Below are 72,089 nucleotides of genomic sequence, written 5' to 3' on the forward strand. Positions count from 1 at the left end.
ATGGTAGCTCAGATTATCTCCCATGGCGTCAAAGGCACATTGCAATTTTGTGAAGTTAGTGAAATCCACAAATGCAAGAAAGACAAATCCAGGATCTGTTGACCCTCCAGCAATAGCCAAGATCCCATCCAAAGCATTGTTAAATGTCTCCTCACTCCACTTCAAATTGCCTCCAACGTTTTTTGTCATATCTAAAACACATAAGCCAATAGGCACTTTATTATTGAAGTGGCGCATCAAGTAGAGATTGCCTTCCATTTGTAGGCTCACCACATAGATTGACCATGGCAAATCTCTAGGCTCAGTTTTCTCCTTTTGAAGGTGAATTGCCCATTGCATGTATTTTATTGCTCCATCTGGAAAAGCCATTTTCTTTGTTCCACGCGTCAAACTAGATCTGATCCATTCCTCGCATAGCATTAAAATTGTTTTATAAACAACATCATTGATGTTATACATTTTGACCACCTCCTCCCAGTCTTTACATGGTGAAGACTCATTCAAATTGTTGAAGCCTTCAAGAAGTGCATCTTGAATCAATTTGTCTTGCTTCAACTGCTTGATTCGATCATACATGTCAGTTGCATCACCATCCTTTGCACTCTTTGACAGTAAAATCTTCTCATCTCTAATCTCTTCTTGAATAGTCTTTACCTCTGATTCCTCAAGGCCACAAAGGTATCTAAATACAGTTGTTGGGGGTTTCTTATTCTCCTCTTCTAGATTTTCAATGATTTCTATCCAGCAATCATAAACTAAATCAGAGTACGTGACCATGTGTGCCTGTTTAGCAATCCAACTTGCTGCTGCACTCATTCTTGCCAATCGAAGAAAAGCCTAAAAAGAAATAGAGAAATAATTAAACTATTGAGCAAGATTTGTTAATTAAACACTATCAAAAAGACAAAGAAAATAACTTACATCCCATCCGGCACGAGATGCATGTCCCTCTGCAATTCCACTTGCTGCCTTTGGTGGTCGTCCTGAGAAGATCCATTGACTCCGTAAATGTCTCAATATTTGGCTGTAAGGTTGCTTGACATACAATGCCTGAGCCTCCTCATTTGCAATGGCAGATATAGCAGTTGCAACAAATGGAGGAGCATTCACAACAATGCGAGCCTTTCTAAATTTATACACGCTAATCAGTCTTTCAAAGATCTCTTTGTTGTTTTGTTCATTGTGAAGCAAAACTTTTGCAGCATAGATTGAATGCTGCCCATCAAGAATCCAATAATGATAATCTTTAATTTTTTGCTCCTCTACCTCTTCTACTGCCAAAGGAGTCCCCTTCTTTGATTTTGCATTTCGAACAGGCATCAAATATGCACATGCTGCAGGCTTGGTCGTACTCCGTGAAAATCCAAATAACACACTTTCAGCGTGTTTTTTATCCATAATACGTGCATTATAGTGATCAGGAGCAAGCCAACAATTTTGAATAGGGATATCAAATTCCCTATATTGGAAAGGAAAATAATTTATGTACTTATTCATTCCACCTGTATCTTTTTCTTGTCCTTTCATGGCCTCAGCTTCTAAAACATCTGGATCCACAATTCTCATCTTTGACATTGAACCCTCTGTTGATGAGGATGCCAAAGATGCCTTGTCTACATCCAAAATGGAACTAGTTCGCTTAGCTTCTACTTTCTGCACTTTTGCTTGCTTCTTTGTGGATGGTGGTCGTGAAGCTTTCACCTTTTTTCGTTGTAGTGTGGCAATGATGGAGCTTTGAAGTTGATCTGCTGTGATATTTGGATTTGATTCTGCAAACTTCCATCCTCGAGAAAACATTGTCTCTTCTTTGTTTCTAGACATGCGCTCCAATGCATATGCTCCTGGAGATAGTTGAAATTCTAGATTCATTGGAACTAGAATGTCAATGCATTCCACCTCTGGATGACTATCAACTACAGAGACAGATGCTTCCACAACTTGTCCAACATCTTCAAACAAGCTGTCATTCTCCTTTTTGGCAATAAATAGATGCACCTTATGAAATTGTGCACCCTCTATACCATGTATGTCCAAATACCATTTCCTAAGATCATTGCAAGTATAGTCAACTGAGACAGCAACCCTTGCAACCTGTTTTTTTGGAGCCATCTTTCCTGAAACAAAAAAAACCAAATGTTATTTTAACATATACTTTTTTGTAATGGATTAAGTTTGTGTGAATACAAGTTCCACCACTTGTTCAAGCTAGATCTAAGCAAGTATACATAGTGATCATTTAAGCTAGTAAACTAAGGGAAGGGAGAAGTAAGGTCCACCACTTGTCCAAGCTCAGCTCTAGACAACATGGAGAGATTCGAGGTCTACTAATTGTCTAATATAGGCTAACTATATTGAAACATAGAGAGAAGCAAAGGTCCACCACTTGTCCAATCTAGGGTCCATTGAAACATGGAGAGAAGGATGCTCCACCATTTGTCCAAAATAGGCTCCATTGAAACATGAAGAGAAGCAAGATGCACCATGTCTTTGAGATGCTAGGCTCCATTGAAATACCTTAAACCCATGATATTTTGTATATGTGGGGTTTAAATTCAAGGTCCACCACTTGTCCAACCTATTATCCCTAGTAGCATGAGTGGTTTGGTCTCAAGATTCACCACTTTTCCACTCTATGTCATTATATTAAGAAGATCTGGGTGTTAAGGTCCACCACTTGTCCAACCTATAAGGCAATATCTTAAATGGTATTATTTACCACCACTTGGAATGCACATGATGGGTTTTACATAGGGGTATGGTTCCAAGGTCCACCACTTGTCCAAGCTAACTCTATTGAAACATAGAGAGAATCAAAGGTCCACCACTTGTCCAAGCTAGGCTCCATTGAAACATGGAGAGAAGGATGCTCCACCATTTGTCCAAGCCAGGTTTGATTGAAACATGAAGAGAAGCAAGCTGCACCATGTCTCCAAAATGCTAGGCTCCATTGAAATATCTTAAACCCATGATATTTCGTACATGGGGGTTTACATTCAAGGTCCACCACTTGTCCAACCTATTATCACTAGTAGCATGAGTGGTTTGATGTCAAGATTCACCACTTTTCCACTCTATGTCATTATATTAAGAAGATCTGGGTGTTAAGGTCCACCACTTGTCCAACCTATAAGGATATATCTTAAAGGGTATTCTTTCTCACCACTTGGAATGACCATGATAGGTTTTACATGGGGGTTTGGTTCCAAGTTCCACCACTTGTCCAAGATAACTCTATTGAAACATAGAGAGAAGCAAAGGTCCACCACTTGTCTAAGCTAGGGTCCATTGAAACATGGAGAGAAGGATGCTCCACCATTTTTCCAAAATAGGCTCCATTGAAACATGAAGAGAAGCAAGCTGCACCATGTCTCCAAGATGCTAAGATCCATTGAAATACCTTAAACCCACGATATTTTGTACATGGGGAGTTTACATTCAAGGTCCACCACTTGTCCAACCTATTATCTCTAGTAGCATGAGTGGTTTGGTCTCAAGATTTACCACTTTTCCACTCTATGTCATTACGTTAAGAAGATCTGGGTGTTAAGGTCGACCACTTGTCCAACCTATAAGGGTATATCTTAAAGGGTATTCTTTCTCACCACTTGAAATGTCCATGATATGTTTTACATGGGGGTTTGGATCCAAGGTCCACCACTTGTCCAAGCTAACTCTATTGAAACATAGAGAGAAACAAAGGTCCACCACTTGTCCAAGCTAGGCTCCATTGAAACATGGAGAGAAGGATCCTCTACCATTTGTTGAAGCTAACTCTATTGAAACATGGGGGGTTTACATTCAAGGTCCACCACTTGTCCAACCTATTAACGCTAGTAGAATAAGTGGTTTGGTCTCAAGATTCACCACTTTTTCACTCTATGTCATTATATTAAGAATATTTGGGTGTTAAGGTCCACCACTTGTCCAACCTATAAGGCTATATCTTAAGGGTTGTTCTTTCTCACCACTTGGAGTGACCAGCGTAGGTTTTACATGGGGGTTTTGTTTCAAGGTCCACCAGTTGTCCAAGCTAGGGTCCATTGAAACATGGAGAGAAGGATGCTCCACCATTTGTCCAAGATACGCTCCATTGAAACATGAAGAGAAGCAAGCTACACCATGTCTCCAAGATGCTAGGCTCCATTGAAATACCTCAAACCCATGATATTTTGAACATGGGGGGTTTACATTCAAGGTCCACCACTTGTCCAACCTATTATCTCTAGTAGCATGAGTGGTTTGGTCTCAAGATTCACCATTTTTCCACTCTATGTCATTCTATTAAGAATATCTGGGTGCTAAGGTCTACCACTTGTTCAACCTATAAGGCTATATCCTAAACTTTATTCTTTCTCACCACTTGGAGTTACCAAGATAGGTTTTACATGGGAGTTTGGTTCCAAGGCCCACCACTTGTCCAAGCTAACTATATTGAAACATAGAGAGAAGCAAAGGTCCACCACTTGTCCAAGCTAGGCTCCATTGAAACATGGAGAGAAAGATGCTCCACCATTTGTCCAAGATAGGCTCCATTGAAACATGAAGGGAAGCAATCTGCACCATGTCTCCAAGATGCTAGGCTCCATTGAAATACCTTAAACCCATGATATTTCGTACATGGGGGGTTTACATTCAAGGTCCACCACTTGTCCAACCTATTATTCTTAGTAGCATGAGTGGTTTGGTCTCAAGATTTACCACTTTTCCACTCTATGTCGTTATATTATGAAGATCTAGGTTTTAAGGTCGACCACTTGTCCAACCTATAAGGCTAGATCTTAAAGGGTATTATTTCTCACCACTTGGAATGACCATGATATGTTTTACATGGGGGTTTGGTTTCAAGGTCCACCACTTGTCCAAGCTATCTCTATGGAAACATAGAGAGAAGCAAAGGTCCACCACTTGTCCAAGCTAGGCTCCACTGAGACATTTAGAGAAGGATGATCCCCCATTGTGGAAGATAGGCATATTGAAACATGAAAATAAGCAAGTTGCACCATGTCTCCAGATTCTAGATCCATTAAAATACCTTAAACCCACGATATTGTTTTACATGTGGGGTTTAACGTCAAGGCCAGTCACTTTTCCTCTCCGAGCTATTATCCTAGTAGCATGAGTGGTTTGGTCTCAAGATTCACCACTTTTCCACTCTAGTCATTATATAAAGAAGATTAGGTGTTAAGGTCGACCACTTGTCCAACCTATAAGGGTATATCTTAAAGGGTATTCTTTCACACCACTTAAAATGTCCATGATATGTTTTACATAGGGGTTTGGTTCCAAGGTCCACCCCTTATCCAAGCTACCTTTATTCTTCTCATAGAGAGAAGCAAAAGGTCCACCACTTGTCCAAGCTAGGCTCCATTGAAACATGGAGAGAAGGATGCTCCACCATTTGTCGAAAAAAAGGCTAACTCTATTGAAACAGGAAGGTTTACATTCAAGGTCCACCAGTTGTCCAACCTATTAAACGCTAGAAGCATGAGGGTTTGGTCTCAAGATTCACCCACTTTTTTCACTCTGTGTCATTATATAAAGAATATAGGGTATTAAGGTCCACCACTTGTCCAACCTATAAGGACTATATCTTAATGGTTATTCTTTCTGACCACTTGGAGTTACCATGAAAGGTTTTACATGGGGGTTTGGTTCCAAGGTCCACCACTTGTCCAAGCTAACTCTATTGAAACATAGAGAGAAGCAAAGGTCCACCACTTGTCTAAGCTAGGGTCTATTGAAACATGGAGAGAAGGATGCTCCACCATTTGTCCAAGATAGACTCCATTGAAACATGAAGAGAAGCAAGCTACACCATATCTCCAAGATGCTAGCCTCCATCGAAATACCTTAAACCCACGTTATTTTGTACATGCGGAGTTTACATTCAAGATCAACAATTTGTCCAACCTATTATCGCTAGTAGCATGAGTGGTTTGCTATCAAGATTCACCACTTTTCCACTCTCTGTCATTATATTAAGAATATTTGGGTGTTAAGGTCCACCACTTGTCCAACCTATAAGACTATATGTTAATGGTTATTCTTTCTCACCCCTTGAAAGGCTATATCTTAATGGTTATCCCTAGCTATTATTGCTAGTAGCCTGAGTGGTTTGGTCTCAAGATTCACCACTTTTATTAAGAATATGTGGGTGTTAAGGTCCACCACTTGTCCCACCTATAAGGCTACATCTTAAAGGTTATTCTTTCTTACTACTTGGAGTGACCATGATAGGTTTTACATGGGGGTTTGGTTCCAAGGTCCACCACTTGTCCAAGCTAACTCTATTGAAACATAGAGAGAAGCAAAGGTCCACCCCTTGTCTAAGCTAGGGTCCATTGAAACATGGAGAGAAGGATGCTCCACCATTTGTCCAAGGTAGGCTCCATTGAAACATGAGGAGAATCAAGGTGCACCATGTCTCCAAGATGCTAGGCTCCATCGAAAAACATTTAACCCACGATATGTCATAGATGAGGGGTTTACATTCAAGGTCCACCACTTGTCCAAGCTATTATTGGTAGTAGCCTGAGTGGTTTGGTCTCAAGATTCACCACTTTTCCACTCTATGTCATTATATTAAGAATATGCGCGTGTTAAGGTCCACCACTTGTCCAACCTATAAGGCTACATCTTAAAGGTTATTCTTTCTTACTACTTGGAGTGACCATGATAGGTTTTACATGGGGGTTTGGTTCCAAGGTCCACCACTTGTCCAAGCTAACTCTATTGAAACATAGAGAGAAGCAAAGGTCCACCCCTTGTCTAAGCTACGGTCCATTGAAACATGGAGAGAAGGATGCTCCACCATTTGTCCAAGGTAGGCTCCATTGAAACATGAGGAGAAGCAAGGTGCACCATGTCTCCAAGATGCTAGGCTCCATCGAAAAACATTAAACCCACGATATGTCGTAGATGAGGGGTGTACATTCAAGGTCCACCACTTGTCCAAGCTATTATTGCTAGTAGCCTGAGTGGTTTGGTCTCAAGATTCACCACTTTTCCACTCTATGTCATTATATTAAGAATATGCGCGTGTTAAGGTCCACCACTTGTCCAACCTATAAGGCTACATCTTAAAGGTTATTCTTTATTACCACTTGGAGTGACCATGATAGGTTTTACATGGGGGTTTGGTTCCAAGGTCCACCACTTGTCCAAGCTAACTCTATTGAAACATAGAGAGAAACAAAGGTCCACCACTTGTCCAAGCTAGGGTCCATTGAAACATGGAGAGAAGGATGCTCCACCATTTGTCCAAGATAGGCTCCATTGAAACATGACGAGAAGCAAGCTGCACCATGTCTCCAAGATGCTAGGCTCCATCAAAATACATTAAACCCACGATATTTCTTAGATGAGGGGTTTACATTCAAGGTCCACCACTTGTCCAAGCTATTATTGCTAGTAGCGTGAGTGGTTTGGTCTCAAGATTCACCACTTTTATTAAGAATATGTGGGTGTTAAGGTCCACCACTTGTCCAACCTATAAGGCTACATCTTAAAGGTTATTCTTTCTTACTACTTGGAGTGACCATGATAGGTTTTACATGGGGGTTTGGTTCCAAGGTCCACCACTTGTCCAAGCTAACTCTATTGAACCATAGAGAGAAGCAAAGGTCCACCCCTTGTCTAAGCTACGGTCCATTGAAACATGGAGAGAAGGATGCTCCACCATTTGTCCAAGGTAGGCTCCATTGAAACATGAGGAGAATCAAGGTGCACCATGTCTCCAAGAGGGTAGGCTCCATCCAAAAACATTAAACCCACGATATGTCGTAGATGAGGGGTGTACATTCAAGGTCCACCACTTGTCCAAGCTATTATTGCTAGTAGCCTGAGTGGTTTGGTCTCAAGATTCACCACTTTTTCACTCTATGTCATTATATTAAGAATATGCGCGTGTTAAGGTCCACCACTTGTCCAACCTATAAGGCTACATCTTAAAGGTTATTCTTTATTACCACTTGGAGTGACCATGATAGGTTTTACATGGGGGTTTGGTTCCAAGGTCCACCACTTGTCCAAGCTAACTCTATTGAAACATAGAGAGAAACAAAGGTCCACCACTTGTCCAAGCTAGGGTCCATTGAAACATGGAGAGAAGGATGCTCCACCATTTGTCCAAGATAGGCTCCATTGAAACATGACGAGAAGCAAGCTGCACTATGTCTCCAAGATGCTAGGCTCCATCGAAATACATTAAACCCACGATATTTCGTAGATGAGGGGTTTACATTCAAGGTCCACCACTTGTCCAAGCTATTATTGCTAGTAGCGTGAGTGGTTTGGTCTCAAGATTCACCACTTTTATTAAGAATATGTGGGTGTTAAGGTCCACCACTTGTCCAACCTATAAGGCTACATCTTAAAGGTTATTCTTTCTTACTACTTGGAGTGACCATGATAGGTTTTACATGGGGGTTTGGTTCCAAGGTCCACCACTTGTCCAAGCTAACTCTATTGAAACATAGAGAGAAACAAAGGTCCACCACTTGTCCAAGCTAGGGTCCATTGAAACATGGAGAGAAGGATGCTCCACCATTTGTCCAACATAGGATCCATTGAAACATGACGAGAAGCAAGCTGCACCATGTCTCCAAGATGCTAAGCTCCATCGAAATACATTAAACCCACGATATTTCGTAGATGAGGGGTTTACATTCAAGGTCCACCACTTGTCCAAGCTATTATTGCTAGTAGCCTGAGTGGTTTGGTCTCAAGATTCACCACTTTTATTAAGAATATGTGGGTGTTAAGGTCCACCACTTGTCCAACCTATAAGGCTACATCTTAAAGGTTATTCTTTCTTACTACTTGGAGTGACCATGATAGGTTTTACATGGGGGTTTGGTTCCAAGGTCCACCACTTGTCCAAGCTAACTCTATTGAAACATAGAGAGAAGCAAAGGTCCACCCCTTGTCTAAGCTAGGGTCCATTGAAACATGGAGAGAAGGATGCTCCACCATTTGTCGAAGCTAACTCTATTTAAACATGGGGGGTTTACGTTCAAGGTCCACCACTTGTCCAAGCTATTAGTGCTAGTAGCATGAGTGGTTTTGTCTCAAGATTCACCACTTTTTCACTCTATGTCATTATATTAAGAATATTAGGGTGTTAAGGTCCACCACTTGTCCAACCTATAAGGCTATATCTTAAAGGTTATTCTTTCTCACCACTTGGAGTGACCATGATAGGTTTTAAATGGGGGTTTGGTTCCAAGGTCCACCACTTGTCCAAGCTAACTCTATTGAATAATAGAGAGAATCAAAGGTCCACCACTTGTCCAAGCTAGGGTCCATTGAAACATGGAGAGAAGGATGCTCCACCATTTGTCCAAGATAGGCTCCATTGAAACATGAAGAGAAGCAAGATGCACGATGTCTCCAAGATGCTAGGCTCCATCGAAATACCTTAAACCCACGATATTTCGTAGATGGGGGGTTTAGTTTCAAGGTCCACCACTTGTCCAAGCTATTATCGCTAGTAGCATGGTTTGGTCTCAAGATTCACCAGTTTTCCACTCTATGTCATTATATGAAGAATATCTGGGTGTTAAGGTCCACCACTTGTCCAACCTATAAGGCTATATTCTAAATGATTTTTTTTTTGACCACTTGGAATGTGCATGATATGTTTTACATGGGGTTTTGTTCCAAGGTCCACCACTTGTCCAAGCTAGATCAATTACATATATATTATACATACAATATTCAACTAGATTCCCTACCTATCATGTCCAGTAGCATGGATGCTCTAGCTTGAAGGTCCACCACTTGTCCAACCTATACTCTCTTATGTAAGGGAGATCTCGCTATAAATTCAAAACCTTCCCGCCTAAATTTAAAATATCCCTCCCAAATTTTAAATATCGCGCCTAAATTTTAAACTATCCCGCCCAAATTTTAAAATTCAACTTTTTTATAAAAATTTAAATTTTACTACTTAAATTTAAAATATTCCACGCGAAATTGATTTTAAATTCAAGTTTACCACAAAAAGATATCATTATACCACCTAAATTCAAATATGCAAACCTCAAATCATTATATTGTACATAAATTCAAACAAATTCAAATTAACAAGCCTAAACTGATATTAGTTTGCATAGATATGAATTTATCACACCTAAATTATGTCACCATGTTAGAGAGAGTGGTTAGAGAATTTGAACAAGTTCCACCACTTGTCCAACCTAGATACCAAGAAGGATTGAGTGTACAAGGTATTGTTTGGAGGTCCTTATAGTCCATTGGTCTCAAGGTCCACCACTTGTGGTAAGGGTCACCAAAAAGTGTATATATTCATCCAAAGAAATACACGTATTTTTGGTCTACATGTCCTAGTTTAAACCATTTATGTCCATTAGGTGTATCACTAAACAACACTACTATTTTTGAGAAACAGAAGTTACAATCATATCTACAAATGGATTAGAGGAAAATCAGCTCAGCATACATCCAGAACTCGCTACAAGAATCGACTTTAACAGATCACGCAAGTAAGTCTTCCATTCAATTTTACTAGTATTACAATGTGTTAGTTATTTGTGATATTTATGTATGTATATATACTATGTGTGCATATCGTAATTAAGTGTAATTGTGTATCTGCATTATGTATGAGTATTACAATGAAATAACACAAATATACATACATACACATAGATAACACAGACGCACACATACATGAGCATGTATTTTCAAGAGAGAGATAGCAAGATACAGAGATAGATAGATAGAGAGAGAGAGAGAGATAAATACCTGTTTTTTAGAGAGAGGAGAGAGAAAGATAACAGATTTCACTGTGTTTATGTATGTGGAAGAGAGGAAGACGATGTATGGGAATATGTGCACGTATTTTCAAGAGAGAGACAACAAGATAACAGATTTCATTGTGGTTATGTATGTGGAAGTGAGGAAGACGATGTGTGGGAATATGTGCATGTATTTTCAAGAGAGAGACAGCAAGATAACAGATTTCACTGTGGTTATGTATGTGGAAGAGAGGAAGACGATGTGTGGGAATATGTGTATGTGTGCGGGGATACTTTTAAACTATGTATCTCTGTCTTTTGACGAGAGAGTGTGTGTGCAAGAAGAGTTACAGAGAACCATCTTCTCTATATGGAGAAAGACAGAGAGTGAGAGAGAGATAAATACCTGTTTTTTCTCTATTCGTGAGGTGTACAATGTCTCCTGAGAAGACTGCCCGATCCTGCCCTTCTAGAAAGCGTTGTGTACGCTGCTGTTTCTTTATCTTGTGCGTGAACTTTCAATCCTGTACACTCCACCTGTGTGTTGTGTACGATGCCGAGCTTGCTCCTCTACGCGCGCGTATACTCCAACTGTGTGCGATCCGTGTGCGCTTTCTGTGTGTTTGCTGCTCGCCTGCTTTCTCTATGTGCGTTTCTCGTGCGCTCTCTGTGTGCCTAATCTTGATAGGGTTTATTAGAATGCCACGTATGCTACAAGTCCATGTTTTATCATAGGATTAAAAAAAACAAAAGCAATATAAAAAATTAACCAATTCACACGGCCAAAATTAAAGAAATCATGGTTGAAAATATGAAAAACATGCGTAACTCTATACTAGGAATTCACTTAAAAAAAAAAAAATCTTTGGGCGCTGCCCCTAGCCCCGCCCCTTGACCCCGCCCGGGCGCTGCCCCGGACCCCGCCCAGAACAATATCCCAAAATCAACCTCCCAAGCCCCGCCATCGAGAGCGCTATATTCCACATCCCCATCAAGAGCGCTACCCCCAAACCTCACGTGGAAGCGCTGCCTTGTCACCCCATTGTGGCATTGCCCTAAGACCCCGCATCTGGAGTGCTAAATGGGAACATTCTTCATTAGTGAAATTTTGAACATAAATTATATTAGCATATACTTAAATATAATACAAATATTAACATATTAGCTATACTAATTTACTATAGCAGTTCTAGATTATGTCCCATACTATATTTAAGGTGCCAAAGGTTTGGCCTTATGGTCCTAGATTTAGCCAAGTGGTCAACACATATAGGACCAAGTGCACACTGTGCCACAAAACTTGGCCACCACTTCACTTGCCAAAGTTTAGGCCACATGGTCAATCCTAACTTTCCAATGTTCTTATTATGTCACCTTTTGCCTCGTGGAAAACCTAGGCTTGTTTTCACATACTCAGGCACTTCAAGCCACAATAAATTGTCATTACTCTTCGGCAACCCTTTTGTTCAAGTCTTTGAAAAAACATTGTTTAAGGCCACCCTAAACCATTTTCATTTAGGGGTGTCTAAAACTAGCTTTTTGGCAATTCGAGAAGAAAATGGTCAAAGTTTTATACTTAGTTTTAACCACTTGACCAATTCAAATATTGGAAAGCAAGGTCTTGTAATACTTTTCTTTGGACATCACACATTAAAACTAGGTCCCTCACTTGTCCAAGCTATGCTCTAATACAATAAAGGGCTTTTGGTTTCAAGATGCACCACTTTCCCAACCTTGATTCCATTAAAGAAGCTAGCTCTACTTAGACATTTAATAGCAAGGTCTTGCAGCAGTTCAGATTGAACATTTTCCATGGCAGCTAGGTCCACCACTTATCTAAGCTATGCTCTAATAGAGTAAGGGGGTTTTGGTTTCAAGATCCACCACTTGTCCAAACTTGATTTGGGAAGCAAGGTCCTATAATAGTTTGCTTTGGACATTCACCATTACAACTAAGTCCACCACTTCTCCAAGCTATGTTCTAATACACTAAGGAGGTTTTGGTTTCAAGGAGAACCACTTGTACGACTCTGTTTTTGGAAGTAAGGTCTTTACATAGTTCACCTTGGACCTTGGACATTGGATACTACAACTAAGCCCACCACTTGTCCAAGATATCCTCTATATATAGCCAAAGGGTTTGGGTTTCAAGATTCACCACTTTTCCAACCTTTCTTCCATTAAAGAAAGGAGGGGCTTTATAACTAGGTCCACCACTTGTCCAAGCTATGCTCTGATATAGAAAGGGGATTTTGGTTTCAAGGTCCACCACGTGTTCAACCTTGCAAGACTCAAGGGATACTTGGACATTGGAAAGCATAGTCCTATAGTAGTTGATAGGTGGCAGTGGGTATTACAACTAGGTCCAACCTATGCTCTCATATAGCAAAGAGGCTTTGCTTTCAAGGTCCACCACTTGTCCAACCTTGCTTCCATTAAAGAAATGAGGGGCTACGTAAACATTGGCAAGCAAGGTAGCAAGGTCCTAAGGTGTTTCACCTTGGATATTGGGCATTATAACTAGGTCCACCACTTGTCCAAGCTATGCTCTGATAAAGAAAGGGGATTTTCGTTTCAAGGTCCACCATGTGTTCAACCTTTCTAATATAAAAAGGGGATTTTCGTTTCAAGGTCCACCACGTGTTCAACCTTGAAAGACTCAAGGGATACTTGGACATTGGAAAGCATAGTCCTATAGTAGTTGATAGGTGGCAGTGGGTATTAAAACTAGGTCCAACCTATGCTCTTATATAGCAAAGAGGCTTTGGTTTCAAGGTCCACCACTTGTCCAACCTTACTTCCATTAAAGAAATGAGGGGCTACGTAAACATTGGCAAGCAAGGTAGCAAAGTCCTAAGGTATTTCACCTTGGATATTGGGCATTATAACTAGGTCCACCACTTGTCCAAGCTATGCTCTGATATAGAAAGGGGATTTTTGTTTCAAGGTCCACCACGTGTTCAACCTTGAAAGACTCAAGGGATACTTGGACATTGGAAAGCATAGTCCTATAGTAGTTGATAGGTGGCAGTGGGTATTACAACTAGGTCCACCACTTGTCCAACCTATGCTCTCATATAGCAAAGAGGCTTTGGTTTCAAGGTCCACCACTTGTCCAACCTTGCTTCCATTAATATAGCAAGGAGGATTTGGTCTCAAGGTTCACCACTTGTCCAACCTATGAAAACCTTTTTCATGTTGTAGCATGATTTTTTGTTTGAAGAGTATTTTTCTATAACTATGGATTTAACAATGTAATCTTTTTACTTACAGGATGGACTTCAAATCTGGGGAGAAAGTACATATGATACTTGACAATGAAATCGTTGGTATTGGTTGTGTGTGTAGAACAGATCCAGATTCCACTTGTGGTGGTACAAAGATAGGGCTGGGAAATGTCTCCATACTAGTGGAGGAATGCTTGAAGGATGTGGTCCTACCTTTTCCTACAATGGATACTTCATCTCTCCAAGGCTCATTATGGAGTGCTGTTCGATGGTCAAAGCTTCTTTTGCAATCTTTTGTATTAAATGGGAACTTAATTGATCCACACGAAAGCTACAATGGTGATGAAGAACATGATCATTCTGATCCTCTAGTTACAGATGCACTACCTATGACAAGCCCATAATTTGAAGCAATGATTCGAGAGTCTTGGAGAAATCAGAGGGTCCTTTTAAAAGATGACACAATGATGCAAACCATGAATGAAGGGACCATCTTATATGTATTTCCACATGATTATGTCAACTTTCAGGAACTTGGTCCTGATTGTGTGGGTGTGGGTATTGAAAGAGAAAATGCAAGCATTGATGATGTGGTTGAAGTGGGTAGCATCACTTTGCTAAAGTGGCCCATCAAGCAGACAACAATGTTGAATGGGAGCCCATTACAACGCTTTGTTCTTGTTGATGGCATGCATGCTACATATGAGGATGTATCCAACGATGGCAATGTTGGAAAAAAACTTGATGGGAGTAATGTTGTCCAGTTGTCAAGGAAGAGACGGTACACTTTCATGAACAGGACTCAAAAATCAAAAGCAGCACCAGCTTCGACTTTTTACCTTTCAAACAAATCAATTCAAAGGGTATCATGCATTGATTGTTGTGCACAAAAATGCTGCCAATTTGCAGATCGTGATATGGTGACAAGGTTACGACAACAATTTTGGGGAGAGTCTCAAAAATCACGCACTAATTATGTTTATGATGTTCTTTCTATATGTTATCAGAAAGATGAGAAGTCACGATACCAATTCAGGCTAAATGGCTCTATTGTTTGTTGTAGAGCATGGTATGAGCTACATGGAATACCAAAGACATCATTTTATCGATACAAGGAGAACTTTGAAAATGGTGTGCGCCAATATGTACATGGGAACACATGTACATTGAGAAGGGGACTTCAACATACTAGTTTAGCAAGAGCACTACTAAATGAGTTTGTGGAAAACAACTCTGAGAAGATGCCACATAGAAGTAGAACACTGCTAGATGGCTGAAGAGAGACTCAATTGGTGATTCCATCAACATACAAACAAGTGGATATTTTATGTGAAATCAACACGACACTTGACCAAATGGGCTATGAGAAGAAGCTATCCCAATCTTCTTTTGGTAGAATTTGGAACAAAGAGTACCCACATGTCACTTTAACAAAGACGAGTGAGTTCTCTAAGTGCAATATTTGTAGCTCAATCAAGGCAAGGTTAGAAGCTAAACCTTCTCTTGAAGAGAGAGCTCTTCTCTTGAGGGAGAGAGAAGTTCACATGGCACAACAAAAGAGTTGCAGAAGCCTATATTATGCATGGCGCACGTATTCAGAAACTCAACCACAAAAATATGTATGCATAATCCATGATAAGATGGATCAAAAGAAGACTGCCATTCCTAGATTACGCATTGTTCCCAAGGGTGTGGATTCAGGATATAATCTGCAGGTGGCATTGATTGGCATGATCACTCATGGACATGGAGAAGGTCATTACGGACACTTTGTCTTGAATGGTTTGTGGCCAACTGATCCAAATCTTACAATTGGCTCAATTGCTAATTGTTTACATAACCTCGAGAGGATAGATAAGCATCCTCTTGGTGATCTAGTAACAAATGGACTTCCAAGGAGCAATATTTCACTACTACATGCTTTGAACTCAAGGGATGCTTTGGACTACCATAACTTGAGTGATGGAAAAGAGCCCATTGTGCAGTTGTCAGAAATTGCAGAAGAGGAATTGGGGTCAACATTTCGCAGATTGCCAGAGAACTTGTTGCTACAATTGGATAATTGTGCAGGGGAAAACAAAAATCGATACTTATTTGCCTATTTGTCAATGCTTGTTGCAAGGGGTGTTTTCAAAACCATCCAGCTGGGATTTTTAATGGTTGGGCATACACATGAGGACATAGACGCCATGTTTAGTAGGTTTTCAGAGAAGTTGAGAGTTACACAAACCTATACTTTGCCACATTTGATGGATACATTACGAAACAGCTCATCTTCATCTCCAGCTCCATTTTTTCTCACAAAGATCCCCGATTTCAAACAATATTGTGATGGCTATCTTTGTGATGGACAAGACATACTTGTTGGACATTCCAAACCGCTTCAGTTCAGGTTCTTTATGCAGGATGAGACACCAATGATGCAATATAAGGCACATGTAGGTGTATCAAGTTGGAGTGGAAGTATTCGCCTTTGGAAAACAGACACAGAAGGCAAGCCAATGTTACCACATGGAGATCCACCTCTAGTACAAATGGCGGAGTATGTCAAGGCCCACGAAGAAGTCATTTTGGGGCTAAAGAACTATATAAAATTTTGGAAAAATTTAGGGAATGGTTCAAGTATTCCGCGATATTATAGACCCGTGATAGATTATTGGAGTAAGGTAATTGAAGAGATTGGAAAAGCAATCATATCAGAGGGAGTCTTGTATGAAATGTTTTGGCCAAAAACTCAAGAATATTCTCACCTACAAAGCACTACAATGAATTTGCAACAAGGAGCAGAAAGATTCCTAGGCCTTGAAGAGTTGAACGATCATTTTTGTGGGCCTCAACGAGATAGGCCAAGGGAAGAGTTTGACCCTATGTCTGATGTGCACCAAGGTGACTTTCTTATGCTTGTTCCGAGTGACACAGAAATCTATCCAGTGTGGCTTGCAATGGCTTTATCTGACATTGATAATGATCCTACATCACCAAACTACAGAAAACTCTTGATTCAATATTGGGCACCTTGCGCGAGAAAAAGTGGGATGACAGATACTCAAGCTTACAGTAATTGTTGGAAGGGTTATTGGGCTGTCAACTAAAAGGACCCACAAGTGTGGGAAACTATAGATGCAATTGTTTGGTCCTGGAGACCCAACAAAGAAGGACCATTTTCTAGAATAAAGATTCCAGAAAGACATGCTCTAAAAGCCAAAGAAGGCCTCACTCGTGCACATCAGCCACACTTGGATCAAAGTTCAGATATGGTATCAAATGTGGAGTAGAATTATGTGGAGCTTCTATTGTGACTATACTAGTCAATTTGTAAACAAAATCTTTTTTGTATCTTCCTTTGTTTTATGTAATTTATAGTTATTATTCAAATCCATGTGTTGTACATCCTCTTGACTTTTGGTGTTTATCAACACCACAATCCTATGAGATTTTCACTTTATTTACTAGCCACACACCTCAATTTTTCCCACTTTAAGTGGAAAATTCCCAAATTACATGAATTCGGTCGATTTGGAGATTCCCATAATGTGAGATTTTTACCAAAATACCTAATATGGTCTTTCTTCATCTTCGCACATAAAAAGTCTAGCAGTTTAGCTCGAAATCCTGGCCCCTTGTCTGAAAGTAGCTCTAGTGGCACCCCAAACTTGCAACATATTTCATCATACACAAATTTTGCCACATCCTTTGCAGTGATCTGTTTTACTGCTATAGCCTCTGCCCATCTAGAGAGATAGTCCACTGTAGTCAAAATATAGCTTTTTCCCCTGCTTGTGATAGGTAGCGGACCTATTGCATCAATCCCCCACTTTTCAAACACGTCAAATGCCATGATGGTTTTCGTAGCTCTGGCTTCAACACTCTCTTCCCAAATGCTTGACACCTATTGCAAGACCTACACCAATGATGAACATCCTTGTGCAAACTAGGCCATACATACCCATCTTGCAAGATCTTATGTAAGGTGATCTTTAGAGCAAAATGGCCGCCACATGGGCCTTCATGGTTCTCTTCCAACACTCTATACAGCTCCTCCCGCCAAGGTACACGTCTCAACACAAGATCAGCCCCTTTCATGTACAAGACATCACCAATCAATTTGTACCTGTATGCTCTACGCACAAAACCATACTTCTTAGACTTATGAATCTCCTTTGGAATGATTCCTGTTAGCAAAAACTCCTCTTCTTGAGCCAAACTTTCCCGCCCATGATAAAGAGGTAAATTGGTCCGCAACACAAATAGCTCCCCAATCATGCTTTGAGCTGCTTCATGTGCCTCTCCATTTAGAGCACGTTCAATGCGTCTGATGCTCCATGCTTCAAAAATTTTTAGCAGGCCTTTGATTCTGAAACACATTTCCTTCAATGCGGTGTTCTTGCTCTTCCACACCCCCAGCACTTGCTTCACAACTAACAAGGCATCACCTTTTATGCTCAACCTTCTAACCCCATGCTTCAAACAAATGTGTAATCCGGCTTCCAAAGTAGCATATTCAGCCTCATTGTTACTATGAGCATCCATTTTGAACCCTCTCTTGCATACTAGCTTCCCCTCTGGATCATAAAGTGCTATACCCCCTGAAGCTGCATCATGGCTCTTTCTGTATGAACCATCAAAGAACAACACATGTGCATTGCTGATTTGTGGCACTTCTTCAACTACCTTTCTCACCACCTCTTACTTAACAATAAGGGGATTCTCCTTGTAGGTCAACAAATCAGCTAAGGTAGCTCTGGTACTGTCTTCCACTAGGAAAGAGAACTCAAACTCTTGCAGCTCAATTACCCATTTTTTTACCACATTTGACACGTTAGTGCCATTAATTAACTGTGGCAAAAAGGCATAACTTGTCAAGAAAACAAAAGGTTGTGGTAGCAAGTAATGACGAAATCGTCGACAAGCAAATATTACACTGGCCATCACTAGCTCTACTTCCGAGAATTTTCTCTCTGCTACCAGCTTCACACGGCTTGCACAATACACTGGCCTCATATAATGGCTGCCCTTCCCCTTTTGCAATAGCATGTCTCCAATGGCATCCTCCCCTACTGATGGATTTACATAAAACACTTGCTCCCAATCAGGAGCGTGCATGGCTGACAACCCCCCTAACACCTCTTTAACCTCTTGAAACACTTCTTCACACTTGTCATCCCATTGCAATGGGTCATGCTTTGCCACTTGTTGTAATGGATAAAGGAGCTGCGAAGACAATGGAATAAACCGTGCCATGTACTTCACTTTGTGTATAGAGGTTGCCAATTGCTTTGTACTCGTAGGTGATGGAAGAAGAATAATAGACTTAACCTTGTCTAGATCAGCCTCAATGCCATTTTCTGACACCATATGGCCCAATAACTTCACCCTTGGCTGTGATAGATGACATTTCTTTGGATTTAGTTGTCCTCCACATTCATCATATTGAGCCAATACCATCTCCAACTTCTCATGGTGTTCAGCCCTACTATTATAGACACAGAAGTCATCCATAAAAGCTTTAACACAACTACCAATGAATGGTTCCAACACCGAATTTGCTCTCTCTTGATAGAAGGAAGGTCCATTTGACAACCCAAAGGGCAATATTGTATAGCAATAGCAGCCCCATGGCGTAATAAAAGTTGTCTTTGTGCGGTCTTTAAGAGCAATCTTCAATTGAAAATAGCCTGAAAAACCATCACACACACTGTACCTCTCATAAACTGCCACTGAATCCAATATCTGATCGATGAATGGAAGAGGATATGGGTTCTTCTTAGTGGCTGCATTTAAGGGTTTAAAATCTACACAAATTCTCCACTTCCCATCCTTCTTTGGACTGACTGCAACTGGACTCACCCATTCTGTGGTCTCCACAGGGACTATGAACCCTACCTTCAATAACTTGTCCACCTCTTCTCGGAAGGCTTCCATTTGCTCTTGACCCATCCTTCTTAGCCTTTGTCGCACTGGTTTAGCACCTTCTTTCAGCTGTATATGCATCTCTTCACCCTTGAACCCTCTAATCTCTTTATATGAAGTAATGAACAAATCAGGAAAACTAGCCAGCATTTGCAAATATATCTCCTTCTCCATAATTGAGAGGTCTCCACTGATCATTTGTGTCATCAATTCCTGCTTCTTTGACAATTCAACCTTGGTTTGCATCAGCCCTTCAATCACTTCATAAGGCCCTTCACTTTCATCTTCAACTTCATTCGCAAATGCAGCTAAACCAGACTCCTGGATTTCTTTATCCATCAAAAGAAATGCAACATCAGCATCCTCATCACTGCTGGTAGTGTTATCACTGTCCTCATCTGTCACCGTGGAATAGTCTTCATCACTAGACTCATCCTCATCTTCATAAAGCTCCTCTAATCGTTTCCTTGTGTCCATATTATAAAGCTTCTTGGTACCTGTCTTTCCATAGAGGCTAATCGTACCATGTCGCCAATCTTGAAGAGCTCCCACTGCACGTAACCATGGTCTGTATAATAGGATATGCTCCCAACCCTGCTGGCATCACATGAAAATCAACCACTGCCTTTGCATCATATGCCTCCACTTCTAAGCTCTTTACAACACCCAAGCATTTTACTTTTTGATGGTTTGCCAATCTGATCCGAAAACTTGGCACCCCAGCCACTATGAGAACCATCTTCTCAATGCATGAGTGTGTTATGACGCATATTTGGGCTCCGCCATCCACATAACCTTGTCCCAAATTTTTCCTTTTATGCCACACATCTACTATTGGACAAATGTCTTGTAGCTCATCCATTGCCAACACCTTCACTGAACCTCTCTCTAGTTCTTTCTCCATTGGGTTAACCATCCTCTTCCATTGTCGCTTTAGCTTAGGCACCATCTCTATAAGCTGCCCAAAAGTAACATCTGCCTTCCTGCTCGTCAAATCCTCCTTCAAGTCATAGCTTAATTGCCCATCCCCTAGTGGAAAATCTGAAACATGAAAATTTTGACGAGATCTCCTTTTCCCCTTGGCCTTGACATCCTCGCCTTCATGACTCTTTCCCTTCTTCTTACTAGGACCTGGGGCACTTCTTCCTTCCTTTTCCTCTGTGGTCCTCTTCCCAATAGGCATCACTAATGTATCCTCTAGCTTTGATGCCTTCTCCAAGGTGACTACACTTAGCACTTTTGTCTTTCCCTTTTTCTCTTGGGTTAATCCACTGGTTCCTTCATCTCCCTTAATTTCGATGCCATAATCATTTGACCTAGTTAACACCTGTCTTGGCAATGGATACATGTCTCCCCCCATCCTTGGTGGCTTATCACATTGCGGGCTGATGTGACCCAACTCTTCACAATTGTAACATGTGGGCGTCTGCCTCCAAAACCTACCATTGCTTTGTCCAACACCATTCCTAGGCCTTTCTTCACCTCCTGGCTGATTTGCAAACCTCCCTCGACCTCGATTATTTCCCACTTGACCTAGCATGTTTAGGCTAAGATTCTTCATCAGATCTACCACTTGCCTCATGTTTTTCCTTAACCCATCATCTTGCACCGATGTAGTGACCACTTCTGGCATAACCTGAGTAGTAACAGGAACCACTGGTTCATGATGAACCCCTGACATGCGACCTTGTAAAGACTCTATAGGCTGAAATTCAGACCTCATGGGCAAAGACTCCACCCCTAACTGGCTCATTTTCCTCAACTTCCACTCTTTGTTCCTTGCTACCTCTAGTGCATCTTCATATGTCCTAGGCTTCTTTAGCTCCACTCTCCAACGTATATTCTCCCAAAGACCAGCCAAGAACTTGTCCTTCTTCATCATGTCAGGCGGGGGTACCTGTGGTGCTAAGGCCTTGCACATCCGCTCCCATGCCAATGAGAACTTACGTATGTATGCATCTACTGGCTCACCTTCCTTTTGCACCAAACCTTGTACTTCTTGCCACACTTTTTCAGGATCTTCTATCTTCACAAACTCCACTTCCAACCCATGCCTTAGATTGTCCCAACTCAATCTTACAGGTGGATCCGCTGCACGCAACTCCTCTTCAAATGTTTTGGACCAGACTCGTGCATCACTCTTCAAACAAATTTGGAGAAGACGTAACATCTGCGCAGGGTCATGAATCTGGTTGCTAATGCAGGCAACCTCCATCTTTTCCAAAAAATCTTCCACATCTTCATCACTTCTTCCATGAAACTCCGAATAAGAGAAAGCCATGGCTACCCAAGTTACAATGCTTTGAGAACCCCTTTGAACACACGTGCAAGAACCCAAAACTTTTACTGACTCAATTCCCAGAAACTTCAATGGAGCTCAACTTTAGATAAGGACAAACACATGCACATCAAATGAGTTTTCATAGTTGATCATCGGAATTACAACAGGCAAAGGACGTTCCAAGATCTCTCGTAATCTTCTTGGCCCGAACATAAAGACTATGCGCTGCTGGAAAAAAATCTTCCTGAACACATGAACATTTATCTGGATTCTTTGCGTTAAATGAAATGGAGTGAATTGAGGGCCATTTTGATCATCCATTAAAGCCAACCATGCAGCTCCCAAGAAGGCACACCTGACTTATCCTTTGATTTTGCCAAAATTTCAGCAGCATCACAGCATAAATGGCTCAAAAGACCAAAAAACCAGCTATCACAACTCGGAAAAATTTTGGCAAAGTTTCCCCAGAAGTAGAGCAGTAGGAACCCAAAATATAGACTGTATATGTATGCATAAACTGTCAACAATAGAACCCGAGCATCAAATAGGACTCACTAGTACATAGCCTATGGCGAGGTCACGAAAAGGGTGCTCCAGCTACCTGTAACACCGAAAGGATCTCCACATTTGAGAATCCCCCAGCTCAATAAAACCTCACACTATCGACCCTCACACGAAGGCTAATGCAAATCGCGTATAGTCAAGTCTCAGAAATGACTATCTTCCAGACCAAGTCTCAGAAATGGCTGGGACTGCCAAATAAAACCATATATGGCTCCACAAAGGTGCACCATGGCAGTTTCCGCAAGTAACGTACAATCCAACAGAAAATGCGCTCAAACAGGCGCCAAGTGATGCATACCCACAACAGTTGCAAGTGACACCAATGCTAGTATATCACTTGTACCTGTGTGAATCACCTATACCCGTACCTGTCCCTGTAGCCTGTAACCTATAATTTGCAACCTGCAACCTGTAATCCCGAATCTCGAAACTTGAAGCTCGAAGCAGAAGGTACTCGAAGAAGATCCTCAGTGGGCGCACCAAAAGAATGTGAGCGGGATGAAAACACACACAGCGCCTCTATAACGACCCAACACACACTCTTGGGAAGATAAATACACACACTATGGGGCACCACTCGGCTTACACAACACACCTGGCCGAGACAGGGAACACACCTATGGAGTGAGAGGAGAGATAGTATCCACTTGCACACTCCACACAGAGAGATACACACACCCAAAAAAACTCAGCTCAAAAGAGTAGAATTTATGATGTCTAGATACAAATGAGCTTGGGCCAACACCAATGGGGCAAATAGCTCACACAATATGGGTAAAATAAGCCAGATACAATCACAAATTGGAGCAGAAACTTCGCTCATAGGAGAAACTTACACAGCCAAAACAGCAGAAAAACAGTGAGGAATTTGGAAAAATGGACAGCTCCATCGCGTCCGGAACGGCCCAAAACCCCAGTTTACAATGTCAAAGTGCTCAAATCCGACCTCGGATGAGCAGTTTACGGCCAAAACAGGCTCCAAAAACCCCAAAAACACACCTGCGACTATTCCTCCTCTCTTCTCCACATTTTTTCTGGTCTTCTCTCATTTTTTTCAGTTCCCACACTTAGATTTATTAGTTGGGCACCCTTGGCCTTTTAGATGACCTTAAACGGACCCCGAACAGGCCAAGAACTGACCTCGCAGTGCATAGTTGTCACCTTTTTGCATCATCCGCACACCTGGCACTCATTTCTTTTCAATAATGCATCCTGCAACCCCGTGAAGTGGCCCCAAAAGATGGTCCTCATGATGACCTTTCTGCATAATTATCACAAGAAAACATCCTCGGTGTGCCCGTACTTCTCCACGTGCAAGTATTGACCCCATTCGCCGTCCTGACACCACTAGATGCCATATGACGCACCTGCTTACCTCATGTCGTCGGCCCACGGATAGCTTCCTCGAGAAGTTTTACGCGCTACCAACTCCTCATTATTATAGAAAAAACACACTGGTACTAGTAATAGTGAAAATCGATGTACTATGTACACCCTGTCCTACATGTACACATGTGGGCCCCACGTAACCACCTGGCTCTGAAAAATGGGCAATTCTTTATTTGATGCACCATGCATGGATATGTACATATGCACAATCTCTTACTCCAAAAAACTCCTGACAACGGCTTTCAATGTGGGCAGCAAGGACATGGATATCGTTCTTGCCCCAAGAGAAATACTTGCAATGAGACTCCTAGAGCTTCCACCATCGAAGCTCCAAAAGAGGATTCTCATTGTTGCAAAGGTTCACCTCTTTCCTATGCTTGGGGAAAGTTAAGGGAGCATGATCCCTTCATCTTGTTTGACCCTGGCTCTACCCACAACTTCATAACAATGGAGTTGGCCACCAAGTTGGACCGACAGTGCTTTCAAGGGACAACAAGCCTCCATTACTCCCTTGATTGAGAATTTGAGGCTTTGTGTCCAAAGCTATGTCGACAAATAAGACTTTTTCATCTCTCCTCTCCAACATGAGGATGCTATCCTAGGGGCACCATGGTTCAACCGCATGGCTGCCAACATGAAGTTCCCTGAAACAAAAATCTACTTCACCCACATGGGAAAGAGCATGTATATAGATGCTAGTGAGTCTGGTCGTACTATACCACTTGTAAGTCCTCCTGTTTTTTATAAATCACTGAAGAGCTCAGTTTTTGTGTACATGATTTTTGTCAAAGAATCCCTAAAAGGTACTAATGTTGCATCAAATGTAAATGGTAGGAATCAAGAACAGTTAGACTTGTCTAATTTTCTAAAAGGATTCCAAGATGTGTTCATTGATGATATCCCTATGGACTTACCTCCAAAACGAGGGGATGATGACCATCGAATTGAGCTCCTACCAGGAAGCTCACCGCCTAAGAAGCCTCCTTATCGAGTTTCCCAAGCTCAACAAGAGGAGATCATGAGGCAAGTACAAGAATTGGTAGACAAAGGGATGGTGAGGCCTAGCTCCTCTCCCCTTTTTTCTCCTTCTAGTGCAAATGAAAAATGGTGCATACTGTATGTGTGTGGACAATCGAGCAATGAACCATATCACTATCAAAAATAGATTTTTCGTGCCTCGGGTGGAAGATCTATTTGATAAGCTACAACGCTCTACCTACTTCAATAGGATTGAGCTTAAAAGTGGATATCATGAAATAAGGATAGTGAATGAAGATATCCTAAAGACCATGTTGCGTACAACTTTTGTTCTTTATGAACATCTAGTCATGCCTTTTGGCTTGACTAATGCACTAGCTATGTTCAATCGTCTAATGGAGAAAATCTTTAGACCCTACCGCAAATTTTGTGGTGATATCACTATCTACTTCAAGTCCTTGGGGGAACATAAGCAACATCTCCAAGTGATTTTTCAAGCATTGAGGGAGAACAAGCTTTTTCTCAACCAAAAGAATGAACTTTTCCTTCAAGAGATTCAATACTTAGGCATATTATCTCTCAAGATGGTATCCGTATGGATCCAACAAAGTTAGAGGTAATAAAAGCATGGCCTAATCCAAGGAATCTACATGAGCTAAGAAGATTTATTGGTATGTGTGCATACTATAGACGCTTCATAGCAAAATTTTCTCAAATAGCAGGACCATTACATGAATTAACAAAGAAGAACGTTAAGTATTCATGGACTGCTAAGGAACAAAATCTTTTGACAAGCTCAAAGAGAAGCTTACTGTTAGAAGCTGGACACACCCCACGGCAACTAACTACTCGGCGGATTATTATTTTTGTAATTATCTATTCATTGAGGAAAACCTTATTTTTCACCTTGTAAATATTGGGACTTACAGAAGTTTCCAGATTGTATCCCAGTTTTGATAGTTAGATTGAGTAGATGGTTGATTTTGGAACTTTAGGGTTTGAGAATTGTAAGGTATATATACCACTTTTTGACCTTAATGGAAAAACCTTTTGTCATTTTTAAAACAAGTTTTGAAGTCTGTGAGTGAGCGTACTGTGTACGAGAGAGAGTGTGAGCTTCATCATGACGCTATGTGTGCTCCGGTGTTCGGAATCGAGTGCGGAGAAGTGCAACGTGTTGCCCTCGACGAGAGCTACGTGTCGATACCTACATTGTGCGCGTACGGTCCGATTTTGCGAGCTCCTTCTACGAGCTTCATCTGGTGTTTGGGTAAGCATACGTTGTCCGATTTTTCATTGCAGCATATCCACGCGTTCACATTGAGTAGAACTACACATTAGGCACTTTAGATTTCCGAAACAAAGACCTGTAGATTTCGGCTAGACATTCTACGTGATTTTGCACCGGGTGTTTTGGGTTGAGATTTTGGTTCATAGACCTTAGGGAGAGCGACCTATTGGTATTAGTAGGGTCTCCTTCAAGTTCTATGGTGTTTTGAGATTTTTTGATGGGTGTTCGGCTCTAGGAAGCGTTGTAGGAAGTTTCCTCTTATGCACTCTTGAAGGCCGTGACTTAGACAATTGGTAGAGAGCTCTGTAGGAATTAGTTAGGAGTTGGTCGAGTGTAGGTTGACACCTTATGCTTGCCTCCACGCGCCTGCGGGTTGAGCTTCGTCCTTAGCTGACATTATATGTTAGGTGAGTTCTCGTTGTGCTAACGTCCGTCGCGGCGTACCTGCCCAACATTGGTGTCGCTGCCGGGGACGAAAACCTTAGGTAGGTGACCGAGACTAATCCTTGAGGATTGGGATTTTTGGCTTGCTAGAAATCTTGTTTTACATTTAGATAGGATCAGAGGGTGGAGGACTCTCTAGGTCTTATAGGGAGTCTAGGAAGCGTGTGCCTGGCCTAGATCCTTCGGCTTAGGTAGATTAGGTAGACCAAGATAGTTTTAGGTAGCAGTCGAGTTCTTGAGTAGGAGTTGAAGTGGCAGAAACGGTGAGAGGAGAGCTTGAGAGTCCGCAGAGGCCAAAAAGCAACCAAAAACACCATTATCACCATTTCACATGATAAGTAGGAGTAGAGTAAGTAGGACATCATGATTCAGGATCTAGAGCATTTCATGCATGTACACTTGCTTGGTAAAGTCATCACAAGTTTGTAAAAGACGCAAAAAGACGCAAAAGTGTGTTTGAAAGCCTAATTGAAGTCCAAAAGTTACTGAGAGTGTTTCTAATAGATCTACAAAGCATCAGAAGCATTCCTGTCAGAAAAAAAATTAATTTTAAGCCAGGAGACATCCTACGCATAGGATGTTTACAGGCTAATCTGGGAGGAATTTTGGGATTTTGAGTTGACCAGTGTATTCAGAAGGTAGGGTTTACCCTAATTTCAACTAGAAAGTGGAAATTTGACCATATCTTGACAGGATAACACCAGATAGACTGAATTTGCCAGACATCCTATCCAAATAGGGTCAAAACCTTATTTTGAGACCAAAACCATAAGATGGCTGCATGAGCATGTCCTGCATGATATATTGAGTGACTGAAAAGGGTTTCACCTCATTTGGGTGAGAAAATTGGGTTGAAAGCGGACTTTAGCACTTTTGACTGAAAAAGGCAAGAACAGCTAAAATTTGGGACTTTTGAAATCCAAACCAAAATCTAAGCATACCACTGGGTCACTGACATCAATGGGAAGCTGTGGGACAAGTCTGGGGTCAAACAGGCCAAAAAGACATCCTACCCGTAGGATGTCTTTTGTGTGATTTTGGACTCTAAACCAAATTTTGAGTATACCAAAGTGATCAGCAACTCAAGGGGAGCCTGGGCTTTGAGTTTGAAGCCATTCTGATGAAAAAGACATCCTACGCGTAGGATGTCTAAAGCACGAAATTGAAGCCAGACTTTGACAGTGAGCATAGCAAGGTGTTGTATAGCCTAAGGTAAGCCTCCTATTCAATTTTGGTCCAAATTGGAGTTGATTAGACTGATCAATATCAGCAACAGGCTGTTGGAACAGATTTCTTACTCATTGACCAGCTAATAGGTGTCCAAATCAAAAACTAAAAACAGCTGTGGGCTCAGCACATCAAGGGGAAACCATAGTGCAAAAATCCAGGCAAAACAAAGTAGGAGACATCCTACGCGTAGGATGTCTATTGGGGCATACTGCAAAGAAAATTTGATTGGGCATAGACAGTGAGATTCCATTTGGCTTAAGGGTTCCAAAACTTCTTAAAGAAGTGAATTTGGACCTTGTTTGCTCATTTGACGGAGCAAAGACTAAATTCAGACTCTTTCGCGTAAATTGACCAACATCTAAGGGAAGTACAGTTTCAGATTAGCAGACCTAATCTAGAACATCAACGGTGTATAAAATACATTAGTGGTTGAGATTAACTCTCCAGTTATACCAATCATTACTAAGATAACCTCTAGCAGATAAATGCTTTGACTCGATTGCCGAAATTAAAACGCTTGTGTACAGGTATATTCAGCAACAAAGCAAGAAGTTGTGCAGAAACTGACACTTTGCCAGGTGCGTGGTTGGATTTGTGATAAATTGCATTGATAAGTTTGATGAATTTAAGATCAAGAAGATACATTGTTAGAGACCAGAAGGTGGTAGGTGACCAAGGTAGCTTAGTATCCACCGAAGAGAGTGTAACTCAGGCAAGGCTAGATCCGCTAGCACCGATTATTGAGGAAGGTAGTGATATTGACACTTCGTCAGACAAATCTTTCTTCATGATGGGTAGTCAACAGCCAGGAGGGTTCACCTATGATGGACCTATGCGAGGAGGAAGCACCTCCCAAAATCCTTTGAATGATTCCAAGCTCACTGTGATCTTCTTAGAGGTAAAAAACTCTAGGGGAACCCTAGTCTATTCTGACTATCGAGGATGCAAGTGCATTTGTATCGAGGAGAGGCCAGCTCAAAGATTGGAGATAATCCGAGTCTATGATGATGGAGATAGATTCCGAGACGAAAAGGGGAACCACTATTTGATAGTTAGTAGCCCTGAAGATTACAACAGATATGGAGATAACGTGGCAAAAGGGAAAATGGTTTCATAAGCTCAAGAACCGCCAGCAGACATTGATCGGCCCGGAGCTATTTTTATGTATGATAAGAAAACAACCAGGGTTCCAACTTATAACGAGAACATGGGAATCTACAAGCATGAGAGTGAGGGTATAGTCTCTTACTTTCGCAGCAAAGAACCATACGTAAACGAATTAAGCAAAGACAAGGTTCTTTACTTATTCTCTTATGAAACTGCTACGGGGAGGGGTATAGTTTTTGTTGATAGATACGGGCGAGAATACCAACGTATTCTCCTAGAGGAGGTAAAAAGGGCGACAGGTCCACGAGCATTAGCTTATGCCCCTGAGGAAGTGCCAAGAGCCACCTACACCCCAAGCAAGTCAACGAATCCTTTTTCAGATGAGTATGATGCTACCTCACATTCCACCCGACCGTAAGCATTCAAAAACCAAGACCAATCGGCGAACCAGCCATCATTGAAGGCATGGCTCCGACAGAGTGCAAAATTGGAACAAGAACAAAACCAAGATGGTTATCAAGCTGCACGAGGGCTAAGAGATTTGCAAGAACCACCACTCTATTCAAGGTATCAGGGAGAGAGTAAGCCAAAGACTCAAGGGTTAACAGAGCCTGGAGGACCACCCATAGAACGAGTTCGAAGAGATGAACCACCTCCATCGAGAACTGTTAGAAATTATAGCTTAGGAGCACCACTGGAAGGGGAACCATCCTATTACAGAAGGCCTGAGGAGGTATATCGATTAGGACGGGGAGATCCAATGATGAGATTTATAGATCATCGGAGAATTAGGCCTTCTCAAGTGTAGAAATGGGTAAACAAGAAGTACACAGGAAGCAGAGTCCCAAGAGATCATGTAGCAGCCTTTGTACGTGTAATTAGAGCCGAAGAGGTGTTAGATTTTCCTACCCAATTTGCAGGGTTTGGACTAACCCTAGAGGATGATGCTACCACTTGGTTTGACTTTGTAGAGCATAGAGACTTTGAGTCCATGGAGGAAGTGTTTGATGAGTTTATCAAGGAATTCTCACAAAGGGGAATAGCTCATAATACCATCTCACAGATCCATAAATTCAAACAGAAAGATGGAGAATCTGTACGAAAGGCAGCCCTAAGACTAAAAAGATATGTTAAGTTCTGTCCTGTTGAAGAACTACCAACTCAGTCCAGACTTATGCTGATATTCATCCAAGGACTAAGGAATGCGGATCTCCAAAAATACTTACATATGAAGAGGAGCACGATGTTGAATGAATTGACCAAGGAAGCTCTTTACCTGGTGGATAATTGTGCGGTCTACAAAGAGGGAGAGTTCAAGGACCTTGATGACGATTCGTCTTCACAACAAAGTGGAAGCAAGTCTTCTAAGACAGCACCAAAAGGAGAAGTAGCTGTAAACCAGGAGCAGCTCGTAGATGAAGTGCTAAAAAAGATCAACTTGTATGCCAAACCTTAGGCTAAACAGCCCAAGTGGTGTGCTATTGAACAAAAATGGACAAACCATGGGACCGAGGAATGTTATTATAACAAGGGATATGTGAGAGAGAGACCTTACGCTCCCCAATCTCCGGTAGCTTCTCCTCAAGTTCCACCGATGCCTAGATATCAAGCAGGCAACCTACCAGGACCTGTAGGTGTTGAAACACCGCAACCGGTGTTGGGGCAACAACCACCCCTACCAGGATTACGACCAGTCGGTTTAAGATACACACCAACCGTAACTGAATCAGAGGATAAGGCTTTGGTACCTATGCATGCATATTATGAAGATCCCAATGGATATACGGCAAACCCTGTCTATTATCCACTTGAAGAATCCTCGACACCAGAACCATGGAGCATGATAGGAAATACAGGACCACCAACTGTTGCTTATAGCTTACATGAACGAACACTGATGTTCATAGCCAATGGAGGCATGGGCGGACATAGACATGCTTACCAACAAATAGGAGCTCAAGGAGCATCTCAACAACCCAAGGGACCCTGCTACAAGTGTGGTGGAGACCATCAGCTGAGAGACTCTCCTCATGATGAAATCATTAGAGTCAATGCGTATTGCCTAGAACGTGGAATTACTCATTTGATTCCCGATTGCCCCAAAAACCCGAGCAAAGGAGCAAAAACCACCTTGAACATGCTAGAAATAGTACCTTCCAGTGGAGGATCGGAAAATGAAACAATCATACCTATCCAGGCGGTAACACGAGCCCAAGCTCAAAGAAGAACGAACGAACCCATAGTTGAAGAACCAAAAACTGATGCCCAAAGTTCAGAAACGAGGAATCAGAGAAGCACTTGGAAAGCTAGAAAGGCGCGTAGGAAAGCCAGGAAGGAACGAGAGCAAACAGCTCTATCCGAGGAGTTAAAACATACAAAGGATAGATTGGAGCGGTTAGAGGATCTAGCTAGCTTAAGCTCACACACCACAGCAACCATAGCACCCAAGGAAATAGCACAGCCCAAAAGTGCAGGATCAGGAGGATCTGTACTGGCTGACAAGGTAAATGAGCAGTTGGATGCACTTCTAAAAGCTTATGAAGCTAGACTTAAAAAGAACCAAACCCAGGAGCAAAGGTGGATGACTTATCCATATGCAAAATAGAAAAAAAGAGGTTGGATATGTGTAAAAAGATGATCGAAACAGCTCAATCATTGATGGAAGACCCGCTGGGTAAACCTACAAATTGACATGAGGCACCAGCTCCAACCCCTATCCAACCAACTTTAGAAAAACATGTGGAAACAAAGGAAAGACTCACTAATGCCTATGAGTCCAGAGGAGAGCCTATCATAGTGCCAAATACCACAGATGGGACAAGTGATGGGTTCCAGCTTAAAATCTTGGCAGAAATGGGTAAGGACTGTAACGGTCTAGACGATCTGTGGAAGCAAATCCGTGAGGCCAATGAGGCTAATAGGATGAATAACCACATGAACAGCACGAGAAAAGAAAAGAATGTGATCTTACCTCCTATTGAAGAATTTGAGGCGAGATCACAAATGAACTTTGAGATACATTCACAAGGGGAGACCAAGGATCAATTAGTTCGGGGCACAGCCAACCAGACTTGCTGAGAACTTTACCCTCTTACCTAGGAGAGTATGAAGTTAAGTCGGAAGTGAGAGCAATCCCATCTCAAAGACTTTCTTCTAACAAAGTGATGGATTCGCAAGGATTCAAATTGAGTTGTTGTCCACTCCGGTGGCATGCACAATCACATTGGTAGAACTCCTAAGGTTACGACCAAACATGTGGACCACAGTAGGTAAATGCCTAGAAAAATTTGGAGTTAAAGACCCCACCTTGAAGCTTCACGAAGGGATCAGAGAGTTGGACACGCCTCAACTAAACACTAGGCCAGTACCATTGAACAAGGTTGGAGAGTACTACGAGGGAGAAGATGGAAACACCACGCTACAGGTAGAATTCCAAGGAGTAGTTTCCAAAGCTATTCTTGACAGTGGAGCGGGAGTTGCTATCGCCACCAAGGGAATCTGGAAAAAATGGGGAAAACCAGCTTTGAGGGCTACCAGAATGAAACTGCAATTGGCAGATGGGTTCATGGAGAAGCCTCTAGGACTCTTAGAAAAAGTGATTGTCACTTCATGTGGAATCGAGTATGAGCATACATTTGCAATAGTCGATCTCGACAAAAAGAACAATTATGAGATCATCTTAGGACGACCATTCATGCGAAAATTGAAGATGGTCCAAGATTGGGGTTATGACCACATATACCTCAGACATGGCGAGACAACAACTAAAATACACCTGAAAGACCATAGTTACAAAGATGTGAACCAAACACCTGTGGAAGAGTTTGATTCAGCTACAGTAGCAGGATCAGAACTCCCAACATGGTTAGGGCAACCAAAAGAGCAATGGATGTGCGGAGCTTCACATTGTGGAAGCTTAAGAAGAGAGGAATGCGTCTTAGAAAGAGCGATAGAGGACAAAGAGTATATTTCGGAACCTTTCCCTGAAGATGCCTTGGGACCTCTAGAATGGGAACACATACTAGCAACATTGGATGTCTGTACCATTACAGACAGTCCAACAAAAAAATTTTGCGATAAGGATGGATATGATGTGCTACCCTACTACATGGTAAGCATTATACCAGGAGATGAGACGGTAGAACCACCAAGACAAGAAGAGTTTTACAACTCCTCTGAACATTTGGAAGTAAATGATGATGCAGATAAATTTTGCGATAAGGATGGCTATAATGTGCTACCCTACTACATGGTAAGCATTATACCAGGAGATGAGACGGTAGAACCACCAGGACAAGAAGAGTTTTACAACTCCTCTGAACATTTGGAAGTAAATGATGATGCAGATAATGAGTGTTCAGACACCTCAAGTGAGCATGGAAATGAAACCGAGAATATCAAGTTTTATGATTTTGCTAATCAACACCCTAGACGCCAGGAACGCTATAGGAGGAAACGAGTAGGAAACAAAGCGAGAGAGAACCTGATGTCCAGGATAAAAGGTAAAACTCACTATTTGATGCTTGTGAAAGCAAAGGATTGTGTAAAAAATCACATATCAGGAAGATTCTCAAAAGATCAAAAAGAAAGAACGCGAGAGGAAATAAAACAGGTACGAAAAGCTAAAACCAAAACAAAATCTCAAAAATCTAAAAAAGAAACAACAAAAGACCAAGAGTGGACGAAACTGGAGCGTAAACAGAAATACCAAGAACTAAACGGTCTTTAAGAGAGATATGGACTACTGAAGAAGATAGTGATGGTAAAGGGGAGTCAGAAAAGGGAAACATGAATGTACCATCACACTATCAGAAATTTACTATCCACGACAGAAAAATCATCATGACACCACCAATCAGGAAAAGAACAAACCAAGAATCTTACGATGGGCCAGAAAATGCAAAAAAGATAGACCTTGCAGAGCCAGGTGAAAAGCCTCAGCCGGTCTATATAGCTAACGATTTAGCGCCTGAAGAGGAAGAACGGCTAACACAACTTCTCAAGAAGTATAAAGATGTATTTGCTTGGTCCTATAAAGACCTCAAAGGAGTTGATCCATCGATATGCCAACATACAATTCCTTTGAAATCGGATGCAAAACCTAGCAAACAACGTCCTTATACATATAATGACACATTTGCTAAACGAATCAAAGAGGAGATTGATAAAATGATGGAAGTTGAATTCATCTATGAAATCGAACATACAGATTGGGTGTGACCCATTGTGGTAGTTCCCAAAAAGAATGGAAAATTGCGAGTGTGTGTAAACCTCAAAAAGGTAAATGCAGCCACCATAAGGGATAATTATCCCTTGCCAATCACAGAACATGTACTTGAGCGGGTGGCCAGGAAGCGGGCTTATTCCTTTCTGGATGGGTTTTCATGATACAACCAATTGGCAATAGCAAGGGAGGATCAACACAAAACAGTGTTTGCCATAGAATGGGCAATTTATGCGTATCGAGTTATGCCATTTGTCTTAACTAATGCCCCAGACACTTTCCAAAGGTTAATGACGCACGCATTCAAGGAATACCTAAGAATATTTTTAGAAATTTACGTGGATGATCTTTGTGTGCACTCTCTTCTATGAGAGGAGCATATTGACCATTTGCGAAAGGTCTTTAAAAAATGCAGGACATATCGAATCTGTCTTAACCCGGAAAAGTGTGTATTCATGGTTAAGCAAGGCCGCATCTTAGGACACATTTTCTCAAGAAATGGCATAACCACAGACCTAGACAAAGTCAAAGTCATTGTAGACCTACCCAGGCCTACTAATGCGAAACAAGTGCAATCCTTCATGGGACACTTGCTAGTCGATTTTAATTGGACCGAGGAGTGTGAAACTTCATTCCAAAAGCTAAAGGAAAACCTTATATTAGCACCTGTACTGAAGGCACCGGATTGGGAAAAGATATTCCATGTTCACATTGATGCTTCAGCATATGCCATTGGAAGTATTCTGGCTCAGCCTGGAGACGGAACAATGGAATTTCCGGTTTGCTATGCGAGCCGACAGTTAAACAGTGCGGAAAAGAACTACACAACCATCGAGCGGGAAGGGTTAGAAATGATTTATGCTGTAAAGAAATTTCGCCATTATTTGCTTGCAAAAAAATTTGTGTTCTTCACAGATCATCAAGCTCTTTTGTATTTGGTAAATAAACCTTGCAATACAGGGAGAATCGTACGTTGGTTTATTATATTGCTAGAATTTGACTTCACAGTGGTGGTCAAAAAGGGTAAAACCCATCTACGAGCTGATCATCTTTCAAGGATACACAACGGGCCGGGAAGCTCCTGAAGAAGTAGATGATGACATACCAGATGCTTCTTTGTTCAATATTGAAATGGTACCCAAATGGTCTCAGGAGATTGTTAGCATTCTCTCCTTTGGAAGTGGGGTTGATAATATGGAATACAGAATTAAACAACAAACAATTCGAAAAACAAAAAACTTCCAGTTGATAGCAGGACGGTTGTATCATTTTGGATCGGACCAAATCCTACGATTATGTATAAATCCGGAAGAATGGAGTACTACCTTGAAGAGGCAGATGTCCAGGATTGTGCATTTCATTGTTCAATAGTAAAAACACACCAGAGACTGAAACAGTTAGGGGTTTATTGGCCAACTATGTATGCGGACACACATTCTTATGTTACCAATTGTACTATATGTAGTGCCAAACGACCAATGGATCACGCAACTTCGTTTCAGGTAAACATAGCACCTGCATGGAGTCAATATATCATTGACTTCTTAACCACCAGGACGTTCCCTGAGAACATTACAAGAGCACAGAAAAAAGCTATAGAGCTGGAAGCTCGTGACTTCCAGTTAATTGGGAACCAACTCTATAAGCGAGGAAAGGACAATCAACTTAGAATCTGTGCAAGTGAAAGCGAATACCTACTGATTCTAGAACATGCACATAGCGGAATAAGTGGAGGCCATTTCTCGGGAGATAAGACGGCAAAAATTATCTTAACCGTAGGAATTTGGTGGACTACATTGCACATGGATGCTAAAGAGTTTGTAAAGCGTTGTGACGCATGTCAACACACCAAGGTTCCAATAAAAAAAATGAGATGCCTTTACGGCCAATGATGGGAGCAAGAGCATTTGCAAAATGGGGCATTGATTTTGTGGGACCTATATCACCCCCTGCATATCGCACCCATACCCAATATATCATTGTGGCTATACAGACTATCTCACAAAATGGGTCAAAGCCAAGGCAACACAAAAAGCTGATGCATGCACCACTGCAAAATTTTTGTATGAGAATGTTTTTGTACGATACGGGTTACCAATAGAAATTGTCAGTGATCGTGGGACACATTTTCTCAATGAAGTCATTGAATATTTGCTAGAGGAATTCATGGTCATACACAGGAAATCTGCTCCATACCATCCACAGGCCAATGGACAAGTTGAAGCCACAAATAAAACACTATGCACTGTTCTCACTAAAATAGTGTCAGAATCAAGAACAGATTGGGATCAACAGCTACACTCAACACTGTGGGCATAAAGGGTAGCTTATAAAACATCAATAGGAACAACACCATACAACATGGTGTTTGGCCTAAATGCTATACTACCCATAGAGTTTTTAATTCCAACTCTACGAGTAGCAAAATGCTTAGAATGGATAGGGAATGAGCTCTCTTCAAGAATAGATGATCTTGAAAAGCTAGATGAACTCCGCTTACGAGCTGTAGCTTCAATCTATGCTAAAAAGAGAAGACAAAAAGAATTTTTTGACAAACATGTGCGTACTAAAGAGTTCAAAACATGTGATTACGTACTTGTTTATACTTTGAAGCAACATGCCAAGAAACTTAAAAAGCGAGGGATGGGACCCTTTGTGATTAGCGATCTATCGCAAAGTGGAGCTGTCAAGCTTGCTACATTAGCAGGTGAAGAAATGACGAACTGAATTAGTGGATGTCAACTGAAGAGATATCATCTACCACTCACACAGGAGATGCTCCAACAAATTCATCAAGGAAAACAACGAATGAAGGAAAAACAAAGAGTACAAGAAAAAGCTCAAGTAGAAGCAAAAGAACGCATTGCAAAAAGAAGACTTCTACGACAACAACAACAAAGCGGACCACCATTGTGAATCAATGCCATTCGACTGACGAAGTTGGATGAAGAAACAGTGGAGGCAATAATTGCGGTCAAATTGGGTAGCACTCAAGTTGAATCGACAGCATTGCTTGATTCGGGAGCTCAAGCAAATTTGATCTCTTACAGATTAGACCAACAGCTCAAACTCACAGGTCAACTTCATCCTACTCCTCAAGTGCTGGAAAGTAGCACATCACAACCGTTGAAAACATTGGGATGGACTATATTGCATGTACAGATACATCAATGTATTTACCCACACAAATTCTATGTGGTGGCGGATGAAAGCACACAACACCCAATGATGTTGGGGCAACCTTGGCAAAAAGAGTACAATGTGCAGATAGATTGGAATGCAAGGGCCGTCAAAATTCAGCATGCTCATGAACAACAGGTGATAGCCTTTGCTCAGCAATACCAGAATGATCAACTGCAAGCCATGCAATCACTGGAAAAAAACCCAAAACCTAAAATGCCATCAAAGAACAACCTGATACTCGAGACCAACAATCAGGTAAAAGCCAACCATGCTAATTCTAGACATATGAAGTCACCGGCCACAATGCAAAGATCTAGGTTACCAAAACAAGGGAAACAAGTATGGATGCGGAAGGATAGAAATGACATGGCAGACAAACAACAATGCAACGAAATAATTCCAATGAAGCAGATGGTTAAACCAAAAACCAAGGGCCTAAAACAGGTATGGATCCCCAAGAAAATGCTTAGCCATAACCCAAATGTCACTCGCATTTGGATACCAAAACAAAAGCAAAAGGAACTCCCTTCAGTACAAGCAACAACGGAAGGCAAACAACTGCACTTGAAAAAGGAAAACCGACTTATGTGGATGCCAATCAACAACCAATCAGTGGCAAACAAGGAAGTGTCAAAACATCTACAAAAACCGGCAGCAACAAAATACCAATGGAAAGCAAAGGCAATACGGCCCATAGCCATTACGGCCCAGCCAAATCTCGACCTAGAAACAACTACGACTCTATCAATAGTCTCGACAAAGCAATTGCCTTTTGCAAAAAAGACAATTAAACAGAGAGCACTAGAGTTACAGCTGTTACTTGCAAAGAAAACAAGAAACCTCGACGGCGAATGCCAATAAGCATCTTGCTTATTCCCTTCTCTTGCACAACATTAATTTTTCCATGCATTGACCGAGTATGCATAAAATAGGGCCACATTAATCGGCCATGCATTAGCACAAATTATTCAACCTATGCACGACACATACTCCGAGGCGATACCTTGTCGTCCGGGAGGACTCCGGCTAGGAGGGGGGGAGGCATTCTCAAATGCAGAACCAATAACAAAAACAACAAAAAAGGGCATGATTTTCAACTATTTTAAGGGTTGTTGTTTGATCGCGAAATTTTCTGGAGTAACCCAAGTATAAATGCCCTTATACAGCATGTATCTATAAGTATATGGGGCAAAACGCCAAATCAAGCCCCTAGGTGTGTGTATATAAGTAGAAATAGTTATTTTTCGAGCAAAATATTGGTAAAACGGATAAATCCGGCCATAAAAATTGCATGTGAGTGTATATAATGTTTTGCAGTGATGTTTGTGATTTATTATGATTTTTGGGGATTTTCTGGGTTTGATTTGCTATTTTTCTTTTAATTTTGTTAATTTTCGACAGAAAAACTTCAAAAATACAAAAAGTAAGTGAAAAATAGTCGTAATGAAAAACAAAAAATATGGGGATGATCAGTGACTATAAGACAACCTATGGTACAGTGGGGGTGCAAATATGAGACTGGAGCGAAAAGCGTGTTTTGGCCAGGTTTTGACCAAAATGCCAAATTTCTAGTAAACAGAGCAAATGGAGTCCAAATCAAGAAATTTTTGAGCCTAAACCGCATCTCGCAAGGAGATAGGATCACATGTCAAATTTTGTGAAAAGTGGTTATGGGACCTCCATTATAAGAAATTTTCACCTCATTTTTAGCTCATTCTCACTATTGACTTTGTGGAGAGAGCTTCTGCCACCTAGAGCTGACCGACCTTCCAGCAGCTTCTACAACGCACACGACTACCCTACGAGCTCCACACATGAGAGGTAGTCTCACCACCTTGAGCTTTTCACGCATGTTTGTCATTATGTCGCGAAAACTAGCGTAGGGGTGACACACAAAGCGGGCACCTACAAGTAGAGACGGCAGCCTAACGGCTAACCCGAAAGCAACAAGACTTCATCGACAGCTTACCCTAGCCTAGGAGACCAGTCCTGGATGTCCAAAGGCAGTAGAAAACCATCGGAAAAAACCCAAATTTCCAGACACCCGCAAGAAGCCACCACGGCGAAACGGCGACCAAATGCTACCAAAATTCATGGGTAGGAGCATCTCGACATGCTCGACAAGTCTATGTGACCCGCATGACCAAAAAGTGACCCGAGACGGCACTAAACTTCAAAAACGGCATAAGACACACAAAGCGTCAAATTGCTCTTGCGGCCAAACCGCAAGCTCGTTTGACACCAAACTTCACGAGCGGCCTTCCTAGACCATCAACAACCAAGTCCTATGGTGGTAGAGCACCACAAATCATCGAAGGTATGTAAACGCAACCACGGGTGCTTCTAGAGCGACAAATTGCCAAATGAAGCTCCGATGAAGCCAAAGTCAACAAAAACCATACGGCAAGGATCCCCAGGGGATCGGGGAGCTATGGAGACCAACATCAAGAAATTTCATCGCCAAAAAGCACTCAGAAGTCAGAAAACGGATCGGAGGCTCTGAAGTCCACACAGGGAGTTTTTCTCTATCCATTTGACTTTTTTATTGAAATTAGGCTCAAAAGGGACTCAGGGGGACCAAGGGCAAGCACTGGGAGCACCATCCATAAAAAAATCACCAGGAGACATCCTACGCGTAGGATGTCTCAAGGGCACTTCTGGGCACAAACTCCAACATTTTTCATCATGCACATTTTTTGAATGACATTTATAAGCTATCCACCAAGTCTCATCACATTTGGACCAAAATTGACCTCATATGCATGAAAAAAACGCAAAGTTAGGGCATAGAGGCAATATTGGGCCATAGACCTACCAAATCTTGTTTAAATCCCATGAAACTTGCACAACACATTCACCAACACATCAACAACCAATCTGTATGGTCAGAAGCAAAAAATGATGAAAAAGACATCCTACGCGTAGGATGTCTATTTGACTTTTTTGATATGGAGGGGATGTTTGATCATTCCAGATCCAATCACCTCATCATCAGGAGCCCATATATCAAGTTTGAAGCCATTCTAATCATTTTTGACCCCCAACACCTTCAAGATACACTTTTTGAGCTCAAAAACACCACACAGGCCCTTACAATCATCAATCCTTGTCCAAACCCAAATCCAAGAGCATGGCCATGTTCCATAGGCTACCCACAGGACAAGTTTCATGTCATTTTGATGAAAAAGACATCCTACGTGTAGGTTGTCTCCAGCATAAATTTAGCCTTTTGTGCAAAGAGTGACATCATGGGAGCCAATACCATGGTGCAATAAATCCATAAACCAATTTTCAACTCATATGGACATCAATTGCTACCTATGATGGACTTTCTACCCAACTTGTGACCTAAAGCCTGAATCAGCCCAACATTCCACTTTTTGATATCCAAATCCAAATCTAAGCATATAACCATGTTCCATGAGCCATACACTACCAGCATGTCAAGTATGAACCAATTCTGATGAAAAAGACGTCCTACGCGTAGGATGTCTAGATGAAATTTTTTTGCCAGATTTGCACTATGAGCACATGCACAGCTTCACAAGTTCCTTTTAAGCTTTATTTTCAATTTTCAAGTCATTTGGATAAGTAAAACTCAGTTTCGCAACTAATATGGAAAAAATGCTAACTTTGGACTACTGAGTGCAACAGGATCTATGGCAGCTGCGAAGTCACCAGCAAAGAAGAAAAGAATGACCATCAAAGATTACCTGGAAGAAGTGGAACCCTTCATCATTCCAGAAGGAACACTAAAGTCCACTAGCACATGGATACAAGAAGATCTGTTAGAGTCCAATGACCTGAAGATCTACCAAGGAGTGTTCAAAGACACTGAAGGCAATGTTATCGAGCTTCCAATGCTGCCGCGAGAACTCAATGAGTTCGTACAAAGCAAGATGGCTGGATACTTGGAGAAGATTGATCTCCACAACTACTTTGAAGCAATACCGGCAGGGGTGGACATCAAGAGAGTCTGGGAGTTTGTGACAAGCATCAAAGAGGATGGAGTGGCCAAAGTAACGATCTACAAGGCAGGCCAGAAACAGAGATAATAATCACTGAGCGGGTTGTAGCAGATGCACTAGACCTCTCCAACGAGGGGGATAGTGTAACAAAAAGAAGGGATGAGGTCAAGGTGTACAATGAGAAGAAGGGGAATTACACCTTTGAAGACATTGCCAACCCAAGAGTGGCAATGATGAGCCAGTTGTACTTCCACATGTGCACGAAGAGGCCACAGAAGTACAGGATGCCACCAGGTGCAATTGCCACGACATTCACTTGGGCAATGACGAAAGGCACCCCAAAGACAATCAACTATGCGTCATATATACATGACAACCTAGTAAAGATGGGCAACAAGAAGCCAACCTATATAGTGCCAGGAGAACTAATCACCAAGGTGATTTATGGGGCACTACACGCAAAGGGAAGATGGCCTGACCCCCCGTCTCAGAACGCCTGGCTAAGGCTAAAAGAAGACAAGGAAGATGAGCCTCAAAGAGCACCAAGGGTGGCTACAAGACTGAAAAGACGGCTAGAGCCAGTTCAAGAGGAGCAACCCGAGCAAAAGAAAGGGAAGAAGGAATTTGCCCAAGTGCCTGCCAAAGAAACAAGGTCACAGAAAGAGGCAAGACTAGAGAGGCTGATGGAGAGCTTCCAAGTAGAGAGAGCCCTCAAGGGTGATTTAAGTGAACTCTGGAAGCCTTCTCTAGAGTCTATGTTAGGATCGTCCCGAAGAGTGCAAAGGGACCGATTTGAGGACTATATCAAGAATTTTGAGATTCTTGATGCTGCATCAGAGAATATTCCACATGTCCCTTCCTTAGAGGAGGAAGTACAGCAAATACGGCAGAAACTGCTAGATGAGCAAGAGATCCAAGAAAGAGAAAGAAAAACTAAAGCAGAGAGGGACTTAAAGGGCAAACCTGCATCTCTACCAGCCAACCCTAAACCCAACCCACATCCCTCACCACCACCCTCTCCACCTCCTAGCAGCCCTCCACCAGAAGATAAGTCGGCTGAAGACAAAGTAGAAGAGCAAGAGGAGAGACAAGATCCGGAGCCAAAAGAAGAGGCTAAGCCTCAAAGTGAGAAAAAAGAATTAGAAGATTCTTATTACGCATTTTTGGGCCTGCTAGCTGCAGGATACACGAAGGAAGAAGCCGCCACAGTTGCATTCGACTTGGCGAGGACAGGGCCTAAAGAACAGATTCAAGGCATCAGACTCGTGGAACTAAAGGAAATTGCTACAGATATAGTGGACCTGCACTCACGCCCTCCAACGACTGGGACGTGGTGATGACGAAGCTAACAGGGTTGAGAGAGTAATCCATGGCTTCAGAGAAAGAGATGACAGCTCTCAAGGCCACTGAAGTAAAGATTAAAATGGAAGTAGATGCTCTGCAAGGACAAAGCCAGAGGCAAAAGGAGAGAGAAGCTGAGCTACAAGCCAGCCTAGCAAGGGCACTACAAAGCTGCCAGGAAATGGAGGAAGCCAATCAAGCAGCCGCAAAAAGAATGCAAGCAGTTGAAGAAGAATGTCAGCAGCTCAGCAAATCATTGCTAGATACCGAGAAGGAAAGAGATAACTTGACACTACAGCAGGCAGAAGAATCTAAAGAAGTAGAAGCCATGAGAAACGCCAAGGAAAGGGTTGAGATAGATCAAGAAGCAAGCCAGGATGAGGTCCTTGAGCTCAAGGACCAACTCAAAGTAAAAGATCAGACCATCCAGAGGCTGCAAGCATCACCTGCCAGAGTCAGAGCTACTAGCTCAACTCAAATCACGATTGAGAGTCAACTCTATGAAGAACAAATGCAAGAACTATAGAAAGAGCTGACTCTAGAGAAAAAGCAGAGATTGATGATGGCAGAAGGATCTATCGTCATGCAAACGAGAATGGAAGAAGGCCAAAAAGCCCTGCAGAAGGAAGTAGAAAGCATGAAGAGAAAGCTCGAGGACGCGGAGAGAATAAACGCCGAACTAAATGACCTCCTCGTGAATATGGGTGAAGAAGCAGAAACAGAAAAACAAAAACTCCTGAGGCAAATTGAGGAGTTAAAAGGACAGCAAGTAGGAGAGCCAAAAAGCACAGGGCCAGTGGCCAATGAAGGCATTGACTTAGAAAATGTGGCAGATCCGGTGGACACGCCTATGCAAGAGGAAATCCTAGAAGGATCCTCTCAAGAGCTGCAGGATCTAACACAGGAAGAGGAAGAAAAATTGCAAAAAGCAATAGAGGTGGAGCTCAGAGAGACCGCAAAGGAAGCCTTGGAGTGGGAGCAGGGGGTCTTCCAAGTCTATGACTATTCAGAAGATCGATGCCAGCAACCTCAGGCGTGAGTGGCTTCAACCCTCTCTCCCATATCCATTGCTGAAATATGAAGCAGCTACCATAAACAAGCGGATCAGAGAAGAGCCAATAGTACCACTGTACAATGCAGATACCTCACAACCAGAAGGGGTCAGGCTCATTGTTAATTCTCAGCCAAAGTGGAGGAAGGCATGGCTTACAAAGTACCCACAATACCTAATCCACTTGGCAGAGGCACCAAAAAATATCAGAGACAACCTCATCTTTTGTCCTCTACCAACGATCAGGACGTGGAAAGCGCAGGAAATATTACAAAGGAGCCAACCCACTTGGCTGAACTACCCTAAGCTGCCAGGCTTGAAGGCAGGTGAGAGAATAAGTGTCCAATACATGGTGAAAACCCTAACGGGCGCCATCAAGTTGTTCACTGGCTCACCTGACCTTACATGCATTATGATGAGGAAAATCTGCAGAACCCTCTTAGCAGTGTTCGAGACTTTCAAGCCAGGCCAGGTGACCGACAGCATCTTTTTCTTCTAGGATACTTACAAATGCGCTTATGATCTATTTGGTCAGCCTTCCAAGGAGGTGATACATGCGTTGTATCAACGGATAATGTTTCTACCATCCTATCACCTCCAGGATTTTGAAGAAGCGTTCTACACAGGCTTCTTCACAATAAACACTGACATTTTTGGCCCGACAATGATGAACCTGCTTGCAAGATACGAATCTCTGCTAAGGATGCAAGAAACGATACGATGAAGAAGCAGATTAGTGGTCATGTCGGGGACAACATGAGCAAGGAGGGGGGAGTGTCAGAGGCTGGACACACCCCACGGCAACTAACTACTCGGCGGATTATTATTTTTGTAATTATTCATTCATTGAGGAAAACCTGATTTTTCACCTTGTAAATATTGGGACTTACAGAAGTTTCCAGACTGTATCCCAGTTTTGATAGTTAGATTGAGTAGATGGTTGATTTTGGAACTTTAGGGTTTGAGAATTGTAAGGTATATATACCACTTTTTGACCTTAATGGAAAAACCTTTTGTCATTTTTAAAACAAGTTTTGAAGTCTGTGAGTGAACGTACTGTGTACGAGAGAGAGTGTGAGCTTCATCCTGACGCTACGTGTGCTCCGGTGGTCGGAATCGAGTGCGGAGAAGTGCAGCGTGTTTCCCCCGACGAGAGCTACGTGTCGATACCTACATTGCGCGAGTATGGTCCGATTTTGCGAGCTCCTTCTACGAGCTTCATCTGGTGTTTGGGTGGGCATACGTTGTCCGATTTTGCATCGCAGCATATCCACGCGTTCACATTGAGTAGAACTACACATTAGGTACTTTAGATTTTGGAAACAAAGACCTGTAGATTTCGGCTAGACATCCTACGTGATTTTGCAACGGGTGTTTTGGGTTGGGATTTTGGTTCATAGACCTTAGGGAGAGCGACCTATTGGTATTAGTAGGGTCTCCTTCAAGTTCTATGGTGTTTTCAGATTGTTTGATGGGTGTTCGGCTCTAGGAAGCGTTGTAGGAAGTTTCCTCCTATGCACTCTTGAAGGCCGTGACTTAGACAATTGGTAGAGACCTCTGTAGGAATTAGTTAGGAGTCGGTCGAGTGTAGGTTGACACCTTATGCTTGCTTCCACGCGCCTGCGGGTCGAGCTTCGTCCTTAGCTGACATTATATGTTAGGTGAGTTCTCACTGTGCTGACGTTCGTCGCGGCGTACCCGTCCAACACTTACCTTCCAACCAATCTCATGTTTTCAGATGTCTCAAAGCCATTTAAGGTCCAATGTGATGCTTGTGGTGATTGAGTTGGAGCAATCTTGCTTCAAGAAGGGCCTACCATAGCATATGAGAGGCGAAGGCTCAATACGGATGAATGGGTCTTAGGCATTTACGAAAAAGAGATTTTTGTTGTTCTACATGTCCTAGACACATGGAAGAACTATTTACAGTATGTGTGCATACTATAGACACTTCATAGCAAAATTTTCTCAAATAGTAGGACCATTACATGATTTAACAAAGAAGAACGTTAAGTATTCATGGACTACTAAGGAACAAAATGCTTTTGACTAGCTCAAAGAGAAGCTTACCTCCCAACCAATCCTCATGCTTCTAGATCTCTCAAAGCCATTTGAGGTCCAATGTGATGCTTGTGGTGATTGCGTTCGAGCAGTCTTGCTTCAAGAAGGGCATGCCATAGCATATCAGAGCCGAAGGCTCAATACAGATGAACGGGTCTTATGCATTTATGAACAAGAGATTTTAGCTATTCTACATGCCTTAGACACATGGAAGCACTATTTATTGGGGACTCCATTTAGTTTATGAACAGACCATCAAAGTCTCAAGTACTTCATGATGCAAACAAAGCTTTCCAACAAACAAATGAGATGGACAAATTTTGTTTCACAATTTAATTTTCATATTGCTCACGTTGCTGGTAAGCACAATCAAGTGGCCGATGCACTTTCACGACGACCAAAAGTTAATGCAATGTCTATAGCAACTCACAATGATATATCTTCTATGATAGATGAGTATTCTACTGACCCTGACTTTAGAAATATATTGTCAGCCCTTGCTTTGGGGAAGAAAGAGGAACCATTCACCTTTCAGAATGGTTATCTTCTCCATGGAAATAGGCTATGTGTTATCCACACCCTTCGTGAGAAAGTCATGTATGAATCCCATGCTCCTACTTATGCGGGGCATAGAGGCATTCAACTTACTCTTTGAGAAGTAGAAACATACTTCTATTGGCCTACCATGAAAGTGGACATACAAGAGTTTGTTTCAAAATGTGTAGTATGCCAAAAGACCAAGTATGATAGAGGGAAGCAACCTGATTACTCCAGCCATTGCCTATCCCAAATTCACCATGGGAGAGTATATCCATGGATTTCATCTTTGGATTACCCAAGTATGTCCATGGAAATACGGGAATATGGACAATAGTTGACAGGTTTAGCAAGCAAGCACACTTTACTCCTGTCAAAAAGACTATTAAAACACACCAAATGGCAACTCTCTTCATACCTCATATTTTCAAACACTATATATTGCCAATATCCATCGTGTCAAATAGAGATCCTAGAATGACCAGTAATTTTTGGAAACGTCTCTTTGAAAATCTAGGTACAAGATTGAATTTCTCTTTGGCCTATCATCCACAAATGGATGGCCAAACTGAGATAGCCAATCTTACAATTCTCGATCTACTAAAGACTTATGTTACAAAGTAGATCAATGCTCACAATGGGAAAAGTAGTTACCTCTTGTAGAGTATGCGTATAATAATACTGTCGATACTTCTATAGGAAAAACACCTTTTGAAATCATTGAGGAAAGACCTAAAAGTCCCTTGCTACTTAAAGTACATGGGAAGATCTTTGTTGTTGATGAGTATAGCTGTGACCTACAAGAATCTTTACAAAATATTAAGGAGGCTATATCCATCTCTCAACAAAGGCAAAAGCAGAAGGGCCTTAACGGTCAAAGAAAATGATTGGGTATTACTTAAGTTTCCCAAGGCTTAATTGAGGCAAACGACAGGCAAAAATCTTATGGGCCATCAAAAGTATTATACTAAATTAGCAAAAAGATACTATGGTCCTTTACAAATATTGAAGCCAATCAATGAGTTGGATTATCAACTCAAGTTGCCCAACCATTGGCTCATACACAATGCTTTTCATGTGAGCCTATTTAAGCCCTACAAAGAAGAGCCACCAAGTGAACCAATTACTGAAGACCCTACCAAAATTAAAGACCAAGAAGAGGTGCTACAACTCAAAGCTATCCTTCGGCATGAAGACAAGGTACTACAACATGGTAAGATTATCCGGCGATATCTTTTTTAAGCTAAAAAATTATCCTTTTGAGGATGCTAGCAAGGAATACAACTTAAGGATAGTATGAGCCTTGTCAATGCTTACAATGCTATATTAGAGTAAGCAAATGTACAAATTTCTTTCAAATGACCAATGTTTTTGTCTTATAAGATTAGCTCTCTTTTAATGTGCACAAATTTAAATAGTATGCATGCTTAGAATCATGTTTGTGATGACGATGTCTCTCAAACACCAAGTAGAATTTGTCACTCTACTTGGGAGAATGAAATGGACTAACGAGCAGACATGCTTGCGGCATCTGTCTCCCAAGCACCAAATGGATTATTCATCCATCTTGGAAAGATATCGTAGGGTAAAAAGGGATCCTCTACACGATAAGAAACATTGACTAATGACTAAGGCTTTATCTCTTGTACCTCATAGTCGAGGACGACTATGATTTCAAGAGAGAGGTAATGTCATAAAAACTATCTAACTAGCCCAAATGATTTTCTCATATTAAACTCATCTATTAATGTGGGAGAATCAACAGGAACAAGGGTTAGAATATAGGTATGTGCTTTAGATGCATCTCAGCACAGGACCAAAGGTAAGGGGTCCAAATGGGAGATGGTCTATCAAAGAGCAATGCTAATGGAGCTTAAAGACCCTAGGGTTAGCTTCACTAAAGACCTCCAAAGGTTAGTGTTAAAATTTTTTTGACCTTAGGTAAGCTAGGGCTGAGCTTGAGGTGGGAACCCGGCCCAAGCTTGAGGTGCTTGATGACTAAGGTGCTTAAGGTGCTTGTCATGCTTGCTGACTACGATGCTTGAGGTGCTTGTTGTGCTTGATGACTAAGGTGCTTGAAGTGCTTGTCGTGCTTGCTGACTAAGATGCTTGAGGTGCTTGTTGTGCTTACTGACTAGGGAGCTTGAGAAGCTTGTGGGAACATTACCCAAGCTTGAGGTGCTTTGTCATGCTTGTTGACTAAGGTGCTTGCGGGTAAGGTGTTTCAAAAAGTCAACAACTATCCCTACAAGGAGGGGACGAGCCCTATAAGAGGGGGGTAGAGAGAGAGAGAGAGAGAGAGAGAGAGAGAGAGAGATAAAAGACGGAGGAGGCCAATAGAAGATTAAATTTATGTATAGATTATAAGGCTTTTACATTCATTATGAGTAGTGATGACGATGTGGGGCCCTCCAACCAAAACAACTATCTCTCAACAAGAAGGATCTTATGTCCTTGTAATCAATGCAAACATGCTGTGTGACGGACAAGACGTGTTTCTTTGCAGCACGTTCGCAAATTTGACGAGTTTGATCCATCAATTATAGATCGAGTTGTTGCCAATTATAACTCGTTGGACTTTGACGTTGGCTAACATGCAGCAATCTTGCAACCCAATAGACGTATTCGCAGGCGCTTTGGTCAAGCAGTATATGTGAGGCCACAAGATGTAGCCTCTGACAGCTTGGAGGATGATCATGTAGACCACATTTCCAACGAGGCTATGTTTGAGCCTGAGATCAATGAAATTATCGAGACGATCATGGATTCAGAAAGGCTTATCTATGATGATATGAAAAGTGAAGGCGATACACCATTGTATGATGGAACACGTGTGTCTAGATTGAAGGTGCTCTTGGTTCTTTTCAACATGCAGGAAAAGTTTGGATGGAGTGACACTAGCATCACAACACTTTTCAGGTGATCTATTACAATGTGTTTACTTCAATAAAAAACTCTAGATGTATAACAATCTGATAGATTATTTACACAAGTGTATCGCATTTTTTGTTGGGGTATAAAGCCCAATGTGGTCGCCCAGGTAAGTGGGCGGCCGCCAGGTATGTACACATATTCTTTTGTAAAAACCTAATAAGAACTCACTATGCTCTACACATTACAGTAGAGCGAGTTCACCATATCGTCGTGCTCTTCTTCTCGCACTCTCTCTCGCGTCGCACTTCCGCTCGTACTCCTTCAACTGGTATCAGAGCTTAGATCGAGGCTCGGGGCAGCATTTGCAGGTAGCGAGAGTCACCTGCTCAGATTGGAGTGAGATTCGACAGGTGAAGACACGGCCCCAATTCTTGTGGGACAGCCCAAAGGGCTGAGTGTTCTCAGAATTTCATTATGAGGTCATCTCGGCCACTGTTCGGCTTCGACAAAGATCTGCGCAGGCCATTTTCGACTACGTGGTCTCGACGGGTGCAGATCCGACTCTGCAGTTTTGGGGTTTTGGCCTACGACTACAAGTGCTGAGGATATCTGCACTTCCAGAGTGCTGATTTGTGGCTATCTACACAATGAAGAACGGCTTACAGTTCTTGGAGGCGTGTCAATACGACACGGGCGCACCTACACACAGACTGTAGGGGACATCCACCCGTTCATCAGGTAGCTTGTGTTTGCTGCTTGATATTCTAGATTTCATCCTGACATTGCAGGTACTTCCACATGGGATATATTGTTAGAGATGATGTATGTCTGTTGAGGGTTTGCTGGCTGTGAGTCACGCAGCAAACAACCGTCGCAACGGTTACAACATACAGTGGGAAATTTGTGGATGTATGACTTTGTGGGAAGTCTATGTACTATCAGATTTACTGCAGCCTTTGTTGAGGGTCGAGTGAGGTTTTATTGAGCTGGGGGATTCTCGAATGTTGAGATCCTTTCGGTGATATAGGTCTTGGAGCGATCCCTCGAGCACCCTTAGATGGCAGCTAGGATGTATTGACTGTGAGTTAGACAGTTGGGATTGTATCTTTGCTTTACTACCATTGAGGCATTGTCGCAGTCTATACTTACAGGACAGTGAGAGACAGTACAGGTGCAGGACAGGTTTACCCACAGCTTACAGTGTTAGAGAGACAGTGGTTTTTTGAGCTGTTTTTGGTCTTTTTTTTAGTACACCAGAGCCATTTTACAAAGGAGATTCTGCCGAAATTTCTGCAGAATCTGAAGCTTTATTGGTTCATTTGACAGGTTGATATTGGTTCAGAGGTCAGTTTACAGGAGAAACTCTGCCGAATTTTTCCTAGGAAAGTAAACTACTGTGAAGCGTAGCTATGGCTGGATCACAGGACACTGCTCTTTAGAATATCAAGAAGCTGGATGGAACCAATTTCCCATTGTGGAAGAAGCAGATTTGGCATGTGTTGGTACAAAAGAAGCAGATAAAACCTATGAAGCTCAATGGGATAAAACCACAAGATATGGGCGAAGATGAATGGAGCAAAATGGATGAATTGGCACTTTCTACCATTATGCTGACTTTGGCAGAAAGCGTTTACTTCAATGTAGCAGACGAGATGTCGGCTTATCAAGCATGGACAAAGCTGAGTGATCTTTATGAGAAGCAGAGTGCAGCTTCACATGTATACTGGCTTAAGAATCTTGTTGACTTGAAGATGAAAGAAGGGACACCTATGTCCAATCATCTGAATGAATTCAACACCATCTACAATCAGTTGTCAGCTCAAGGTGTCAAGTTTGATGAACCTGTTAGAGCTATGTTCCTGTTGATCACATTGCCGGAAAGTTGGGACACTTTTCGCACATCTTTGAGTAATTATGCACCTCCAGATGGTTTGACCATAGCAAGTGTAGAAGGCAGTCTGCTTACTGAAGAAACCAACAGAAAGACAATGGACAAAGGCAAAGGAACAGCCTTAGTTGTCAGGGGAAGGACCAAAGAAAAGTACAAAGGTGGAAAGAGGGATCAGTCTCGTAGCAAGTCCCGCAGTGCTAAATGCAAGAGGTGACATAGAATGCTACCATTGTGGCAAGAAGGGTCACATGAAAAGAGACTGCAGAGAATGGAAAGTAGAAAAATGCAAAGAGAAAGCAGAAGACCATGGTGAGAAGAACAAGTCCTCAGTGAAGATTCAAGAAATAAATGTGACAAACACCGTTGCAGAGGATGATAGTCTAGTGTCAGGAGATATCTACTTCTTGAAAAATACAATGGACTCAGCTCTTCTTACATCATCTGATGGAAATGCACTGAGTGACTGGATTATAGACTCAGGGGCATCACTTCATGTGTCTCCAAGCAAGGAGTGGTTTACCTCTTATGTGACCACTAAAGATCATGTTCGGCTAGGCAATGGGAAAACATGTGAGATCTTAGGCGTTGGAGATGTTCAATTGAAGTTTCAAACTGGCTCTTCTTTCACGCTGAAGAATGTGAGACATGTTCCCGCAATTACAAAGAGCTTGATCATCACAGGTTTACTTGATGATGCTGGCTACGTCATCACTTTTGGACAAAACATGTGGAAGATATCCAAGGGTTCTATGACAGTAGCACATGGAGTAAAGTCTGGAGGACTTTACATGATTTATGTATCAAATGTCTCTAAAAATGTAATCAATGTAACCGAGCAGCCGAACGTTTCTTTGTGGCATAGCCGGTTAGGACATATGTCCAAGAAGGGACTGGAAATCTTGTCTCGTTCTGGTTATTTGCCTGGCTTGTCATTTAATAATTTTGAATTCTGTGAACATTGTTTGTATGGTAAGCAAACACAGCAGCCACATAAGCATAGAAGCAGTAGAAGAGATACACAGTTGGCACTTGTTCATAGTGATTTGTGTGGACCTATACCTAACCTATCTCTAGGGGGAGCTTCTTACTTTATGACATTTATAGATGATTACTCGAGGAAAGTATGGGTTTACTTTCCCAAGCACAAGGATGAAGCGTTTAGTGTTTTCAAAACGTTTGTGACACTTGTGGAGAATTAGAGTGGCAAGAAGCTTAAATGCTTACGCACTGACAATGGTGGAGAGTATGTTTCAAAAGCCTTTCAGGACTTTTGTGAGTCAAAAGGTATAAAACGTGAACTTACTACTCCTTATAATCCTCCTCAAAATGGTGTTGCTGAGAGGATGAATAGGACCATACAAGAGAAGGTCAGAAGTATGTTGTCTAATGCACAACTGCCAAATGGGTTTTGGGCTGAAGCTGTATCAATAGCTGTTCATCTTATAAATAGATCTCCTAGCAAGGTTTTGCAAAAGGATTCAGTGGTAGAGATGGTATGGTCAGGCAAAATTCCCTCATACAAGCATCTCAGAGTCTTTGGCTGTGAGGCATATACTCATGTTCCAAAGGAATTTAGGAACAAACTTGAGCCAAAGAGTAGACAGTGCATCTTTCTAGGCTATGGTAATTCTGGTGAGATGGGGTACAGACTTTGGGATCCCGAATCCAGAAAGGTTATCCGTAGCAATGATGTTCACTTTAATGAAGCCAAATATCATTCTAAACCAGAGAGGGTTGAGGAGATTAGAAGAGTTGTCTTCCAAGAAGATGGACCTGCACGTGCAAGACAAAATGTCAGGGCTCAAGAGGAGCAAGTGCTACAGTCGGAAGCATGGCTGCCCTGCATAATACCCAAAATAGAACATTGCAAATCATAAAACAGACTAATAAGCATACCTGGTAGATCTCGTAGCACAGAATCGAAGCCGTAAGCGAACAGAGAGAGAGCAAGAGCGAGACAACACTACAGCGCACGTGCAGGCGCACCTCCTAGAGCGGAGTACTACGCCGACACGACAAGAGAGAGAAGAGAAGAGAGGAGAATAACACAGACACTGGGTGCAATCTCCCCCCGTGCAAGAGTGACCATTTCCCTCTTGCACGTATTTGTTATATAGATTTCTTGAATGGTCAAATTGGTTACAAACTGGCCGGCCGGTCATAAATGGCCAAAGCTCATAAAAGAGCACTTGAATAATAAAATGTACATGATATACATATCCATTCGCATAGGCCAAGCTGGGTCTAGTCTTTTCCACCTATCAGTTGCAATAAATAATAAAATATCAATTCTATAACATACCTCTCCGTTGGAAAGCAATTGTCCTCAGTTTCGAAGATAAAAATCTACAAACAATACTTGTCAAAAACAACGATTAGAAATCTGTATCAAATAGTAAAGAAAATCCATAAAATTAAACAACATTACTTATGCCTGCCGTCATCCACATACTACCTATTATAGTGTCCCATACCACTAGAATAAGCAGTATATGTCATACCCTGATGAATCAGGATATCATTGGTCACACTCATCATCAATCTCCTAATGTCAAATCTCATCACATAAACACTGCCATAATAATCACCAAATACCAATTCCCAATCCAATTCCAATTCCACAGTATAAGTCCAAATCCAAATCACTTTCATTATGTACCCGGGTAACAAAATCATACCAGTTGTAGTGGTGGCCAGCCACTACAGCATGATTTTGTGATCGGTGTTGCCTAAATCGGCGAATCTACACCAATAAGACGTGTTGCCTAGAGCGGCGAATCTTCACTAATGCTTCCTATATCGGCGAATCTGCATTTACCATTGTGACTTTGCAATTTGTCAGTGTGCTGCCTAAATCGGCGGATCTGTACAGATAACTGGTGTTGCCTAAATCGGCGAATCTACACCAAGATGAGCATTTACACACTTCCTAAATCGGCGGATCTGTGTGCATGTGGCCAACAGACTAGGCAGGGCATGAAAACATTAAAAAAATGTACTACCTGTTTCACACCACATTGGAGTATAGTTGAGTAGCAGAGTACTTACAAATTTTTGTTCACGCACTCAAAACACCGCAATTCATATGAGTAGTTGCATAGCTTAATGCCAAATCCTCTCAATAGAATTTACATGCAGTGCAAGCACAAGCAAGAACTTTAGGGATTCTTAATTTCACATGCCATAAGAAAATGCAAAGAAGTAAAAAATCTTTTCCCGTTCAAATTGTCCAATGGTATTATCTCTATTACAAACTGCTTGACTTTGTGTCCTTAAATATATGCACAAAAAAAATGAACTTCCAAGCAAGTAGAGAAAGTGATTATTATTGTCGGAGTATGATGAGGGATGTCATGCAGTATAGGCAGACAATATATGTTGCATAATTCATGATATCTGAAGAAATATAATAGACATAGATACATATAGCAATGGATTCATTAAGAAGAATTAAAATGCTATGGAAAACAATGATAAATTACGTACCTGGGGGTGGTGTGAAGAATGGACTAGTATCCAAATTGTCAAATGCTAAACAATTTTTTGAAAACAAAGGTCAACAACAAAATTCATAATTTGAGTAATGTTATGCAAGTTAGAAAAAAACAAAGTACAGATGCCATAAAGTTCAAGTCGCACAAATGGGTGTCAGATATCGGTGAGGTGGAATGTATATGTGAGTAAGCTTTTAAACCATTGTTGTCACAAGAAAATTAGAAGCTAGTAAAATTTCACCCGTGTTATTGAAACTAGCTAAAATAGCAAAGCAGTGGCTAGATTCCATTATTTCCTTCAAGTAAATCGGCAAAGTTTTACAAGTTTTAGTGTGAATACCTAAAAATCTTTGAATTTTGACCTAAAAACAAAAGAGCTTTACGTGTGGAATTGTTTTTGGTAAGCCCTTAAAACTTGATCGACAGACATTGCTATGAGTACTCTGACCCAAAGAGAATTTCTCGTGAAAAATTTCGTAGGAACTACTTTCGATGGTCATCTTTGAATGGATACAACAAACACTATAGTACCAAGAGACCTAGCAGCACTTATCGCCACCTTAAATATAGACACACAAATCGCAGACTGCGTAGCCACGAGCAATAACTACAAGCTATGAAAGACCATATAGAATAAGTCTTACAATATGTGTGTGTGTGTATATTTGTGTGAGTGTATGCATATATCATCGAAATTGACGAGTGATTGTGTGTGGGGGACGAGAGGTCATTGACTTGCGAGGTTGGGGGTAATCGAATACAAAGGTAGGGTGCACAGTTTGGTTAAGGGGGAAAAGAAATGGAAAAAAATGATATGAAATGTTATATTAACCGTCTTAAAAATGTAAAATTAAGTGTGAGAACAACTGATACAGTCTATGTATCTATTCCGATGCTTGGGTAAAAATAAAAAATAAAACAAATTGAAGTACAATTGAAAGTAAAACCTAGAGCCTAATATCGTGATGAAAATCAATATCATCATCGCCAATGTGTGAGAATGCTCGGTAATGGGCGTGTGTCAGATAAAATATTGCAGCAAGCAGTGAAGAGCGTCGTTAATGTCCACCTCTATAGGTAGGCGTATTGGAGAAAGAGAGCGAAATGAATTGAAATGTTAAACTACTTGTGTACAAAAAGCCTAGGAGACCATGTTGATACAATCCTTAATGATCTAATTCAATACCGAGGTATGCCCTCTACACATGGATCAAATCTCAGTCGGGCTTCATTTTGAATGATGACGTCTTCTTTGCAGTTGTCCAAAACTTCCTCAGTGCTCAAAAATGGCAAGTGACTGAGGAGTTGTACGATGAGGTTGTGCAGCAGGGTTAACTCTTCATAGTGCTACCTTTGTCAAGGTCATGAAAGAGCTTACCAAGGCCCACAGGTTTGATGTCGTGGAGAGATCGTTCAATAGAATGGACAAGAGTACCGCAGATGAGGATTCTACTACTGCTATTAATGGTCTTGTGCTAGCCTACTACAAAGAGGAATTATATGATGAGGTCATGAACATATACCACAAGATGAAAACAGACCTTGTCCCTCATGTCCTGACATCTTTCTGCATTTCTCTTTCTGCTCTTTGAGATTCGAGTAGCACTCGAATTATATGCAGCTGCACAGGAACGAGGAGTTGCCCTTGACATGAAGGCTTATAGCTGTCTGTGATACCATGGAAAAAGCTGGCAAGATCTCCGAGGCTACGTCCCTTTTTTCGTGCCTTTGATGTTGAAGAACTGTGGTGTTAGGGCACGCAGTAGATGAGGGGGAGAGCGAAAGGTTGCGGCTACACGCTCCAGGCGCGCAGTTCAATAGATGACCGTGGCTGGAGAATTGGCAAGGGGTGGTCACTGCGCTATGCCCCATAGCCGCTGATATCCGGCTTGGCCATAAGGTAGGTTGAGGGAGAGTGGCAAGCCTTGCTGCTACATGCAATGAGGGCCAGTAGGCTAATTGCAAAATGGCAAGGGCCGCTCCTTCAAAACTGTGCATGGCAGCTGGAGTGGATGCAGCAAGGAGAGAGAGAAAGAGAGAAGATTGCAGGGTCATGGAGTACGAGTAGTTTAAGGTGATCGAGGGTTAGGTGGGCGGCTAGGAGCACTCTGAGTCACCTTTGCATGTCGTTCCAAGGGCTGTAGAATGTATGAGTGTGTACCGAACGTGGGGCAGAGAGGAGGACATGCACGCATAGTGTGTGATAGTAACTGGCCGAGAGAGGGAGTGTGTGAAAAAGGTGGGATGGCTGAGATAGACAGAGAGGTTGGTGGGTGCCACAAGTAAAAAAGCAGGGGATCGAGGGAGGGAGATATTTTGGTGGCTGAAGAGACAGAGAGAGCTGGTTGGCACCGGTTCAGCGGCAGCGTCTGTAGGTGATTACTTCGGTGGATAATGAGAGAGAGAGAGAGAGAGAGAGAGAGAGAGAGAGAGAGAGAGAGAGAGAGAGAGAGAGAGAGAGAGAGAGAGAGAGAGAGAGAGAGAGAGAGAGAGAGAGAGAGAGAGAGAGAGAGAGAGAGAGAGAGAGAGAGAGAGAGAGTCACGGGTGGCCATTCAAATGGTGGGTTGCTGCCACTACTCCTACTCTGCATGCAAAGCACTGGTAGGCACTGCATGGGTTGGCAGGCGTTGCAGTGCGAGTGAGAGTGGAAGAGAGTGTTCTGGACGTTCACTGAAGAGGGAGAGAGAGAGTTTACGAGGGAGAGTAAGTGGTTGGGAGATGAGTATCAGTTGTTGGTGAGTGGTTGTAGTTGGATTAACCCGAGCTGGCTCACATGAACAAGCTACGCCGTCAGAAGGAGGGAGGGAGAGCGAGCTGATAGAGTCTGCATGACTGGCAACCGAGAGTGGGTTGAACTGCCGCATTAAGGAGAGACACAGCATGCAAAGCGAGAGGAGTCCAAAAAGGGGGAGGAGCACGTTGGGTTTTTGTTTTTGTGTGTGTGTGTATGTGTTAGAGGTTGCATGAGCAACGTGCTAGCTCTGAAGGGTGGTTGCATGCACCAACCATGCCCCCAATTCCTATATCTGCACCTGTTTAGCGACAACAACCATTCATTTATTTGATACTAGAAGATGTATTCCAAGGGTGGCATGGCGGTTGCTATGTTGCGGTATTGCCTGAACAGGTGTCAGTTGTCATGATCTACCATTATTGCCAACGTGCACCACTCACCCCAACTACTGTCAACGAGTGTGCCATTGCTGCACCTTGCTTCTTGTCGTCACTTTGTGCTGCTAGATACCTCTTTAAATAAGAGTTATGATTTTATTTTTATTTATAAAAAAAACCCCTTTCTTTTGTTACCATGGGGTTGTTTATCGTGGCCGTGAGCCAAGGTACTTGGACTCAATCCAAGGGGACTCTAGGGATAAATTTGTGGATGACGAAGTATCCAACCATATTATATATTCTCCTTAACATATTTTACTCATTCGGCTACACAAATCCAAGTCCTTTGACTTTTTCTTATTCCTCTATTACAGTACAACTCATTCTCTGTTTACAGAATCCAATTATAGGTATATACATTATCTCTTTCTATTTATGTATCTCTACATACTTTAATCCACTCTACAATCTCACATCATATGGCATCAAAACCCTTAAACATCTAAAATTTGTGATGCTCCATTAAAATAGTTGCACTAATTTTCAAAGATTAGCCCATCAAGCAAAATCCATGAGTTGTTCACACTAATTTTGAAGAGTTCAATAAATTAAAGGCATGTGTAAGCAGAAGAAACAAAACATTAAAAATAATGAAGTACTTAGCTTTTGATTGTCAAGCTCTTTAATTTTTGGAGCGTAGCCTACGCTCTGATACCACTGCTACAGTCGGAAGCATGGCTGCCCTGCATAATACTCAAAATAGAACATTGCAAATCATAAAACAGACTAATAAGCATACCTGGCAGATCTCGTAGCACAGAATCGAAGCCGTAAGCGAACAGAGAGAGACAGCGCTACAGCGCACCTCCTAGAGCGGAGTACTACGCCGACACGACAAGAGAGAGAAGAGAGGAGAGGAGAATAACACAGACACTGGGTGCAATCTCCCCCCGTGCAAGAGTGACCATTTCCCTCTTGCACGTATTTGTTATATAGATTTCTTGAATGGTCAAATTGGTTACAAACTGGCCGGCCGGTCATAAATGGCCAAAGCTCATAAAAGAGCACTTGAATAATAAAATGTACATGATATACATATCCATTCGCATAGACCAAGCTGGGTCTAGTCTTTTCCACCTATCAGTTGCAATAAATAATAAAATGTCAATTCTATAACAGCAAGGACAGGATAGAGTGGAACCACAGGTTGTAGCTGAGCCTGAGCCACCTATTTTGTGTAGATCTGGATGTATCACGTGACCTCCTGATAGGTTTGTTCCATCTATGAACTATGTCATGTTGACTGATTGCAATGAGCCTTCATGTTACAAGGAAGCAGTGCAAATGAAGGACTCCGGGAATTGGCAATTGGCTATGTAGTCAGAGATGACAGCTCTGCATAAAAACCAGACATGGAAGCTAGTTAAATTACCACATGGCAAAAAGGCTCTACCTTGTAAATGGGTTTACAGGTATAAGATCACCGCTCATGATAGTCAGCCACAGTACAAAGCAAGGCTTGTTGCCAAGGGCTTTAAGCAAGAACAAGGCATTGACTTTGATGAAGTCTTCTCTCTGGCGGTCAAAATGACTACATTGAGATGCTTTCTTGCATTGGTTGCCATATTAGATTTGGTGTTGCACCAAATGGATGTCAAGACAGCATTCTTGCATGGTGATTTAGATGTGGAAATTTACATGCAGCAGCCAGAAGGGTTTGCTGAGAAAGGCAAGGAAGATTTGGTGTGCCAGTTGTTAAAGAGTCTTTATGGCTTAAAACAATCACCGAGGGCATGGTACCATAAGTTCCACAAGTTTATGCTTTCTCAAGGCTACAAACGTAGTGAGTTCGATCACTGTCTATATACAAAGAAGGCTAAGGATGGCAGTTGGCTGATCCTTATTTTGTATGTGGATGACATGTTGATTGCTGGCAAGCACTTGGAAGAAATTTCAGCTTTGAAGTCAAAGATGGCAAAATCGTTTGACATGAAATACATGGGTGAGGCAAGTCATATACTTGGTATGCGCATTGAGAGAGACAGATCAAAGAAGTTGATTTGGTTATCTCAAACAGAGTATATTGACAAGGTTTTGCAACGTTTCAATATGGAGAAGGGAAAGGCATTGAGTGTTCCATTGCCACCATATGTGAAACTTAGCAAACAAGATTGTCCTGTGTCTGAGGAAGAACATGCTGAAATGGATAAGATTCCATATGCATCTGCAGTGGGTAGTTTGATGTATGCAATGATTGCTACTCGCCCAGACATTGCATTTGCAGTGGGAGTAGTAAGTCAAACCCAGGCAAGAAACATTGGGAGGCAGTGAAAGAAATATTGAGATACCTGAAAGCTACAAAGAGTATGCGCATATGCTATGGGAGTCAGGCGCTAAGTGTAAAGGGTTTTACAGACTCATATTATGCAGGTGACTTAGATAGCCGAAGGTCTACGTCAGGGTATGTCTTTACATCGGCTGGTTGGGGTATAAAGCCTAATGTGGTCACCCAGGTAAGTGGGCGGCCGCCAGGTATGTACACATATTCTTTTGTAAAAACCTAATAAGAACTCACTATGATCTACACATTACAGTAGAGCGAGTTCACCATATCGTCGTGCTCTTCTTCTTGCACTCTCTCTCGTGTCGCACTTCCGCTCGTACTCCTTCATTTTTTTCACTGTGTAGATTGCTCAAAGAGCACATACTGCCAACTGATAATGTGATGCCAGATTCCAGAGAGGAAGCAAGAAAGATCTTGCAAAACTTGGGAATGGATTACAATTCGATTCACGCTTGTCCTAATGACTGCATTCTTTTTAGAGGGGAATACATAGACATGGAGAAGTGTTTGAAATGTGATTTCGAGAGATATCAAGTAGATCTCCACGGACAAAAAATTCCATAGAAGGTTTTGCGACACTTTCCTCTGATTCCTCGCATCAAGAATTCCTTCGAATGTAAGTCCATGGCCTCCCTAGCATCATGGCACAAGGAGAATAAATCTTCGGATGGTGTGCTATGGATTCCTGCAGATTGCGCAGCCTAGAAACATATAGACGATACATGGCCGGATTTTTTTTGGAAAGCTCAAAATTTGCACTTAGGGCTGGCTATGGATGGCATAAATCCATTTGGTCAAACGTCAACATCTTACAGTGTATGGTCCGTTGTCATCGTCAACTACAACATTGCCCCGTGGTTGACTACCAAGAAGGGGCACCTATTTCTAAGCTTGATTGTGCTGGGGCGGTATAAAGTGAAGAATATGGATGTGTATCTTCGTCCACTATTGAAAGAGCTACAACAATTGTGGATTGGCATAGAAGTGGTGGATATGAGCCGACACACAGGTCGATGAAATGCTTTGATCAAAGGCAGTTTAATTTGGACCATGCATGACTATCCTGGACTAACAGAATGCTTAGGTGATTTATACTCAAACTCATGATCAAACACTATAAATCTTGGTTTTTATCAAGCTTATCTATTGTCATGTGTGTACATGCAGGGCTTCAAACAAGCTGATACAGAGCATGTGTCACATGTGGACCTAGACTTAATGCACGCTGGCCCCCCTCACTGAAGAAGAAAATCTAGGAAGGTCATCAAGCGAATCTTCCAGAGAATCATGAGTTACACGATAGTTTTTTGGGAAGAGATCCACTGAGGATGTCTTCACAAGCATGGTTAGAGCTGAAGGAGATGTGTGATGGCAGTTTGCCCCCAGGGGTGAAGAGACTCTCTCTATGGTACGAGTTACCATATTGGCCCAGACTCATGATCAATCACTTGCTCAATCCAATGCACATATTTAAGAATGTGGGTAATCTGCTGTGGGACCATCTGATTGGTAAGAAAGATACTTTGGGAGCCAGAGATGACCTTAGAAATGTGGATTGTATGGAGCAATATTGGCTGCAGACAGCACCCGATGGATCGATAAAACTCCCTAAAGTGCTATGGATTTTGAATGGAGCCCAAGAACGCAAAGTAAAAGAGACCACTCAATCTATGCGGACCTCACTGGCCTAATGCACTCGCTTCGAACAGGTTTCACTGAAGAAGGGAAGATTACTGGTTTGAAGTCTCACGATTGGCATAAAATGTGTCAGGTATGTTTGAAGTGGAGTATATCATAGTGGGAATTGTGTAACAAATTCGTGTGTGGACTTTAATATCATTTCTAGATGTGTTTGTAGTTTATTTTACCGGTGGCCATTGAGGGATGTTTGTCCTCCTGACGTCCGTACCACAATCTACAAACTTGCGAAGTTGGTGCAATGGATCTCACAAAAGGAGATCCATGTAGACTCTATACCATTCGCCAAACTAATGCTGCGAAGGTTGTGTGCATGTTTGAGAAACACTTTTGTACTACCATGCTAACCATTAAAGTGCATCTTCTTGTTCACATAGTTGATGAGGTGAAAATAGCTGGCACAGTACATTCCAGATGGATGTTCTTTTTAGAACGTTTCATGAAAACGCTCAAGGGATATGTGCGTCAGAAGGCACGTCCAGAGGGTAGCATGACAGAAGTTTGGCTGGAATCAGAGTCCCTAGTTTACATTGGAGAGTGGCTAGATGGATTGATAAAGCTCGAGACATGTTATGGTGAACCATAGATGATGAGTGCATGTCTGGGATTGTCATGTGCAATGTGGATGTTGAGAAGAAGATGACGGAATATCTAGAGGCTAAAATCAATTAATTTTGCATGCTTCACAATCCAGTGATGCAAAAGTGGATTTCATAATACGAGGATACAAAGCAAGAGTGACAAAGGGCACGGATCGAGTGGAGACGGGGAGACGACCACCGATGCATTATTCGGCGGGTCTGGAGAGCCTACCAACATTCATGAGCTTAAGATGGTTGCACAACCAATTGGAAAGCACACAACAGTCTGGTGAAGGAGTGACTGAGGAGGAGTGGGAGTACTCTCGAGCTTGCACGACCAAGGTAAGTTTGCAATGTACAACTTGCAACTTTCTAGATGTTTGAACGGCCACTCACAGTCTTTGTTGGTTGTAGTATAAGTCATACACAACAGCATGGTGTAAAGGTTGACATTTTAGGATGGAACGACATTTTACACAAGACTGTGGAATCATGGAAAAATTTGAATAGTCTAGTCGATGATTGTGGAATCATGACAAAATTTGAACAGTCTAGTCGATGATGGTCCTCTGATGCAGATCCTGTGGTGGTGGAACTCACTTCGGTACACTACAAGAGATTTTGAGGATCGATTGTAGAGGATTTTTTGTTGACTTTTCGACGTGCAATGGTTCAAGATAAACATGGAGGGTCACAACGCTACTGTGCGCAGAGGAGAGTCTGGTTTCCTTGAGGTGGATTCAACTAAAAAATGGACCGACCTAAGAGATACTTTCGTACTACCCGAGCATTGTGAACAAGTAAGTATGTAAATATTTAACATCCAATTTTCTAAGTTATGTGCTTGGAAGCACTCATGTAAGTTATGTGGATTTGGCAGGTGGTATTTCATCCTACCAAGTTTGCATCAAACTGGTGGTACGTCATAGAGATAGCCCCTTGTAGTGCACGGATGTATGAGGATTACCATGTGCCAATCACAGCACCATCAGTGGAGGAGATCAGAGAGGATGCTCAGTCAGAAGCCGCTGAGGTGGTGCCAGACGAGCATCAAGATGCTATTCTCTATGGGATGCATGCAGAGGATCTACAAAATGAAACGAAGGACATCTGCCTAAACGGAGAGCTCTATATAGACAAGGGAGTTATGCTGAGCTATGCGAGGATGAGAGAGACACCTCTTAAAGCCATAAAAATTTTATTTGAACAAGTTTGCTCTGTTTTATAAAATATATTGTATTCACGTGGCTTCTTTCATTCTTGTCTATATGCTTCTATTGTTAAACACCTTGTCGTTGATGCTGTCGTATACAATAACGCTTGATAAGATTTTTTATGAGTCCTCTCTCTCTCTACACAAGAATCCCTCCCCCTATTATCTATAGTATACATTATAACTTGTCCATATTTTCTTCTTTCTTCAATATTAAGATTAAATGTTCGTGTGTTTAATGCATGTATGGATGATGATGAATTTATTTCTTCTTTGTCACCCGAGCAGAGGAGATGGTATTAGGAGCGTCATCGCTCTGGAGCACCATCATGTCATTCCACTCTGTCAGTGTCTCCCTCTATTTTGGAGCATTCAGCATGCTCCAAAGCTTCGGTGTCAACGAGACGTTCTTCACACTCATCTAGGCACTGATGCTCTAGTGGTGGCGGCGGCGGTTGCTGTGGGGATGTCGTCGCTGATGTGTCGACACCGTCGTCGTGTTTGAAGAGGCTCCTTACCTTCCCCTTCTTTGCTCACCCCCACACCACCACGCCATCACCACCTACGCCAGGTTTTGTGCGGCTATCGGCCGTTCCTTGCTACACACCACTAGCTACTCCTCTGGGAGTCACCCCAGTTGACACTCCTCGCTTCAGGGCCCAGACTCCAGTGGAGACACCTGACGTCCGTACCCCCATCCAGATGCTGCTAGAGACCCCTGTCGAAACACCCAAGTTCACGCGTCACAAGCGAGAGGGCTTGTCGTACTCGGTCGACATCAGCGACGGCATCATCTTGGATGAGGAAGGCAAGAAGGTGATCTCACGCATGTGTGGTCTTTTCTCTTAGGTGTTTAGACACTACATACTAAACACCTAGAGGGAAGTGACAAATGAATTTAAAGACAGAGTCATCAGCATGCTGCATGACACGTTTCCTGTGTCAAGTCAGGCAGAGTGCTTCAATGACGACCTGATGAAGGTTCGAATGCACGAATACTGCAAGCACAAGCATTCTGAAGTACAAAAAGCAATAAAGCATGGGTGGAACAGACAAGATTGGCTGGCCAAAGAAGATTAGAAGAATGCAAAGCGAGCAGTATGCAAGAATCCTGACAAAGTGGAAGCAAAAAAAGGAGGCAACCAAAAAAAGGAGCGGCGGGCGGGCATCATTTGAGGCCGATTTTGTAAGCGTTTTTGCATTGCGCTTTAGGTTTGGTAGTTACGTCTATTTGTACTTTTAAATTCTAACATAATGGATTCTTTACCCTTTTCAGTGTAAGATGCTTACACTCCAAAGTAGAAGGAGAGGCTATCCACGTGGCTCGAATAAAAATAATGCAAGACGTTAACACGATGCTGCTAATTGAAAGCAAACACATACTCAAAATGCGCAGCAACGGTCAGGGTAATAAAAGGGTTAAAAAAAAAGTAGGACGCACCAAACAGCAATCGCAGGATTTTCTTGTAGAACTTGTTTGCATGATTCAATTGAAGGCAGCCAAGTACGTCCCTCTATCTGTGTGTGTGTGTGTGCATGTGTTTGTGTCTGTGTGTGTGTGTGTGTGTGTGTGTGTGTGTGTGAGAGAGAGAGAGAGAGAGAGGGAGAGAGAGAGAGAGAGAGAGAGAGTTGATTTATGTGTGTGTGCTTGTGTGTGTATGTGTGTGTGTGTGTGTGTGTGTGTGAGAGAGAGAGAGAGAGAGAGAGAGAGAGAGAAAGTTGATTTATGTGTGTGTGTGTGTGTGTGTGTGTGTGTATGTGTGTGTGTGTGTGAGAGAGAGAGAGAGGTGTATCTGCGTCCAAGTAGGGGAGTAGGAGCCAACAGAGGTGAGACATGCACCGCAATGTTAGAGAGAGGAGAGTACTTGCGCATGCATGAGGCTGAGAGAGAGAAGGCGCAAGGGCTGTGGCCTGAGGCCTACCCTACTCTATGTGCGACGCTGTTGAGGCGATGTTGACAGTGTGTCACTGTGTGTAGAGTCGCCCTTGAACGCTCAGTCATCATTGCTCTTCACATCTCAGTGAGGACGAGAAGCGTCATCTCCCTAGAGCACCATCACGTCATTCCACTCCTTCATCATCTCCCTCTATTTCAAAGCATTCAGTGCACTCCGAGACTTTGGTGTCGACGAGACGATCTTCACACTCTTCTAGGCACCGTCGCTCTAGTGGTGGTGACGACGGTTGCTATGGGGATGCCACCATTGATGCCTCGACACTGCCTCATGTTTGACAAGGCTCCTTACCTTCCCCTTCTTTGGCCGCCCCCACACCAGCCACGGCCTTGCCATCTATGCTAGGTTTTGCGCGGTCATCGACCGCTCCTGGCTACACACCACTAGCTACTCCTCCGGGAGTGACCCCAGTTGACACTCCTCTCTTCGGGGCCCAGACTCCAGTGGAGACACCTGGCATCCATACCCCCATTGAGACGCCACTAGAGACACCACTCGAGACTCCTATCAAGACACCGAGGTTCACGCCTCACAGGCGAGGAGACTTACCGTACTTGATCGACATCAGCGGCGGCATCATCTTGGATGACGAAGGCAAGAAGGTGATCTCATACATGCACGATCTTTGCTCTCAGGTGTTTTGACACTACATACTAAATACTTGGAGTGAAGTGCCAAATAAATTAAAAGATAGAGTCATCAGCATGCTGCATAATGAGTTTTTCATGTCAAGCCGGGATGAGTGCTTCAATGAAGACCTGATGAAGGTTCAAATGCGCGAATACTACAAGCACAAGTGTTCTGAAGTACAAAAAGCAATAAAGAATGTGTGGAATAGACCAGATTGTCTGGCCAAACAAGATTGAAAGAATGTGAAGCATGCAGCATGCGAGAATCCTGACAATTGGAAGCAACAAAAGGAGGCAGCCAAAGCGCAAGTAGAGGTAGGGAGCTCGCACCACTCGGGGAGCGGCGGGTGGGCATCATTGGAGGCCGATTTTGTAAGTGTTTCTTCGTTGCCCTTTAAGTTTGGTAGTTACGTCTATTTGTACTTTTAAATTTCAACATAGTGTATTTTTTGTATGTTTTAAACAGTGGTCGATGACAGGATGTGATCCCATGCCGTATGAGCGCGAGTAGGCGGGCAGAAAGGGCTTAAACGCCCTGATGGAAATTCTTAGTCTTCACGGTGGCATGGTTAGTATTTCACTTTACTCTTTTACATTTGTTGTATTTTAATGATAACCTAAGATAATAAATTGTTTTGAAATTATATGTTTATACTTAAAGAAAGTCTTATTGTTTTTTTCTGTAGAATCCGACAAATACGCCGCTTGGACGCGATGAACCGTCTGATTAAACAACGTCAGTCTAGCTGCAGCCAGATAGCACTAGTTTTCTTTTATCATAGCATGTATAATGAGATGACGTGTATACATCTTTTTGTAACTATTGAAAAATGATGTATTTTCTCAAATAAATGACAATTGTGTTGTAACTATTATATTTGCAAAGCTTAACAATCAAGTGGTTTTGCCTATGATGTGTATAATTTTGTCATTGATTTACTTTCGTCAATTCACTTTCGTCCAATTACTTTTGTCAGTTTTGTATCTTTATTCTACAAACAATATTATGCATGATGAAGTTAATGGTTATATTTTCTTGTGGGTGACTACTTTGGGTCTATACCTTGCACTTTCTTTCAAAGGTGAATCTGTGCTTATCTTGGATTAATCTAGGTATACTTTATTCTAGAAACATTCAATATGGTTGATGGGTGGCAAGGCATTCAATGCTCTGCCACCCAAAAAAATTTACTCTCGAGCATCGCTATAAGCGTCTCTATATAAGCTTCTGCAATGTTGCTACGAGCATCGCTACAGAAGAACTGCAATCGTCACTATGGGCGTCGCTATATGCATCTCTTTATAGAGACGCCCATAGCGACGTTCCCGTAGTGATGCTCATAGCGACGTCGGAGAGTAGAAAAACCAATGTATTTCCGCCGCTAAAAGCGTCACAAGTGCACATAACCTCTTGTAGTGGGTGCGCAACTTAGGGCATCCACTTAAGTTGAGAAGGAAAAAAATGGGTAGTGATGGCAGCAAACTATGCGCAGAGAAAAACAAACGAGAGATAGAGTTTGCTAGCATTTGAGCCTGCGGTGCAGTGACAAGAAGTCACTAGCTATCTCTTTCGACCCCAACACGCTCACCCTTGTGTTGTTTTGTCGTGGTCAAATTTCAATTCCTCCTCGACACAAGAGGCCCTACACACGATTCTTCTCTCTTTGTCTTCCTCTTGATTAGCCACCGTGCACTCAGTAGTCCTCCCCTCCATGGCTTTTATGGTCATGCAATTCATGCCGGTGCAGAAGGACCACACCCTTCCTTTTCCTTTTTGAGCCCCTGAGCTCTGATACCAATGTAGACTAAGAGGGTTGGAGCATCCAACTCTCCACCCAACCATGCCCTATATAGGTCTTGCCTTGCTAATAATAGGGCCCCCTTGATCACATTTGCATCCTGGCCCTTGGCTTGCTACTCGTTCTTATCCTAGGCTTGACATGCGACACAACACAACACGAGATGGTAGGTGCGCTTTGTGAAGCCCCCCCATATCAAGCTGTTCCGTGAAAAAAACATAATACCTCTCCCTCCCTAACATCGCTATCAATGAACCTACCATGTGTCGGTTATGCTGTGATGCACACTTCCCAATGATACACAATTAATTGCAAGCATCGCCCTAATGAAAATTGAAGACTAGTAATGATGATGATGTCTACCCCAATATATAACGTTACTATTTATTGTTGAGCCCATTTTTTTGGACCTCTCTCCTCACCTCTCAAAGACAACGTACCCAATTCTCCTGCTTGATTGTTCATTATTCTCCTTTTCCTGCAACCTTTTGTTTTCCATGCAATATTGTGGTTTTCATGGCTCGCACGAGGCAGACAGCTAGGAAGGTTTACCTGCAAGAAGGCCACCCATTAGGTCCACGTGTTGTAAGGAAAACCTTGCCCAATTTATGAGCAACAATGCGGAGTCAAAGGTACAAGTAGAACAGATGTTGGTCGAGTTTTGTGCGTTTTGTTATTTTTGATTTGATGATTTTCTTGTAATTGATGTTTTTGAAAGAAATTACTATTTTTGCTTGCTTGTACGTGTCAAAAGTGCTTGAATGCAATTGACGATGATATTCAAAGGTTACAAAAATTTCAAAGGATTTTTTACTAATTTTGGCATTTTTAGGGATTTAAAAAATTAAAATTGAGAATTTTCTCCGAGTTGAGCTTGCAAATGTTCATGAGATTCATTGTGCGATCCAAAAAAGTTGCAATAAACTCTGATGAATTTGCGGTATGTTTTCGGGGTCTAGTAAAAAATTGGAATCGACGACTGGCATTGGTGAGAAGCTCCTTGTCTTTTCTCTAAGGTTTAAAAGATTAGAAGAAAATAAAATAAAAAACCTCCCACAAAAGCTAAGCACGCTTATAATCTCTTCCACTCTCTCTCACTACCCATTCTCTCTCCTTTGGAAAAAAATGACACTTACTTTCTCCCGCACCTCTCTCTCTCTCTCCCCCCCCCCCCCCCCCCCCATGCTCAAAGAGAGCGCTTATTATCAAGGACCCATCACACACACACACACACACACACACAATCGAAATAATGCCTTTTAGCACCTCTTAGAAGAGTCAACACACAGACACACACATCTACTCATGCTAATTATTTTGGTCCATGAGAGAGAGCCCTACTCGCTTGTTCTCTGCTTTGTCCGTATTCATCACCTTGCATAATTGGATTAACCTAAAAACACTCCCTCTCTCTACTACAGTGCCGCCATTACTCTCTGTGTGTGTGTGTGTGTGTGTGTGTGTGTGTGTGTGTGTGTGTGTGTGTGTGTGTGTGTGTGTGTTGTCAAGTTGTCAACGCCCTTGGAGCCTTGAAGGAAACACACCGCCACCTCTCTCTCTCTCTCTCTCTCTCTCTCTCTCTCTCTCTCTCTCTCTCTCTCTCTCTCTCTCTCTCTCTCTCTCTCTCTCTCTCTCTCTCTCTCTCTCTCTCTCTCTCTCTCATAACCCACACACACACACACACGACTAGCCTTTGGACGCCCTGGCTGCCAATGGCCTACACACACATACTCACCCCTGTACCCTCTCTCCTCTGCCATCTCTGTGCTAGCCATGTGCTCTCTTTCTTTTTCTCTCTCCCCATTACTCACAAGTTTGTAGACTCTACACACAGTGAGGCTGTGAGCCCACGTTCCTTGCTCTACACACACCATCAGTGCCCCTAACATCGCAGTCAATGTCGGGTCAAAAAATAGGTGAAAAAGAATCCAGGAAGGTCATCATCACCACAGAAGCAAGAAGCCACAAAAAAAGAAAAGAAAGCGGAACCGAGACGTAGTTGAGCCTTGAGCTGATGGAAAAAAGTTAGAATTTTGTCGAGATAGTGAGAACGAATTTGCTTGAAAGGGGCGTTCGCAGGCCCATTGAAACCCAATTGGTCAAGAAAAAATCCCTCAAATCTCTAATACACGAATTGAATTTTAATAAAACCTAGCCGTTAGGACAAATTTCACAAGCCAAAACTGCAAATTGGGGGTAGAAATTTGAGCTTGATTTGGTAAAAACCGACAAAATTTGAGGTGTAAGACTCGCTAGAGCTCAAAATTTGGCCTAGAAAGTTGGGAAAACCTCCCAACTCGGTCTTAACCCCTTAAATAGGAAACATCATTGTTCTAGCCTAGTTTTGGAAAGTGATCCCACGCAAATCAGTCAAAGTACATAGACAATCTAGAAGTGATCATGCCGACCAAAAATTGATGAATGCGGGCATTGCTTTGCTAATTGGATACCTAGCATTGGAAGACCAATAGCACATGTGATTGTAGATTAAGCCATTTAGAGTCCTAGTTGTTCATTGTTTCAAAGGATTGCAGTCAGCTCTGATGCATTCAAGCTAGAGTTACGCAACTCGTGTGAGTTTAAAAAGAATTCAATTGCCAAAATTGATTTTTCATTAGAAGTCTTGCCAACCCGAAGCAGGAAAATCCCATTGTGTAACATCAAAATCTTCTAGGAGACAGTGTCAAAGACCGAGCACATCATGGGCTCCATCCAAGCGGAAAGTTCAAGTGTACTAGAGCCAGTGGTAGCACATGCATACGTACAACATAACATATCTTACACCTATATGGATACAGTGGAGTCAAAGTCTTGTATGCTGATTTAGAAGGCCATAGGTATCCGCCCCGATGAACAACAAAAGCAGCTCAAGAGCCAAGGTCCTACTGATTAGAGTTAAGCTAGATCTAGAGAACTCCCAAATGTTCATAGATTTTAGCGGAGCCAGGTATTGCAAGCTCAAAGATGAGGTGTAGATAGAGGTGGAAACATTTGACCCAAATTGAAATGGCTATCCAAAAATTTTCACAAGCCAACAAACCTTATAGTTGGTGCATATGCAATCAAGATCATTGTACATGGACTACAATGTTCGAGCATACAGTTGAGAGCCACAGATGGAAAATCCAATAGACCAGCCAATAGAAGCTAGTCTTATCAAAGAACCATGCCAAAGAAGCTATAAAGGTAAAGATGGAGCAATCTACAACATGATGCTTAGTGTTCTAAAAGAGGATGCCAACAACTTGGCAAGCATTGAAGTAGAGACTTCTCAGCAAGAGCTAGAGATGGACAAGCCGATTGAAGTACCACCCGTAATGCTATACTGCTCAAATTGTGGAAGAAAACGTGGACATTTTTTAGAAGATTGTCCCAAAAACCTGAAAAACAGGGACCCAACAACTACAAAGCAAACCATGGAGCAAATTGGAAATGCAAAATTTGACGTAAGTTGATCTAGCTCATCATTTTTGATGCAATCAAAAGCTTCTACATTACCATTAGAAACACCAATAAAAGCACTATAAATTCAAAATCTACATGAACTTGATGCACTTGCACATGAAAAGCGTAAATTGGACCTTTGAACAACAAATTTATGCATCTCAGAGTCTCGAGTTATCACCATAGGTTAAAAAGAGTTTTAGGTTTGCAAATAATTTTGCACCTCATCAAGTGGTGTGCAATCATTTATGAGTCTAAGGGATACATAAAAGCAAACATTGTTAGCATTGTATGAGATAAAAGAAACCTTTAATGCCAACTTGGTCCTTCACTAATCCACTCTTTGAGGATTCAAGCTTACTTTTACATGAAGAAATATTTGTAGTAAGCTTAAGATTATGAAAATTCAAGTTGATAGGGTGCAAGAAACACTCTTTGGCATAGTCAAAGTCGGACTGTTGGGACACAAAATGAGCAAAGAGTTAGTCCCAAAGCTTCAATTCTTAATA

Source organism: Adiantum capillus-veneris, chromosome 11, assembly GCF_014529385.1.
Source record: "Adiantum capillus-veneris isolate H3 chromosome 11, ASM1452938v2, whole genome shotgun sequence".
Taxonomy (NCBI): domain Eukaryota; kingdom Viridiplantae; phylum Streptophyta; class Polypodiopsida; order Polypodiales; family Pteridaceae; genus Adiantum; species Adiantum capillus-veneris.